A 57,892-nucleotide genomic window follows, 5' to 3' on the forward strand; every position below is an offset into this window, starting at 1 on the left:
TCGTGTTAGAGCCAGTAGCTAGATATAAATTTAGGCATTTACTTCCAGAATTTACATAGACTGTTGTAAGTATACCTAAACTCTTTCACCACAGCAGGGCCATTGTGGCTACTACATTATTACTGCTGCTAAATGGAAACCTGACACCAAGATAGTGAACCTTGAACTATAGAGTAGCAGAAGACAACACTGTCAACTAAGCACAATAAAGAGTCAGTTGGAGTAGAGCCCCACCATCATCCCATCCTATAGTCAAGACTACTAAAAAGACATAAGCTCTGGATGATCCACCACACAGTCTGCTCCAGCCCCAGTTTTCAGCCCTGGACTCCTGGACATTTAAGATTCAGCTTTATCTGGTTTGCATAGGCAGCAACCTGCCCAGTCAACCTTTCTGACCTGCTCCCTGTTCCCTCAATATCCCAACCCCTTTAAATTCTGCAATAAATATTAATCTTTCTATATAACTCTAGCTTCCTATCTGTTTGTGTTGTCAGCTAATCCTCTTAGCTATGGGTCATCGGATAGGAGAGTGGTTATTAAAATATGTAACCAATAAGCACTGCAAGGCAACCAAGTGTAGCACAATTGTAGAGCTCAGCATTTCAAAAAAAGGGGTAAATATAACCCCTGGAAGGTTCGTGGTATAAATGATCCTTATCATTTGTAATGATCATTGTTGTGTTTTTTCATTTAGGTGTAAGCCATGGATCAGAGACGGCAGTGATTTCTTTTAGTAGTTAGACATTTATTTAAAAATACCAAGGGCGTCCAATTTAAACCCACGGTGGTTCTACTGTTCTAGGATCCAAGTGTACAAGTTAGCAAAGTGGTAGAAGGCTTCCAGTTCTTAGGCACAACAGTCACGCTTCACTGGCCACAGACTTTCAGGACCTCTGTGCTGCCTGGAGGGGAAAAACGTTATTTTAATTCGAATTAACTTAAAAACAGAGTCCAAAGTTCTCTCTCCACCCTATCCACTTTTTTCAGCTCACCTGTCTAGCTGACTCCAGTAGAGATGCTGACTCAGCTTGGCCAATCTGTTGCACCATCCTGTAGAGAGCACCTTCTTTGTTTTGCAGCAGGGTAAAGGGGTGGTCGAATTCCTGGATGGTCCCACTCTCCAGAACCTTAAAAATAGACAAATGTCCTCTTCACCAATAACGGTAAACTTACAGTCCTTTAAAAGCTAGCATGTGAAAAATATATAAAGACTGACACGCTACACAGCAATAATAATGAACTCAAATTAGTTTGAAAATGGTGCTACATCTCAAAAACTACTTTGGAAAATATATCTATAAATTGGGACGATCCTGATTGTAATCTTTACCAATATCAGTTATTTCATGGGCCCAGAACTTTAAATCCATTCACTGTGACTGATTCGTCTGTTATCCAGACATGTAACAGTCCTCTGCAGTCCTTTTTTAAACTGACAACCTGCTAAGGATGAGCCAAACAGGAACCTGGCCAGTGCATGATCGCTTTCACGATCATTAGGCATGGGTACTGATTGACAAAATGCATTTCCCACCCCTATGAAAACTGATTAACACACTGTCAGACTGAAAATGGACAGCTAAAGTTAAAATTTAAAGATCCTCAAGGTGTTCCTGAGAGATAATATGATTATAAAACATGGTTGATTGAAATTAAATTAAACTGCACTGAGACAGAAGAGATGACTCACAAGTATGCGGTCACTGTCTATAATGGTGTTGAGGCGATGCGCGATAGTGATCACTGTGCATTCTTTGAACTTGTCTCGTATGGTTTTCTGGATCAGCTCGTCTGTCCTGTAATCACAGCAACAACCAAAACACAGTAGAAACATATGGGAGAGGTGTGCTGAGAAAACTAGTGGATGTGTAATGACATTTCTGTGTATGCTTTATATGTGCTGGCAATGTGTTTGGAGGACCTCGGGTCCACGTTAGCTGTGGCTTCATCGATGATGAGGATGCGGTTCTTCCTCAGGACTGCTCTGGCCAGGCACAGCAGCTGCCTCTGGCCCATGCTGAAGTTGGAGCCTGACTCAGCCAGGACAGTCTCCAGCTTCCCAGGCAGCTCCTCCACCACAGACTTCATCTGTACCTGCAGTGAACATGGAGAGGAGAAACCTGTAGCTGGTCTGTGGGCAGTAACGACAAATCTGGGTGTGCTAATTAAATACTAGCCTCTTCCAGAGCTTTCCACAGGTCTTCATCAGTGTGCTGGTTGAAAGGGTCCAAGTTCTTCCTCACACTGTCAGTAAAGAGAACTGGGTCCTGGGGAGCAGAGGGGAGAGAAGTCAGGGAGAAAAATCAGTAGACTCTGCTACGTCATTAATTCTATGTACCGGATATGGATTTGGAAACGACACGCAGTATCGTATGACTTTGAAAATCTGTGTTTTGAGTTTAATTTACTGAAAATAAATGATATAGCAGTTTCAATTAATAGAAGAATAACAGAAATGGATAGCATTATTGTAACAGTGAGATTGTAACTACGTATTTCTTCAGGCAGTTGAAGTGTCATCTGATGTTGTACCTGAGGAATGATGGACATCTTCTGGCGCAGGTCATGTAGGCCAATCTCAGAGGTCACAATACCGTCGATGTAGATCTTTCCCTGGGGCTCTGCCAGGCGAAACAGAGCCGAGACCAGAGAGCTTTTCCCCGCTCCTGTTCTACCCACAATACCAACCTGACCCACAGGACACAAAACATCAACAGCTGATCATCACTCAGACCCCAACCAGCTGTTCTCCACAAACCGATGTGTCACCTTCTCTTTGGGTTGAAACGTGGCGTTGATGTCTTTGAGGACCGGTGGTCCATCCTTGCTATAAAAGAAGTTCACTCGATCAAAGGTTATCATTCCTTGGCTCGGCCAATCAGGGGGAGGACGCTTCTGAGTTTCTAAGGGTGCTTCACTCTTTAGCTCAGTGTACTCCACCACCCTCTCCACTGATGTCATCTGAAAAAATCACGAGCTACCTTCAGCAGGTCATAACAGCATGTCATGTGAATATCTGATAACAGAAGAAAAAAGCCTTAAATTTAAATGTCACTCTGTTTTTACCATGTTCTCCACCTCGGCACTTTGTCTCACTGTCCACTGGAAGTTTCCCATCAGTGTCACAGCATAGGTAAGAACCAGGCCTACCTCTCCAGCCACCAGCCCTAATAAATTTAAGAAGGAAAAAAACAGACCACGTGAGTTTGTTCTTCTAAACCTATTTAACAAAGTGTTGAATTGGCCAGTGTGCTGCCAGTTTAGCTTTTGTAGCTTTAGCTTGGACTCTGGTATTGCAGTCAGTAACACATTGCCATCTTTACATAATTTTTAGTCAAATCGTTTTGTAACTGCAAAAGTACAAGATCATTGTGCAAAGAAAGTGACACTAGTAAGAGACATATATTCACTGAGATGGTTCTACCTTCATAATATTGGGAGTGATCCTGAATGTTACTTGAGCTTTATAGCAAGACGAGTAAAGAAAAACCCTTTTACCCAGTGGATCATTTTTCTCTGTTTTATTTAAACCACAAAAGAGAAACTAAAACTGCATGCAGATAACAGATCTCAAATTACATGCATCATTTGCAAGGTCTCCAATCATCAGGAGTCTAAGGAGCTTGGAAAGAAAAGCGTCTGGACTTCTTTAAATTTCCTTGAAGATGTTTCACCTCTCATCCAAGAAGCTTCTTCAGTTCTAAGAGTAATTGGTGGAGAGTCCCAGATTTTAAGCCCTATCTGAGTGTTCCCCCAAGAGGGACATGGACCCCCTATTGATCCTCTACCTAATCACACGAGCCAAGGTGTGAAAACAGGTGTGGGTCACAATCAACCAAGGTTTTGTGTGAACCCACTGTTAAGCCTAGCCCGACCCTAATCAGGAGCTTTAATTAACTAATTAATTAAAAAAAAAAAAAAAGCAAAGCCAGTAACGTAACACCGTAAATAAGACAGGACTGAGACCTTGGTAAAAATCATGCGATGCCACACAATTGCTCTGAATCAAGATAGGAACAGAATTAATCAGTATTTGAGATTATTGAAGGAGAGTTAAATGAATGGACTGTTGCAGATGATTTTTGCAGATGATGTGGTTCTGTTGGCTTCATCGGGTGGGGGCCTCCAGCTCGCACTGGAACGGTTCGCAGCCGAGTGTGAAGCAGTGGGAATGAGGATCAGCACCTCCAAATCTGAGGCCATGGTTCTCAGCCGGAAAAGGGTGGAGTGTCCACTCCGGGTCGGGGATGAGCTCCTGCCCCAAGTGGAGGAGTTCAAGTATCTCGGGGTCTTGTTCGCGAGTGATGGGAGAAGGGAGCCGGAGATCGACAGACGGATTGGGGCTGCAGCTGCAGTAATGCGGACGCTGCACCGGTCCGTCGTGGTGAAGAGGGAGCTGAGTGTAAAAGCGAAGCTCTCAATTTACCAGTCGATCTACGTCCCTACCCTCACCTATGGCCACGAGCTGTGGGTAGTGACCGAAAGAACGAGATCGCGGATACAAGCAGCAGAAATGAGCTTCCTCCGAAGGGTGGCTGGCCTCTCCCTCAGAGTAGAGCAGCTGCTGCTCCACATCGAAAGGAGCCAGCTGAGGTGGTTCGGGCATCTGACAAGGATGCCCCCTGGGCGCCTCCTGGGTGAGGTGTTCCAGGCATGTCCCACCGGGAGGAGGCCCCGGGGCAGACCCAGGACACGCTGGAGAGATTATATCTCTCGGCTGGCCTGGGAACGCCTTGGTATTCCCCCGGATAAGCTGGAGGAGGTGGCTGGGGAGAGGGAGGTCTGGGCCTCTTTGCTTAGGCTGCTGCCCCCGCGACCCGGCCCCGGACAAAGCGGATGAAGATGGATGGATGGATGGACGTTGTTAATTCTTTACCATCTCTGAGTAATATCAAGCCAAATGCTGTGAGGGTAATAAATATGGAGCAAATGCTGTCGAGGCGTAGTGCAAACCAGCGGGAGGTCATCAGGAACAAAAACCAGGCCTCTGAAACAAAAGAGCAGAAAAAAACCTGAGACTGAATTACTCAAATTTGAACTTGAGTCAACAATACTCCATCAGCATTTTACAGCTCAGGGGTACAAAACTGCAAAGGCAGACTTATTTTTTGTATCTGGATTACTACAGGGCAAGTAATAGACTTGGTTTGTCGTTCAATTTCTTATTTGTCTTCTTTTTGCTTCGTTAAGCAGATACATCATACATTGAAACCCTGACTGCAGTGGCCTGGGTTCAAGTCTTCACCATTTTGCTGCATGTCTTTCAAAAATGCACCATAGTAAAGTTGTCTCACAGAATTTTTGGACTTAACACTGAAAATTAATCAGTCACTTTACAAATTCCAGTCAGCCTGGAAAGTGTAAATGTTTATTCTCAAAGAGTAAACCTGAGTGAAGGTCCTGATGGGCATCAAAGTCTTTCTTTAACTTCTCTTCTGATCTGGAAGCTCTGATTGTAGAAAGACCATTAAGGGAAGAGGACAGGTGTGAGAGAACTGGACTCCGAGCTGTAGAAAGGGCAAAATGAAAAGACAAGAACTACTTTTGCTGGCCCTTTCAGATTATTTTTTCCCCCAAAACAAATTATATAAATAATAAATCAACATACTTGTTGACTCAAGGCGTTTGATATCACGTGAGGTACGAAGGTACAAGCTCCTCAAATACAGAAAGATTAACAGGAGAGGCACAACAGGGATGAGGATGAGAGGAATAACTGAGGCTGCCACCGCGATAACGCCAACATTCTGTAAAAATAACTTAAAAAAAACATCATATAATGAAAAATAATGAAAACACTGAAAGATCTTGTTAAGTCAAAATAAAGAAAACATGGACCAAGGTAATGAGTGCTACACCTTCTAATCATTTAAGTAATAGTGGCAACTGTCAGTTCATGAAATTTCTTCCCTCCTAGATATTCTACATTCAGCTTTAAGTGGAGCCATTTAGCAACCACAGCATGAAGTTGCAGAGTTACAGAGTGGGGTCACTCTGCTGAGGCACATAGCGCGTTTAAAAAACTACCAGTGCTCAAAAAGCATACAAAAACTCTATGCTGGAAGTCCCAAAAACGTGATTATGTTCATCTGGACGTAGTGTTTTCAGTGGGAGAAACCTCCGGCAGAACCAGGCTCAGGGAGGGGCGGGGCCATCTCCCGTGACCGGTTGGGGTGGGAGAAGGAAAACAGGATAAAAGACATGCTGTGGAAGAGAGCCAGAGATACCTCCCCAACCTTATAAACAGCACATTTGTACAATGACTGAAACCAGCCCAATGAATGAACAATGGGCTGTGGGGTCAGTTCCTTGATTGTTAATATGCAAATTGCCATGACCATTGATCAACAATTACTGATCAAAGCCCATTGATCAAGGGCATGGGTAAAATTCACAGAGAGTTGGGGTATGGCTGCAATCACAGCATTGTAAGTTGGTGAAAGATGTACCCTTAGGCCCCCTCCTCGATTCAGAGATGGTCTTTCCCTTTTCACGTAAATGGCCTCCTTGACTCCACGCTCAAACCAGCGTTCCTCCCTATCCAGGATGTGTAATCCTCATAAACTTGGGGAAACCTGCAGTCAGTCCAGACTGAAGAAGTCACTTAGATGAGTGATGAAACGTTTCTCCCACAAAATGCTATGTCAAGATGAACAGAATCAATTTTTTGGGATTTCCTTACATGGATGATTGAGCATGTATGCTTGAAGGTTCATAGCATGGGTTTCTGTGGACAAGCAGCTCCTGTAAATGTAACATGGTGTAGGTGGCACAGTATTTTTGTCTACATATGTATATAATTTATGGTAGTCTTTACTTGATAGAAGTCCACAAAGGTGATAGGTAGCACGGAGTCCATTTGGCTGACATCTTTGGAAAACCTGTTGAGTATTCTTCCTACAATGCAGACACAGTTTTAATTAACAGGACTATGTTGTTAAAGGGCAGAATGTCAACTTGAAAATATTCTGTGTTATAAGTGGATGTGAGGCCTGCAGTTCAGACTTTAGGAGTTTCTGGCTAATGTGTGTGATTGCTTATTGAAAATGGTTTAAAAATGAAATTAAAAATGAAATTAAACCAAATCTGTGAGCAGAATGTGAGAAAATAACAGCTTTAAAGTTATGTCCTAGATGTTTATGCAATCTATACAGAGATCTCAACTAAAGTAAGCAGGCTAACATGTTAATACCAGCCTTAAAAGCTTTCAGTGTCTCCGGTGTTATTGGATAGTTAGCAAGATTTAATTCTGCGGTTTGTCTTTTAAACATTGGGGATTGATACCTACGAATTTTCCAGTGAAACACTGCCCCAATTGGTGACAGTTTTGATTTATTTTTGAATTAGAGTTGTAGAGGCTAAGCCTACGCTTGAAGCCACTGAGGTGGTCGTTAACGGGGGTGACGCGATGTCACTGGTATGCATGAATTAAGTTCACAGTCCAATAAATCCAGCAGTATGTATCTTGTCCTTTTTGGTCTTTATTCTGTATCGCCTTAGCATAACAGCGCAACGATCACAAACTGTTTGCCTTCTCAATGACACACCTGACGCCGATTACGTGCGTCTACCTTAAATACCTTTACATTACATAATCAAAACAGAAAAAGGTGACCTCTAGTGACCACATAAGGTATTAACCCAAGAATGGCTCCTACACCCCGGCCCCTAATTGAAATGGCTATCAGACATGGCAATTCTAATCACAAAGAAAATAAGGAGCCACTAATACAGTCTACTTTAGACCTATACATTCACATAAATAAACATAAGTAACACACTTTTAGATTACAGTCTCATGTAACAAGCAAAGTTTAGTTACAGGTCTTTCCAGAATATTAGTCTTTGTTTTTAAACGTGCAGATCGCACAAGTCCTTTTTTGTCACGAATGGCTTCCAGAACTCTTCCAAGTGGCCAGGAACCACGCGGTGCAGAAGAATCCATTATAATGACTATATCTCCAGGTTTTAGATTCTTCTTCTTTTGGTTCCATTTTTGTCTCTCCTGTAACAAAGGCAGGTATTCGCGTATCCATCGTTTCCAAAAAAGATCTGAGATGTACTGAGCCTGTTTCCATCTTCTCTTCAGATACATATCCTGAGGGTCAAATAGTCCGGGTGGTAAAGATGGTTTTCCTTTCATCAGGAGGATGTGATTTGGTGTAAGTGGCTCTAGGTCTTTTGGATCATCAGAAAGCTTTGTGATGGGTCTGTCATTTAAAATTGCTTCAATTTCACATAGAACCGTATTTAATCCATCGTCGTCCAACTGTTGTTGCTGAAGAACGGATTTCAGAATTCTTCTGATCATACGAATTATCCGTTCCCAAGTTCCACCATGATGTGATGCTCCAGGCGGATTAAAACTCCTGGCTCCTACAAGAGTCTTACATTTTACACCTTTAAACAATGGACCATGGTTCAGGGGGTTGGGAAGCTCATCTTGTAACCGGAAGGTTGCCGGTTCGATCCGAAGCTCTGTTTGTCTTGGTCGTTGTGTCCTTGGGTAAGACACTTCACCTGGTGATGGCCAGAGGGGCTGATGGCGCGATATGGCAGCCTCGCTTCTGTCAGTCTGCCCCAGGGCAGCTGTGGCTACAACTGTAGCTTGCCTCCACCAGTGTGTGAATGTGAGAGTGAATGAATAGTAGAATTGTAAGCGCTCGGAGGCTCTAGAAAAGCGCTATATAAATGCAATCCATTATTAACAAACACTAGGCAGATAAATATGTGACTGTTTCCTCTTAAAAATAAAAATAAATCCTGTGTAGGCCTCACCTATGGGGTTGACATCAAAGAAGCTAACAGGAGTGTGGAGCACAGCACTAAACATGCTGTTGTGAAGAGTCTGAGCTGATCTCACCAGCCCATGAAATATCACCAAACTCCTGGCAAAACCAAAGACCACAGCTGCTGCTGTCAAACCTAAAAGTAAACACAGCAGGACTATATTAAAAAAATAGTTTGGTATTTGATTTACAGCAGGATATTCTACCAAGTAATATAACATAATGGACACTAAACACATGGTAGTCAACAATAGTATGTGAAGATTTCAGTAAGAACTACAGGACTGAAAGGCTTACCTGAATAAATGCTGAGGTAAAAAGAGAGATTAAACTCTTGGTATGAACTAGTAACATTCATTCCACTTTTAAGGCTAACAGCAGTGACTCTGCTGTTTGTGCCGTTTGTAAAATCATCTCTTGCCCTGTCAGGTGAGAAGACAATTAAACAAAGTGTGAAACATAAGAACATCACTTAAACAGTCTAATAAAATGTTCTGTAATTAAATGAATAGAAAAGTAAGCTACTGACAGAACTGGACTAAAGTCCTGATCTACCACTAATTTCTTTATACTTTGCTTGCAAAATGGGACACACGTGTAGTGAGTTATTGAAAACATACATAGAAATGCAGAACAGAAGGAAAAAATAGATTTATTATTTTTTTGCCTTCCCACTGTCCCCAAAGCGCTTGCTGTTTTATCAAATCTCTTTGAAGGGCCTTTACATTACAATATATCTAAAAACGTTTTAGCTCCTTAGAAGCAAATTATAAAGAAATGAGGTGTATCTCAAGACTTGCAGTGTTACACAGTACTAAAAGTGTGTTGAGTTCTCACCAGTATACCAACCACCAGTCCTGAAGGATATATGCCACCTATTGAAAAGAAACAAACAATAAAAAAAAAGGTTCAACTTGGTTTTGTTTCTTATGTTCACAATGAATAAAAACATTGCATTAAAAATCTCCATTCACTTGCTAATGGTACCATAAGAGGTCTGTGACTTACCTCAGCTAGAATACTGAGAAATACTATAACCATTAAAACCAGAAGGCTACAGCCTGCCGTGAAGTATGTAAAATAAATGTGACTGCTGACATTTCCTTCAGCTCGTGTCTCCTCTGCAATAGTTTGAATAGCTTCAACCTGCAAAACAAGAAATGATCCAGGCACATCTTTATACTTGAACATAGTTTTACTGTTTGTAATCTCAGAACAAAGCTGACACTTCATGATAGTGCATCTAAAATAATATTAGTGAGAAATATATATATCATGAAAACCTGACCTCAACTCAACAGAACACCTTTAGGATGAATTAGAGCAAGGACCGTGAGCTAGTCCTTCTTGTCTGACCTGATAAATGTGTTTCTGGATGAATGGTCAAATGAGCAAATACTTTTGACAGTATAGTTTTTTCTTATATATTTATTACATGTAACGTGAAATTTGACTGAAAGGAACCGTAGAGTAGGAAAAGGTGAGAATTCTTTCAAAGCTGTTGAAAGGATTGTCAAGAATAGCTGATTTAAGAAATTGGGAGACCTCACATGGAGCGGAAATGGACACATAAAGATGAGCTGAAAGCTGCCATCAAAGCAATCTTAGCTTCAGTAACAACTTTACAGTGCCTGCATGCTGATTACCTACACACCACATTACATGGATGCAGTAATTCAGTGTTAAGTGTATAAGTGCAGTGTATATGTACCATCCATTACCATATCATGTACCATGAATGAACACCACACAGCACCATATCAGCTCAATAAAGCACTTCACTCTCGGACTGCAGGCTTACTTGTTGTTGCTACAATATTTGGAAGGCAGAGCCTTCAGCTTTCAGGCCCCTCTCTGTACAGCCAGCTTCTAGTATGGATTCAGGAGACAGACACCATCACTACTTTTAAGATTAGACTTTTTATAAAGCATTAGTAAGAGCTGGATCAGGTGACCCTCAAGCCTCTTTTAGTTACACTGCAATAGGTCTAGGGTGCCATGATGCGCTAAGTGTTTCTTCTTCACTCATCTTTTTTTACTTTTTAAGAGGTTGAGGATTTGAGATAGTTGATTTGGGGTTAAATTTTCTGTGTTGTTTTAATTTTCATACATTTTCATGATTTTATTACTTCACCCCTTCACTTCACCCGTTGCCTACTGGTGGTGGTCAGAGGGCCCGGTGGCACCAGTGTCCGGCAGCCTCGCCTCTGTCAGTGCGCTCCATGGCAGCTGTGGCTACAATGTAGCTTGTCATCAGCAGTGTGTGAATCTGTGTATGAATGTGTGTGTGAATGGTGAATGACTGAATGTCGTGTAAAGCACTTTTTGGGTCCTTAGGGACTAAGTAAAGCACTATGCAAATACAGGCCATTTACCATTTATTAACACATTAACTAATTACTTAGAGCAGGGGTGCCCAATCCCAGTCCTCGAGAGCTACCGTCCTGTAGCTTTTAGATGCATCCTTGTTCAAATCAAATGAATCAAATGAATGGCTTGTTATCAGGCCTTTGCCAAACTTGATGGCATGCTGAAGAGGTAATCAAACCGTTTGATTCAGCTGTGTTGGAGTAGGGATGCATCTAAAAGCTGCAGGACAGTAACTCTCGAGGACTGGGATTTGGCACCCCTGACTTAGAGTAAGTGAACTTCTCCAATAGCTACCTGAAGTTAGCATATCTTTTCTAGCCAAATGGCTATCAGATAATATCTACAAATGTCACATATTAGAAGAAGTAATAAATGGACTTGTTTATATACCATGGTACCATATAGAAACTTTAAAGAAAAAGAGAAAGGACAATGCATGGGGGTCTATGAAAATTAATTACATTTTTAAAAAACTGAAGGTAAAACAACACTATTTTGTAAAAATAGCAATGTTCAATCTCTTTAGTAAATATACATACAGGAAGATGCTCAGTGTAGGTGCTTTCTGGTGGAAGGGGGCAGTTGAGGAAACAGTGTGAACTGTGAGAATCATTTGTCCACCGACTTTGTAAAGACAGTTTTTCTGGGTCAGCAAATGGAGACAATTGCTCCTGCTCCTCATCACGTCTCAGCAGGGACACCATATCGAGGTCAGAGGACTGCAGCTCACTGTAGCTTCCCTGGACCATGATTTGACCCTAAAGATGCAACAAAGGAAATCAGTTACTGGACATCTAGGCTGCTGTTCTTTTGGTATATGGATAGTCCAATGGGGGGAAAGGGGGTTGTTCACTGTTTGTAACCCCTGTAGGCTCTACCCTACAGGGGTACCCCAAGACAAACCTTTGCACTTAACCAAGTGAATCTGGAATCTGGGACTCTATAACCCCCTAAAACCCAGTGCATACAATCCTCATCTCCCTTTGAAACACGGGAACAGGTAGAAGTCAAAGGCGTCAAAGGCTTCAACGTAGGAAAGTGTTTACTGAAACTTCTCCAAACAAAGAAATCAAACTCATAAAACCCGAGAAGAATGAGTACTGAGGTCAATCTTAAGGGTGGGTCTGTATGGTCAATGAAACTTTGGAACTCCAAATGTGTGCTCCAAACACAAATACAAAACATCTTAACCACACGGAAAACCATTTTATAAATCTGTACATCCAAACCTAAATAAATGCTGCTTGTTTACGCACAACTTCAAGTTCAGAAATTTGATTATGTTCTTTCAAAAAATCTTCCTGTGCACACAAATATCTAAAAATACACATAACCCTTTGCCTCACTTACAAAACCTTAAGTGCACATGCACGAATCATTCATTACATACAGGTCACATCGCATGTCCACATAGGGTTTTGAGACCCAGGTAGTTTCACACAGATCCACAAATCTAAGCTGTGTTCAAGTCCCAGCAGAAAACTGGGACATCTGTGCTTCCACTGTCCACTGTTCCATTGCCAAGGTTTGTCTGACTTGATGTCAGCTGAGAGCAGAAATGTCCAGGATTAGCAATTAAGCTAACAATAATGTTGCTGTTTTCAGAGAATAGTAAGATTAACATCAAAGTTTTATTTCACATTAAATGGATTAGCATATACCCACTTCAGAGGATGGTCCACAGTCCTGTACAACCATGGTGTTGTGAGTGAAAATTAAAGTGATGTTATGTGTATGCACAGAAAGATTTTTGAAAGAGAAGATGATCAGATTTCTTAAATTGAACTTAAAAAGTTGTGCATAAGTGATCACAATGCATTTAGGTGTGGATGCACAGATTTGTAAAATACTTTTACCTGTGGTCAAAATGCTTCGTATTTGTTTCGATTTTAGAAATGGTTGAAATGTCACCATTTATACATATATACATATATAGGATTATGACTAACACTGACACAAGCGACAGCATTAATAAAACCACAGACAGATGAGTAGCAGTTATGTCCTTACAGTGTAAGACAGCTCTTCTGAGAAACCTTGGATCCTGACATTCGTGGTCCTATATACACATATCACCATCTAAACAACAGGTTCTCAACAAGTGCAAATACATCTAATGGACAAGAGCTCCCCAGTTTACAGCTAAACCAGCCCCAAACATTCTTTTAAAAAGCCAAAGCCCCAGCAGGCAACCCACAGGACCGATAATGTCCAGGTGCATGAAACCACTAAACTGTCATGATTCTGGGTCTTCTGGCCCAATGTTTTGAGTATGTTTATGTTTAAGTTTATTAGGTTCTCTAAGTTCAATTCTATTGTGCATAGGTTGCCGTTACAGTTCACTGTTTATTAGATTCCCCTTGCGTCTTCACCCCTGTTTTTAAGTCTCCCTCACCCCTCATGTGTTTCATATCTGCGTTTCTTATGTTGTCAAGCTTGTGTTGTCACGTCTGTGTCTCGTTATGTTTCCCATTTTATTTTGAAGAGGTCTGGTGTCCCATGTTCTTCGTGTTTAGTTTTGCTCTTCCCCTGTGACATGTTAATTTGTGTCAGCTGTGTCCCTATGTGTTTCCACTTCCCCTGATCACCTCCAGTGGGTGGTCGTCTGCTATGTTCATGTCATGTTTCCAGGTTTTTCTAGGAATCCATGCCAGGTCTAAATGTTCAAGGTTTGTGAGGTCATGTTTTAATCTTAGTTCACCCAGTTTAGGTTATTGTTTACTTTCGTCTTTGCCTTTTGTTTTGTACCATTTTGCCAGCCTTAATAAACAGCTCATTTTTGTTATGCTCAAGTTTTGTCTCTTTGCATGTCTGCACTTCCACGTCCTCACTCCTCACAGTCGGCTGTCCGTCGGCAGCCATACTGTGACATAAACAGCCCAGGTTCATTACTGAATGGGTGAGAACCTTTTTTGTGGTTTTAATGTCGCAGCTGATCAGGTTATTGTCACCATGTCAGGCCAAGTCTGACCGACTAGGCAGGATTCTGCTGTGGGAATGCTTTATTTATTGCAATGGCATGGTTAAGAAGCAGGAGGCAGGCTTCCTTCAAGCAATTTTCTTTTGCAGGAGTACAAACCTCCTTCAGGACCAGGATCTGGTCAACTTCCCTCAGATGTCGCAGCTGATGTGTGACCAGGATACGACACTTGTTCTTCAGCAAGCCACAGATACACCTGATCATAAGCACAGACAGGTGTACACATTTCATAAATAAGAAGTGGAACTTTTCTCCTTTTAAAAATCTCATATAGGTCCATACTGCACGACACAACGCAGCTGTGTAATGCGAGCTCAGTCCTCAAGATCCAGATTCATTGTTTGCGTTTGTTTAAAGTGATTACAATATTGGAACTATGACACATTTATAGCTGACTTGTGTAAAATTTGAGTAAGAGAACATTTAAAAGGTCAAACAGGATGTGTGGCAGAAAATATATTTCTACAGGGGGAAAAAAGCAAAAAGTCTGTGGCTGTGATAGAGCAGAAAAGGATCTGTGTGCATTACCTCAGCAGTATGTACTTAAAGAAATCTTTATGGCTTTTTCTCCTTATCTCTGTGTCAACTGAGAGGCTTTAAAAGGATTGGTAACAGTTAAATAATGCTTATTTGGAACTGCCAATCATGCAGTGCAACTAAAATAAAAATCATGGCTCGATGTGAGCATAATAATCCCACTTCTAAGTTTATCAGTGATAGTATTGTTAGGTCTTTACTTTACAGTATAAAGTGCCATGAAATGACCGGTGTTGAATTGAAAACTCAAATCTAACCTTACAATTAATAATTCCCTTCGTTTCTATAAAACAGAGATATGTAGCATGTAGAATATACTATACTTCATGTGTATGAATACATATGGGTATCTCTTTGGGACACAGATAATTGTGAACAGTCATTACTTGTCGAAAAGATGTTTTCCAACTTCTGCATCCACAGCACTTAAAGGGTCATCCAGGAGGTAGATGTCTGCATCCTCATACACAGCCCTGTAAAAAAAAAGGGCTTTGATTATGGCATGTGAAGTAGAACAACTATAGCAACAGTAGTGTGCATACCTGGAGGTTTAAAAAAATTGCCCGAACATATAGGTTATTGCTGCCTCTATTTTAGGCTGCCTAATAACTCAGAGAAGGAATTCAAATCTGTTGATGATTATACTAAAAATGGATTTCTCTCCTGTGCATAACAATGACATAACTGCTGTGACTGTTGTCGTACCTCGCCAGGTTTACACGAGCTTTCTGTCCACCACTGAGTGTGGCTCCTCTGTCTCCAATCAGTGTTAGGTCTCCATCTGGGAACATCTCCAGGTCCTGCACAAAATGTACGTGTAACAAAAATAAATGTGAATGCCAAAAATAGGGGAACATTTTAGTCATTTGATAAATATTGGCAGTTTGGTTTTGTTCTTCAGAATATTAGCAAAATAGGCTATCCTGTACTATAAGCACAGATAGAGATTCCAGGACAAGTATTAATGATCGAAACGCAGACTAGGCATTAAAAACATAAGAGGAAAGGAAAAACCTGAGAATAACTAACAAAGAAACTATGAATACAAAACATAAAATCAGAATGAAAACACAACCCAAGCAAACATAATATTCAACAGAAAATTACAACATAGGTTACAACAAGGTCATACAGAAAATATCAAACTGAAGACTGAGATTCCAAAGCTGAAAAACGCTGGGTACAAAACCCAGAATCATGACTAGAAGAAGCCTGAGTTGTGGACATGCATCTGCTTCTCTGTAAAGTCCGGGTCCATGAAATCCACAGTAGTAGTTCAGGCTTTAGAAGCTTTTCAGTCATAGTTTTTCAAGTAGTATTTCTACATTGTAATGAACACAATATTCCGTTTTGATAGAACACATTAGCTCACCTTCTTCAGAGCACAGGCTCTAAGGACCTGCTCATATTTCTTTGGGTTAAGTTCTCTCCCAAAAAGGATGTTGCTGCGAATGGTTCCAGGGAACACCCACGGTTGCTGGGATGCGTAGGTTAGCTGACCTTTGACCTTCAGTGTGCCTGTATCACGAGGAAGCTCTCCCAGGATTGCACTTAGCAGGGATGACTGAGGAAAACATGGATGTCATGCATGTAAGCTGGGTAAATTGCATTTTTTTTTTTTTTTTGTCAGTGACAAATACTGCAATGGTTTAGCACTTTGTTTCCAAGTTGCTATGGTGCAATGGCCCAGACAAATTCTGGACCTCAACACAACTCAAACACCTTGGCAGAACCATAAAAGAGCTGTGTATAAACATATGCCTCTAAACCTGAATAAACTGAATAATGACTGATAAAGTCATACAGATCAGATTTAGCTGATCTTTAGCTACTTTTGCTAAATGTGAATGTACAAGGTACTGAATCATGGGCCACATATTTCATAGGACTCTATGCAGTAACAGAAAAAAACAAAACAGAAAAAAAAGGAAAAAACCTCCACTCTTTTACAAATGAAATCAAGCACACTGTTAAAAGAAAGAATTAAAGGATGTTTTTTAAATAAAGTCGAGTCAGTTAAACTTTTTTTTTTCGTGTCCCGTTTGGATCTTTAGCCATCAGAATTGTTGTTTTAAGGCCAAGAAAGATGCCAAGCGGATTTATTTTACCAAGTGGATCATCATGGCCTTGCCATATTGGTCCATTTGATTGACCTTTATTATAAATATGAATTTATTTTATTTTCGGTTGCTATAAACGGGACAGACATGACTGGGGGATAGGACAGGGAGAAAGAATGAAAGAAAGAGAGGGAGAGAAAGAAAACCAAAGGGGAGAAGAGACGGTGAGAAAGGGGGGAAGAAAGAAAGAAAAACAAACAAAACACCTGGATCACCTGTATGAAGAAAAAAAAAAACAGAAGAGAAAGCAAACAAAAAAAGTGCAACATAATAAAAACAGCACCATCACAATAAACTAGCTAGCTGTAGATAACAGTAGATACTAAATATTAAATGATATTGTGCAGCACGCACGACAGACAGCACACAATGTGCTTTGAGGCAGCAGCCAAGAAAGGTGTAGTCCGTGTCTGTGAATACCCGTGTGTACACCTGTGTGCATACCTGTGTGGATCAGCATGCTTGTATTCCAAAGGTTTCTCCATGTAACGATCTGCTAGGGAGTGTGGGGAGCCATAGCCCCGTCCACCAGGGTATGAAGCAGGTATGGAGGAGATCCAGGCCCCAGATATCCAGAGGCCCCAGAGTACAAGGACCCGAGGAGAACCACCAAAAGGGGGGGAACCGTGCCACCCTCCTGGGAAGAGCTGAGTAGAGCCCCAAACGAGAGGTCATCCAGCAGCTACGGAGCAGAGGCCAGAGGGGGTTGCAGTGGCATGCCCGCGGGCTCTGCCGGCAGCCAGCTGTGCCAGAGAGGACCGAGCTTCAGGCCCAGAGGCCTGAGGGCATCCCACCCCCCGGAAGGGGCCCAGCCGGGCCACAGGCGCCAGGTCCCACCAATCGGCCACCAGGAGTGAGCCGGTACATACATGAGTGCCCAGCCCCAGACGACAAGGACCACCAACACACCAAGGTCTGAGGGCATCAGCCACCGGCAGGGAGTGTGGTGAGGGGAGATAGGCCTCCGTACTTTAGAGGGCCTGAGATCTACCCAGAGAGGTTGAGTCTAAGACCCAACCTGACATATAGACACAGACGAACAGGCGCACGCGGACACAAACGTGCATTCCCACCCCATATGCACAACCAAATACTCGGCACTTACCTAACGTGCAGACAGACACAAATAGACACTACACAGACAGTCGCACTCCCCAAACATACTCCATATCCCAGGTCCAGGTACCCCCGCCCTCAGAGGGGCAAGCCGCACCTAGACCCAAGAGATGTAACCCTTCTCTCTGGGGTGGAGGCAAGCGGACCACCTCCTTATCTGCAGTAGCAGGGAGGCCCCGCATCCCAGACCCAAGTCTGACGGCCAGCACCTCCTCCCAGCCCCCCAGCCCCCCAGCCCTGACGGCCAACAGAACCGGGGTGAGTGAAGACCTCAAACCTCCCTACGCCCGCTCATATGTAGTGTTGCTGTGTGCTGTTCTAAAGTGCATTTAAAACTCAGGAGAGCATGGTACTAGCTTCCTCTCAGAGAGCAGCACGGCTCCTCCCGAAAACCCTTAGTGTCTAAATACATTTAAAATTGAGGGTAGGGCATCAGCGCCCGAGGTGGGTTGGAATACACCAACCATCCTCTGGATGCTGTAAAACGTGCCCACCCCCAAGGCCCTATATGTATGTGTTATGTGAGAGTGTGAGTAATGTGGATGTCTAGGTTGCAGAATAAAATTGAGGCACAGGCGGCCAGAAGGGGACAGAGAGGGAGTGCCTCCCCTGCACCCTGGTGACATACCTGCACCCCAAGCCCTGCGTGTGTGGGTGGGTGTGGTAGAGCGGGAATAGGGAGGCAGCTGAGGATGGGGAGGGAAGAAAGGGAGGGGCAAGTGGCCCCTCCCTGGGGCCAGCTCCCCCGCTGACCCCAGTAGGCACCCCCACACTCTGGAACCCACCAGGGCAAGGGGGCCCAGGCCCATCCGGACCGGGGCCCGCAGCAGCAGCACCGCCCAGCCCCACAGAGTCTGGGGCAGCCCTCCTGACTCCACCCCAGAGAAAACTGCACCCACCCCATCATCCAATCATCTCCCAAACTACACAAGACAATAGATACCCAGGTTGAGTTCATTCTCCACCTCTCCTAAAGCCCCCAAGGCCCGGCCAGCACCCCAGACCGGGGAGCGGAGCACCCCCAGACCCCCAAGCCTCCACGCCCGTCCCGGACCCTCCCAGGGGCAGCCAGGCTACCAGGCCAGTAACCAACGTCCGCCAGCACAGACCCTCTCCCATCTCCGCTGTACGCAGCCACAAGGAAAACACCATCCAAGAGCCCCAGAGCTCCTAACCAGGTCATGGTCACATCCCCCAGGTTAGGCCCTCCAGGGAAACATCCCTAGGGACTCCCCAGACACCCTAAGGCCGTCCCTACCCCCATATCAATAGCGAAGGCAGGACCAAACCATGACCCCCCACCCCCACTAGGTGATGAAGCCGATCAAAGGAGCCCAAAGGGATTGATCAAACGTGATGGCAGAGGTTGTATCAAGACTAATGTGATCTATTAGATGGTTTTTATATTGGTTAGAATTAAGATTATTTTTATTTTTCCAGTTAATGAGGACCATTTTCTTGGCAATGCATAGGGCCGTAAAAACAACGTGGGCTGTGTTTATTTCTGCAGTGACCTCATCCAAGTTGCCCAGCAAGCATATTAAAGGGGAGGCTGGAATGTTACATTTCAGACACTTTGATAAGTCTACACATATCTCACGCCAAAATTTCTGAACTGGTGGACAGAACCAAAGAGCGTGGATGTAATTGTCCGTTGTATTTGCTGTGCAGTGTGAGCAGTTGTTGGAAGGCGTATAGCCCATCTTGAACATCCTATGACCAGTATAGTGCACTCTGTGTAATATTTTGTATTGTATTAATTGCAAACTGGGATTTCTGATCCATTGAAAGGTTTTTAAGGATATCTGAGACCAAAGGTTTGGGTCTAAGTTGATTGATAAATCTGGTTCCCATTTTGCAGTAGGAAGGGATATTGATTCATCTATTTTAGAAAGTGTTCTGTATATTTTAGACAATGATTTGGGGGGTTTTAGACTAAAAAATTGTACCACAGTTGGTGGTGTTTGTAATTCAGCTTCACTGGGATTAAATTTCTTTTTTACTATGGATTTAATTTGTTGATATTCCAAAATTCGTTTCTTGTTGATCCCATATTGTGTAACTAGTCTGTCAACTAGTCAGTTAAACTTTTGGGATATTGATGTGATCAGTCAAATAGCAGAGGGGGTTGTTAGTCGATACCTGGACCCTACAGAGATTGCACAGGTAGTCCATCTCCCACATGGTAAAACGGTAAATGAAATTCCAGGAGACAAGAAAATGTTCTAGGAGACCTGGACAAGGCTGTTGAAGGCCCTTAACCCATCATCAGGACTGGGATCTGCTCCGTTTTACAAAAGGAAACTGGATGATCACTGCCAAAACCCTATAAAAATGACAATAATGGCGCCAGAGAGCCCAGTGCCCTCTGGTAAGCCCTGTGCTCACCACCCAGCACCATGGAACCCAACTAACCTTTGCCATAGAATACCAGAATTGGTAGGTCCTCCACTTGCGCCCTGTGCTTTTCAAAGATGAAAGCAAGCTTAACCCATGCACATGTGACAGAACTGAAAGGGTCTGGAGAAGTCGTGGAAAAACGTATGTTGTGTAACATCATTCAGCATGACTGGGTTGGTGGTGAGTCACTGGCATATTGATAGAGGGATGCACAAACCTCTACAGGCTAGGCAACGGCACCCTGACTTTCAATAGATATTGTAATAAAGTCCTTGAACTTTATCAGACCATATGCTTGTGGGTCCTGGATTCTTCCTGGTGCACAGCAATGTCCAACCTCATGTGGTGAGAGTATGCAGGCAGTTCTTGAAGGATGAAGGAACTAATACCACTGACTGGCCCCCACACTCACCTGACCTAAATCAATAGAACACCTGTGGGACATTATGTTTCAGTTCATCCAATGTTGCCAGGTTGCACCACCTAACATATTACTCAGTGCACATCAGTAATGATGATTTTTTTCCCCATTGAGATCTGATATGTTATTAAAGTGGTTATTTTTTGAGCAGCGTATAAGAATCCGGTAATAAACCGTTAGGTTAAAGACTCCTATAATCTTAGGGTGGATGCTAAAATAGATTACACAAGTTTACTGACCTTTCCGGCCCCCACTGGTCCGATTACAGTCAGAAGTTGATGTGACTTTGCTGTGATGGAAACATTCTGAAGAGATGGTGCATCCAAACTCTAAACAAAGACAAAAATGGCAGTAAGTACTACATCAAACTATAAAGTTTGCAGGAACAGTCATTGTTCTACAACAATATGTTACACCGCTACGAAATATATTACACTATTTACCTTATCCCAGTAGCAGGTCAGTTTCTCGATCTCAATAGAGTTTCCCCCCTTTTCCGCCAAAGGCAACATAATGTTTTTTCTCTCAATCTCTTCCAGTAGGAGAAAATTCTGGGAAAATGATAAACATGGTTTTACACCAGCTTTGGAAATTGTTTGACTATCTTGGACATGACTACTGGATTGCCAACTTTTCCTACAGTTTATGACAGAAATTAATTACCTTAATCCTGCGAATGCTCACTACAGTCTCTGACAACTTCTCAATGGCCAGAGGAAAGAACAGGGTCAGGGTGACCTTAATTGTACCATACAGGGACATGGTGACAAACACCTGGCTGGCAGTCATGGTGTTCCCCAAAAGAGTGTAGACCGTGAAGGTAACAAAGATTATGAGCTTGCTGCTGGCAAAGAAGGAAGCCATGTTGAGTCCTCGTAGGTAGGAGCTCTTTAATATCCGACTGATTTCTTTCCTACAAACATAAGAGAACATATGTAGATGGATTACATAGTTGAAGCAAAGTTTTAAGTTTAAATTTGGCAGGATGTTGAGCAACATCGGTTTCACTTTGATATGTCTATGACAGTAATTATATATTTAATTTTTAAGTTATGAAGGAAAAAGGAAAGAAAAGTCAGAGTGTAGCTTTTTGTGAATTCCCATGTTCTCCCTGTGCCTGCATAAGTTCTGTCTAAGTACTCTTGGTTATCCAATACAGCAGGATCCAAACCTCCCACTGAGTTTAGGGATCACTCTTGATATGAGTTTCAGCAGGAGGACAACAGTACCAATTAAGAACACCCCAGAAAAAAAAGTAGTAATATAAACTTTTTCACAAATTGAAGAAAAGACAAGCAAACATAAAATGTAAACATGTTGCAAAAGGAGGATTTATGTAAGAGTTGTAGCATTTGCACCTATGTGAAAAACGTGGAAATCCTAAGTGATTTTCAGAAAAGTTAACCTCTGACCTTGGGGTTAAGGTCAGCGGGATTTGAACTTATCTGAGATTTCTAGTAGGTGCATCATTGGTCTGAATTTGAAAATCCTATGTCGCCTCATTCTGGAGTTCATTCACAAACTTGGTATTGTCGTCCTCCCTGTGTTTTGACGACAATACCCCGTGAGCCTGTCAGAGCTGAGGGCTAAATCAGTTGATGATGGAGAGGGGTACCAAAAAAGGATAATATATGCAGTAGTATTCTGCTGGTTCAGAAAATGATTCGTGTCAAAACATTACCAGTTTGTCTGTGATTCTCATCCTTACTTTCTAACTTCAGTCACCAGGGCTGAGAACCATTTCTCCCAGACATACATCTTGATTATCCTTATGCCAGACACCACTTCATTCATGATACGGATTCTGCTGTCAGTAAGGACTGCTGTTTTGCTCCTGCCAAAAAACAACAACAAAAAACTCCACAACATGTCATTGAGGCCGCTAGTTTTCCTAATGATACATTATAAATAACATATTAGTGCATGAGAAAATAGACACAGTCATTGAACATTGTTAAACAGGCCCTGTCATGGTCCTGGGTTTGGACTCGGGTTTCAGAGTTTGGAACTTGTTTTAAAATGTTTTTAGATTCATAGGGAACATTTAGTTCTTAGTTCGAATCTTTTTAGTTCAAGTTTCTATTTCTGTTGGTTGGGTTGTTCTTCATCGTTTGATTTTCTTTGATTCATTCTTGTTGGCTCTTGTTCCCTTATTTCCTCTCCTTGTTTTTAGTTTGTCATATTGAGTGTTTCGGTTATTCATTCCCTGTTTTATTTTGGTTGTCATTTGTTTCTTGGGTCTTGTATTTAGTTTTACTTTCTTTTGTAATCATCTGATTAGTTTCAGCTGTGTCTTGTTTCCCTGGTGTTTCCTGTCTGATTTCTACATTAGCTCCGGTCTTGCAAAATATTTGCATGGCTTCAGTATCAGCTTTAACATTCCCTAGTTATCTAGGTGGACATAAAATACACTAAAGTTAAAAATGGGAGTCCTACAGAGGAGTTTATGTGTGGGTTTGTATGCATCAAATGTGTCTAATGCCAAAGCAACAAGGTTTAGGATTTCTATGACTGCAGTAAAATTCCCTCCATCCATCACTTACTCATCTGACCCAAAGAAAAAAATTAACATAGGACAATCCTTAAGGCTACGATGAAGGTCATTACTGATACAGACTGATTATACAGAACCTTAAACACACTTCGATCAGGTAATAGAGCTCATACTCTTTAGAGAGATCATATAAATCTACATTCTTCATGAAATGCAACAACTCAAAAAAAAGTAGTTTTTGTCACAGTGGTGTGATGATCAGCTGTGCACTTAGCATGCTGAGGTTAAAAACTCAAAATGGATACAGCACAAAAGGCTAAAAGCCAAAAAAAAAAAAAAAAAAAGTTACACAGAGAGTATTTTGGGAAATTTGTTGAGAGTTGAGATGTCAGTGGAGGACTTTTTTTGACTGTGCCAATCTTTCTATAATTGAAACCGAGTTGGGAAGAACTCTGCAGAAGTTCGGTAAAATAATGTGCCCACAGTAAGAAAACAAGAGAAACAGAAGGTTTTCTGTGTATTAACAAACACTTCCTGCTTTATAATTACAGGAGAGTCTGGGCAATGAGCTACCAGAACATTTTGTGTAATTTCAAACATTTCTTACAATTGAATTTGTGCGAACATGTCTTTCATTTACTACAGCAACATTTCTTTAGAAAAGAAAAATCACAGCGCCACTCGTCCAGCCTGCTTAAGATCAAAGTAAGTTGTATGTGGCCCTCAAGGTAAAATGAGTTTGACCTCCTTGGTTTACGAAGTACCAGAGGAGGGCAGCAATGCACCTTTGTGTCTAAAATCCAAGAAGAAGTCTGGCAGTCTGCCTGTTTAACCACCTTTGTATGTCTCAGTTCGGGTTTTGGAATTTCCTGGATTAGTCTTTTTTGTGTGTGGATATTTTGGAGCTTGTGAACATCGGGCTTCTACTTTAATAAAAAGGTGTGTTTTACATTTGCCCAATTTGCCTATGAGTCCTGCAGTCGGGTCTTGTTTCTTGCTGGACGTTGAGAGGTCTATAGATTGAAAGATCCATGTACTTCTCCAGTTATCCTTTACCTGAAGATGCCGAAGAGTTTTCCAAACCAGGTCTGTATCGGCATCATAACTGCAATTGTTGCCACACCTGCCAGGCACGAGGGGCCGATCTCATACCAAAGGAAAACGATGATCACCATTGCTTGCAGAGGTCCCGCCCACAAGTAGTGCAGTCTGAGTGTAATCTGTAGAGGTCATTATAAATGACATTTTGAAAAGTGTGTGACATTTGGAAGTGGCGGTCACAACTTGGATAAAACTGTCAGTCACCATAAGGAGCCTGTAATGTAAGCAAACATAGATGCCCAAGATTTGGAGAAATGTGCTAATGGTCAACAAATTTTAGGAATACTCAATAAAGTGTTGGGTAACTACATGCCGATAGAACAGCTTTAAGATGCTTGTGATTCTCGTGTGACTGCAATCACCCTCACATGTTAATCAGTCGTGTCAGGCTTTAAGCTATCCCAAAAATGATTCCTTTGTGGCATTAATAAAATAGCCGCAGAGACTTGCTTTTAATGCCTGACTGCAGTTAACCAGGGTGGATGAGCATGTTTCATTTGTGGAAGTACAGATGTTTTATTCAGATGCCTGCCTAATATTTTTGAAAACAACTTCCTGTGAATTAGACAAAAGTAAACTTAATTGTCCTACCCATACAAAAATTGCCTATATACATCCTTATGACATAGCTAGCTATCAGTTGAAGGTTTGCTCTCAGTCAATCTCATTGATTAGAAGTTATTGTGAGGTCTTGTATTAGCTCAAAATCAGTCATCTTGTGATGCCACCGTCTGAACAGGGACTCGCCAGACCTTATGCTCTATAGATGGTGTGCTGTAATCCTGGAAGTGGACAGAAATGTTTCGTCATACAATAAATGTGATCTCTCTGGACAACTTTGTGTATTGTGTACACATTGTGTATATTGTGTATCTGGAATGAATTTTAGGTCTCTACGTCCATCCCATGGGGAATGGGAGCAGTAACAAAGGTGTTGCGTTTATATTTTTGTTGAGTGTATAACATCAAGCAGAGGGTCAAGAGTTCAGATTTTTCATCTTTATCATTCTCCTGTGGCAAGTTAGTGTAGTAACTTTTAAATAATATCTAAAAAAAACCCTGTATTTACCACAAATACCCATCTACTCAAATACCTAATGAAAAAAGGTTTCAAAGGGTACATCCAGGTTAACCCTCTGTCCTTCTGTTGTCTCGGTTACAATTCTCCAAATGTAGTTTCGAGTTGGTTCTTGACCCTTACAAATTTAGGTCATCTGTTGCCTTACCTCATCAAAATGATTAACATCATTTGAAAGTAGGTTCACTATTTGACCGGTGGTTGTTCGTCCGATGGATTCAGTGCTGAGACCAAGAGCCTGATGAGAACATTTTTACTTAACAGCTTGAAAAATTTACAAAATTATTCTGAGAGTTGTGAGCTCAAAAATTTGCATCTCTTGTGCAAATTTTCTGAATCTTCACTGACCTTCCTGTAGATCATGTGACACATAGCCACTCTAATCCTCATGCCTGTTCTTTGGACATGATAGTAGTAGAGATGTTGGAGGATAGTCAGTCCAAACGTGGAGATGGACATCGCAGCAGCGTAAACATACGCCATGCAAAGACTCCTCTGATCATCTGGGTGATAATTCTCAAAGAAAAGGATTATTTTTCCCAGAAGAAGTGGCTGGATCACTTTGATTGCCTCCTTTACGACAAAGACAATAAATACATAATGGAATATGCAAACAAGCTTCACTCTATCCATTACTAGTACTGGATGTGGTAAATTGGTTCAAATATCTGCTAGTAATACAATAATACAGTAAAACTACAGTATTCCTTTTTATTTGAGCTCATCTGAAATAATATGGCCAGAAAACCGCACAAAATCTCAAATACGACCTGTGCATGAATGATTGTTTTAACACTGGTGCCAATTGTAAATATTCACAACATACCAGAAAAAATTCAAATAGGCCGGCTAATGCATAGGACTTTCCATAGCACTTTATAAGAACCCTGGAGAGCTGCGGCTTCCATAGTTCCTTTGAAGCCTTTTTTACTTCCTCGTTCCAACATCTGCAAATCAAATGAATTTATTAGTTGAGCCCAGGATTTATAAACACATTTCCAACAGAGGTGCTTTACTATTTTATGAAAATTATTTGCATTGAAATTTGATGGCAGCAACATATCTCACAAAGTTGGGACAGGGCAAGAGAAGGCTGCAAAGGTAAGTGGCACTAAAAAGAAACAACTGGAGGACTTTGAGGCTAATTAGGTTAATTAGCAGCAGGTCAGTAACACAATTATCAGACCCTCGAAAGCACTTGATATTACAAGCAGTGGCAGGTTGACAGAATGGCAATCCACACTATAAAAAAATAAAACATTAACTTGAAACAAACAGACATGTTTCTTAACCAGCACCACTTCTGGTTTTGTCACATTAGCCTTTTGCTGAAGTACCTCTGCAGCTCCTCTCCCAGGGTTTCAGACCGATCCTCCGGAAGGACACTGTACATGTCACCTTTCTCGAGCCTGTGTTTTTGGCCAAGCTGTAACAGGGGGTTTAACCAACTGAAACAGAAAAAAACAAACCATTTCCATCTGGCAGAGAAAAATACAAATCACTGTGGTTTAGAAAAGACATATCTAAGCTGACTGTGAATGTCTGAACTATTTGTGCTTAATGAGTTATTTGGAGAAACAGTGTTTCTAGTGATGGACTTGGAGGATCTCTTAAAGCTAATGCTGTTCACACATCAAATATCGGCCACAGTCCCGGAAGAACATTTAAAATTACAATGTAAATTCACAGGTATCCAGCTTCTTGAATTAACAAGCAAGTGATGATGATCAGTGTATGAATAACTAATAAGCACAGGAAAGCAACTGGTGCTGAAAGAAAAAGACAGCTCTTTGAGGCTGGCTGTGGGAATGAATCAATCTGCATACGCTGACTTCACACTGCAGTCCAGAGAAACGAATGACTACACCCACTTCTATATAGTCTATATATAAACCTTTAAAAAAGCAGTGTGTACGACTTAGGGCAGCTAGTGGTGAAGTTGCAGATAGCAAACAGCTGCTCTGGCCTCGCCTTCATCTTCCGAGCAAATAGGAATACTTGCTGTGACTGCTAAACATGTTAAATGTCGTCTGTGAAACGAGAGAGGGCCCTGGTTTGTTTCTCTGTAAAGCCTTACAGAGTTCACTGAAGTCACTTAGTGAGCTCATTGCAATAGTCTCATCAGTTTTCTCCAATAAAAAGAAACGGCTGATTAAACTAGATGTGCAATAAAGAACGTGTTTTAACTTCTATTTGCATGAAAGCTTTTCAAAGATACTTGAGAGCCTCAGACTTTGTGAGAGCATCAGTTTGCACGTTGGGACTGGGCCAAGACGTACACTGTAAAAAAAAAAATCTGTCAAATTTACGGTAAAATACCGGCAGCTGTGGTTGCCAGGAATATACCGTGTAAAAAATGTGGAATCTGTAAAAGACAATACGGTATACTGGTTTTGTAACCCTAATTTTTAAGGTAGACAACGTATTATTTTACCAAAATCATGATAGGAAAAACCAAATATATTTGTCAATTATACAGCAATTTAATGTAAAAAATGCAACTTTCCATAGCTTTTTACGGATATTTGCAGTAAAAAAAAAGTAATAATATAATAATATTTACAGTAATTTGTTGTTAATTTAACAGTAATAGGATAGACCCTATTATTGTAAATAACTGTAAAAATAACAGAAATATGTTAAACCTTATTAAAACCTTTGACAGTAAAAAACACAGTGAAATTGTATAACAAATTACAGCATTTTATTTTGACCAGATACATTTTACGGTAAATTCCTGGCAACCACAGCTGCCGGTATTTTACCGCTAAAAATACAGTACAATATGAGGAACATAAATGGTTTACCGTACATTTTACATTTGCAACCGCTAAATATAGAAAAATCTAAAGATGCTCATATACAACCAAGGTAGAGAATATTACTGATAAACAATGAGAAAATTTGACATACCATTTGAAAACAGACTAAACATATTATTTTCTCTATTCCTACAAAACAGCATAGATCTTGAGAATACAGCATGTGTCCATATATATGGCTGGTAATCCATGGAGGAATGAATAAACATGAAACAAAATATTACCTGCCCCTGACCTATCAACAGTAATGAGTCACTGGGTCCTGCCTTGGTGAAGGAAAGGACTCGGTGGAGTTTCTAATGCGCATGGTGTTGAAGATACAAGCTCTGCAGGAGTACTTCAATGTCCATCAGGAGTTCACTTTGGACTGGCAGGATCCCCTCTGCAGCAAAAAAAATGGACAAAGTTTGATCAGTGCTTGAGCAAAATGCACAGAAATGAACAAAACGTGCTGCCAAAACCAGATCTAATGATAAATGATTTCTTAAGTGTAAAATATACAGTTCTTAAAGGATAGCTATTGTCAAAATGCAACCTGGGCTGTTTTTTTCAGTTTTTTTTTTTTTTACTGTAAACGAGACAAACATATATCTAAAAGCATAATTACGACAAACAAGCCGTTTTTGAGATTGACCGTGATTTTGTTTTGTGGTCAATAGCCAGTGAATGGGAATACTAGGGGGCCGGGGCATAAATTTGAGCACATCAAAATCGATACAGTAAAAAAAACAAAAAAAAAAAAAAACAGCCCAGGTTGCGTTTTGGCAATAGTTATACTTTAAATCTACTTATGTAAAAGTTATACATAGACAACGCAGCCCTAATCACAATCATAATTTGTTGGAAAACGTATTTAAGTTTCGTATTGATTTATCATAGAACTTGAAGTTAATGGCTGAATGCATGGTGATGAGACCTATCATTCAATCTACATTTATAGCGTATGAAACTGCTCACCTGGACATGAACCTGAGCTCGGCTGATTAAGATTAGTGTCTCCTGTCCATCTTTCTTTAGCAAAACTTGAATAATACCACTGCTTACCTCTTATTGAATCTTTGGGTGCAGACTTAATTGAAGAGCCTCGTATAAACAGGCAGGGTGTGATGTTTAGGGAAACCAAAGAATACAGCCGCCATCATTTCTGCCAGAAGACTCATTGGGTGCAACGAAGCTTTCATTGTGGACTGGCTAGATACCTTCTGCATTCAGAAGGAAAACAAGAAGGGCATACACCATAAACAATAATAACTGACAAAAATAATGAGACAAGAAATTAAAGTAACAAAATAAGTGCAAATCAAGTTTCCCTGTGTTACAGTGTAGCTGAATGTTTTTCAACAATTTGATTTACGGTAAAACACATACCAAATATTTCCAGCCAAGGTTTGTTTCAATCTTCAGCATTTTTTTTCCTGCCATTGTCTTGAAACTGTTTCATCTGTCTCTCTCATTTGATGCTGTTTACAAAAACAAAACAGCAATATTGTAAAGGGAAAAAGGAAAATTAATTTAATGGAAAAAAAAAAGATTATGACCTGAAATCTCACCATTTCCTGAGAGTCACAGGTCCTTTGAGTATCCTTATGGTTTCTGCTCAAATTCAGTGTCTGAAAAGGGCAGGAACAAAACAAACCTTTTTAATCATAATAAAGACAAAATAAGATTTAGAGACAGACGACAAAGAAATGTGTAAAATATCTTCTTGAATCTGTTTACTTTACTAACCTTGAAAGAGACTCTTGGGTCTTAGCTGTGCCACCACCCTTAAACCTTAAAACAGATGGAGACGATATGCTGGCCTGGCTTGAAATTTCCATATTTGGTGCTGTAAAACAATATCACAAACAATAGATTAATTGTACTTTTTGGACCTTGGCCAAAGCATAATAGAAAAAACAGAAAGTCCTTCATGGCTATTGTGCAATGAAATCATAATACTTACTGGTTTGTTTCTCAGATGTCTCCACTCCTAATGATTGTAGTGCCTCCAGTACAATTTCAAGGATTGAGGCAGACAGGTCCGGCAGCACCTTAGTAATGGAACTCCTTATGCTGCCCCCCATTTCCAAGATGTCTGATAAAAGAATGTGAATAAAGGTCAATTTACACCAAGTGGTACCTTTGGTCTTAAAATATGAAGCTGATCTTGCTTGATACTACACTTTTATACAGTGTTTCGTAAGTACCAAACTAACAGCACCATTATTGTGACAGCACACTGTGTTTCAGTGGAACCATTTGGTACCCATACTTCATGTAAGATGTTAATGGATAGAAATCAATTAAGTCAATGGGTTTTGACCAAAAAAATCATTTTATTTAAAACAGCTTACTATCACTTATGTCACACAGAACATCAGCAGGAGGCTCAGTAGAGGGCTCTTCTGATTTCTGCCACAGATCAGACTCTAGCAGACATCTCAAAGTCTCTCTTAAAGGCACATAATAGGCAAACCTATCTTTTCTGTTTTCATCTCTCCCTAAAAATATTTTCTTTGGTTCCGCATAGTTGAAGGCTTTTTTAAAGATCTGAGCTCTGGAGTGCACTGTCCTCAATGGCCCGGTATGACATGCAGAAAAAAGATCATAGCTTTTGACAGACTCACAGACTTTGTTGATGTCCTCCTCTGATAATGATGTGTCATCTTTTAACAGTGATGCAAGTTTACCCAAACTGTATGTCTGTCCCAACTCATGCATGTTCTGCATTTCCTCTACAATGTTCTGTATGGTTGAAGCAGGCAGTAGAAACTGACCCTGCAATTTTAAGTAGAATAGTGAAACGTTTCTCAGAAAAAGATCACAGAATTCAGGGGGCATTTCCATGTTATCTTCATGTGTAATAGACTGTGCAGCAGGCTCGGAAATCAAGGGTACAAAGTCATCTGATGTGGTTGGAACAGATGATGATTGACATGCAGACTCTCTATATAAATCACCAATGCTGCTGTCTGAAAACTCTGTGTTTACGTGACATGTGAGCAGTAAAAGATGATTTAACTCTAAAGGTATTTGTGCATCCTCTTACTGGACAAGTGACCACGTGTCCTTCCACAATATGGCTCTTCAGATGAGCTATTAACTCTTTAGAGTTCTGACACTGACGTTCACACATCGCCATTGCACATGTAAACGAAGAAACCACCACCACACCAGTGACATGGGTGGGGGCAGTGTCTTCGGTAAAAATGAGCCTTAAACGCGCCATACCTGGTGTATGTCTGCTTGCAGCCTGCTTCAATACACCGAAAGAAACAACGTGGCTCATTCCGATGCAGTTTACAATGAAGCACGTAGCCCCTTGATGACTGAACTACCTTACCACAGAAATTACACGTTAACATAACTCCATGTACTTTGGTAATTCCTCCCTAGCGAATTAAGCACGCCATATACAGAAACTAATCCAGAGCAATGCTTCCCTCGCAACAGTAATGCTAACTCAACTCACAAATGCTAACTAAATTCACAACCTCACTCATAAAAAACGAACTGCTAAAATTATCTATAAACGCTGGGCTGGTGGATTTTTATAACAGAGATAACTTGAAGTTGCATGTACTCACCTCACCTCGAACTAATTGTAAGCTGCCAGGATGTCTACAAATTCCGAAGATGCTGTGGTCCAAGCAGCAATAAATGGCGCTAAATTGCGAGTTCAAAACTGTGTCCGTTAGCGAAGCCAACTTGAGTCTCCTGCATGAAAAAAAGAGCGGTTGGCACACAGCTCAGCAGCGCGCCGCGCTATTGGTCATTTTCAGGTGACGTCATCCCGCAATGTAACGTCGCTCTTTGTTTCTTTAGGAGGTTCGAATTTGATCAGAAGTCACGTCTGCAGACCGCTGCAGCCACATCTTACCTTGCTTCCCCTTTTTTTGGTGAAATGGTTCGCTCATACTGCACAATGTTGCTACCAGATTTTTTTTCTCTGCAATTCGAACGTAAAACGTCTGTACACAGTTTACCAGCAGTTTAGCTACCAATCAACAGCGATCACACAAATTCAAAATTTAAGGCCGACCCACTTAAGGTGGTCTGATAATATGGCGTGAAACACAACAACATAAAGTTGTTTTAAAATAATAATTAAAAAAGATTATTGAAATCAATTTTATTCACAACCATAAACTTTATTTTTAACATCTTCTTTTGCTGTTGATTTTTTTATCAGAAGGTTAACAATGATATACTGCAGGCCTAACTTTTAATCTGTATATCAGTATCTGAATTTTAAAATAAAAAAATACTATCAGTTTTATTGTCTTTCACTGCTGATATTTGCTTTTTTTTTAATGGTATGTACTGGTTGTATTATTACGGTGGACCCTATTTTTTAACATCTTGTTTCTGTAAAAATGAATGTTTTTGTTTGCTTAAAAATCTACAGCTTTATACTGTGAATTCCAATGTGCACAACCCCAAAAGATGTAGTTTTACTCAAATAATACCGTAAAATCTAAGTTTTTCAGACATTTTCAACATTACAATATGTAATTGTAAAATGTATGCATATTTATTTGTTTTCACAGAAAATATTTATAATCTCAACATTTTATTACAGTAAAAAACAAAGTTTTATCCAGTCTCACAATTAACGGTTATTCAATCTATTTAATACAGTAAAAGGAAGTTTTTGATTTTACGCTCCATTACCGTTGGAATTTGACGGTGTTTTGCTGTATATTTTACTGACTTTTTTTACAGTGTACATCGGAATGCCCGTAGGGGATATATCACGTGATGTTCTTTAAGTAACTGACACATATTTGTTATGTACAATATGTACAAGCCCCTATGCGAAGGGGAAGCCTATATTCAGTCACCTATGGAATATGGACAGTTTACATTTGACATTTATAGAACGATTGACTTACACTCTCCCTGTAGATATAACGGGGCTTTTTTTAAAAGCCCACTTTAAAAAGATCAAAAGATCCGCAAGCCCTTTAAGTTCTAACCTATTTGATTTCTCAGTTACTTGTTACCCGAGTCTTCTAGTCGTTACTGAGTACACAAAAATAAAAATAAAAATTCCCTCTTCGCTCCTAGATTCCGATTCATCTCTATGATATACTTTATTCCCATTTCAGACGGAACGCTTTAAGTGCTGTCACTCAGTGCGGAATAATTTGCAGAAACTTTCTTCTTTCTTTTGACTGATATACTAACAACATGCTGAGGAATCCAATATCTTCATTAATGCACTTACCACAAAAAGACCCTTGAAAAAAAGCTGGCAGTGGCCAAAGGATTGCGCCTGCTGTCTGCCTTTGTAGTCTCCATATTAGATGGGTGCTCTGAGGCTGCTGTCTGTACCCATCTGTACACCGTGTTCACTCAGGGACGACTTCAATCACTAAATGTATAGTTGGCTTGCATCATGTAAAGCCAAGACTGCTGAAGCTGTTCTGTGTTTCACTAAACTGTCTCCACCTGTTCCCAGGTGTAAATGCACAACAAGAAGCGGAGTGTTTAACTATAAAGTAGAAATGAGCCTAGTGAGCTTTCTGAACCTCCAATGGAAAAAAAAAAAAATCTATGGAAATAACCGCGTACATGTTTGAAATAAAATAACTGTCATTTAATGTCACGGACAAGTGTTTAAGTCGGTATTTTCAGTGACAATTTCACGTTACAAAACAAATCTGAACGAGTTGCACTTTAACGCACCATTTAAGCAACGCCTATAGTCAGATACAGTTATGAAAGTGCAATATCGAGGGCCCCGGTTTTCACGTGTGTTTCCTGATCCCCACGTGCAGTAGCTGGTGTGTGAGGACAGCGCGAGCACCTGGAGTCTGGGCCGTCTTCAAAGTTCAAAAGACAACTTCGTCCAAATGACATCAAACTTCACTGTTTTCACTCCATCTGTCCATTTTATGCCAAAATGTCCATGCAAATAGTGCAGAGAGTCTCACCGGGATGCATAGTGGCATTATACAATAGGACGTCACATCAGGGCTGCTGAGTTTAGCAGACTACAGAGATTCTGTCCCTATACCAAAGCACTATGTTACTTAAGTTTTGCATCTTGATGAGACACCAGCAATGCACAGAGACAGCTGCTCTAACCAAGTAAAGACCCATCTCTCACTTAGACAGCTAAACTGAAGCCATAACCTCTGTTGTGATGACACAGCACTGTCAGATCTCATTTAGTAAAAATGAGAGTCAGGATTTAGTTTCTCTTTAAATCAGAGCCAAGAATTAAATACCTTATAACAATATCCAATTTTAGCTCAAAGACACGGAGACAACTTTGCCAAAAGTGTTACAAATGTATGTGATATGATCCACAAACCTGAACTAAGTGTACACCGTGATTTGTGTGTAACTTTTGAGGGTTAACAAATGAGCGCTCCAGTCCACACACAGACATGCACCTGAACACATTGCGATCATTTGCGCACAACTTTTTAAGTTCATCATTTTCTCTTTGACAAAGGTTCCTGTGAGCGCACGTAACGTCCCTGCTGGTCGCTTACAAAACCTTAAACGTATGCACAAGAATCGTTGATACCTACAGATTGCGTCACATGCCCGGGAGAGGTTCTGAGACGGCTGCTTCTCACAAATCCAAAAATCTAAGCTACGTTCAAGGCCCAGTGGAAAACGGAGACATCTGGATTTCTATTGTATTTTTTTCTAATAAACAGATGGGTTCATCTCTCCACTAGAAAACACAGATATTATTTTATTCTTTAAATAAGCTGCCGCTACATGCTGGATGTTCATCTGCTGGGAAAAGTCAGTCAATGCTCAGTTCGTTTCTGCTCTGCCCGGTTAGATAAACCCTGGAGACGAAACAGCGGAAGCCAGATGTTCCTTTTTTTACTGTGACTTGAATGAAGCTTAGTTTTGTGGTTTTGTGTGAGGCTGGCTGGGTCAAAGTTGTGCCAAAACCCCACGTCGGCATGCGACGTGATTTGTGCGTGCCAGGCCATTCGTGCGCATTTATGGTTTGTAAGAGAGCGAGGGGGCGGTTACACGTCGGTTTATTCATGCGTGTGCACAGGAAGCTTCTTCACAGAGAAAATGATCCGATTTGTGAAGCCGAACTTAAGGCGTTGTGCAGAAACGAGCAGTATTTCTTCAGGTTTGGATGCACAGATTTGATAAATGGTTCTACGTGTGGTCAAGATACATGCAACTGTGAGCCCTCAAAGGTTACACACAAATCACTGTGCACATTTAAAAAGCTTGTTTTGGGCTTGTAGGCATTCAAAACACTTTCTCTCTATGCAAAGATCATCAGGTTTACACTGCAGTGTCAGATAATGTTCTTTAAACTGATTCATATCATATCTAACAGCTGCAGAGGTACAGAAGACGAAATATACATTTGTATTTTTTAAAAGCTTCCTTTGTCTGCTGTTGTTTTTAATGGCCTGGTCCTTCTTGGTTTCCAAAGGGATGCTTTGCCTTCTTTACTTTTGTCTCTAAAAGATGCCCCAAAGGTGTTTCACTTGTTTCAAGTCAGGCAACACACCTCTCCAGGTGATAGTTTTTCTTTTGCCTGTATTAGAAACACTCGTGAGTTTTGCCAACATGTTTTGCTTTGTCATCATCTCTTTTCTGGAGGATTCTGGCGACTCGGTCATCTCGTTAGCTTCTGGTATACGTTGAGGCATTCATGGTGCCACCTACCAAAGACACCTCCTTCACGCAGCCTCATAAGATAAACTCCTACCCCCACATCTAATATTCTCCAAATATTCATCAAGTGTCTTTTCATGTTTTATTTATTTTGTTTTTTGGATTCCCATCGCACACAACATGAGTGATCGTGTCACCAACTCTCACAGAAATTTGCAAATCCACTTTTGGCCCTTGTGCTAACTAAGAAACAGTCTTTAGTGTCATTCCTGCACATCTTAGATAGTTCAGCTCAGTTCTTTTCCATGTGGACACACGGTGGACACAACCCATTAACAAATACTGACAACGCTTTGGTGTCCGAGCATTTCACAGGCCAGAAGAAAGTCCCCTGCGTTGCAGTATGCATGCGTTTGTTGCATTGTTTCAGCTGTGGAGCAGTTTTTTAACTTTGAAATACCGCAGTTACTGAAGACACATCTCTGTTGTATTCTGTACTCACTCATGCAAAGCCATCAGCAGAGGGCGCTCAGAGCCCATTTATGAAACATACTTCACTTGCTGTCATTCTATCAACAAATTACTCAGCAATCATTCATATTTTCATTTTCAGAAGTCATGTTACTCTCTCAGAAGAATTAAGAAGCTGATGGGAGGATCCATGGGAGGAAGTGGGTGAATACAGCATGTATTCACTTGTCGATCCATCCCTCAGATGCAGTATAAACGTATAAATGTAAAGGAGCTGCAGCTTCATTGTGGTTATTTGGGATAATTTTATATTTGAATCCAATAAGGTTTTTAATTTGAACAAATATGATGCTAACACTTTCATTCCAGCAGTAAATTAAGTCTGGAAAAGTCAGACTTGCATTGTTACTCCAACCTAAATGGTTAAAAAAAAAAGAAGAGAAATCTATTAACTAGTTTCTCGTTTGAAGCGTTTACCTGAAGCTCTCTGAGCTCTCCACATCACAGACTGCTTCTATTGGCTGTCCATGTGCACGTCAGCAGTCACTGCTGCATCCTGAGCCCCAGCTGTTGCTGTGTCACATCTTTTTTACACCAGGGGCCGAGGCTTTGGTTGACCTAGTTGCTGAAAAGCCCATAAGGCATGGTCAAAAGCAAACTACAGATTACACACAGAGAGAATGAAGTGTTTTGTAGCATGAATTGATATTTATTGGTTTGGAGAGGAGTCTGTTTCTTTCTTTCTTTCATGTGGTTTTAATAAGTTGTACGACCAACAATGCTGACTTTGTGATTTCAACCACGGGACATACTGTGTCAGTCAACTTCAGTATTAAAAGTACACAGAAGCATCACATCAAGTCCACCTTAACCTTTACAACACCAATGTGGACTAAGTGGCACAAATCAGATACTGAATATTTGAAAGTCTTAAAATCCTTTTCCTGTATCCCATGTCACATTTAGGTGAGCTCTTCGTTGGACCTACTTTTCTTGTACAACAGCATCATGAATTCATCTGAATCGGTTTCCATTCAGTAAGAGAACGTTTGTATTTTCCAGATTCCAACAGATAGCAGACAGTGAAGGCAGCCATGCTCACTGTCCACTTGAGTCTTTGACTACATCCTCATTCTGTGGTAGACTGAGCAGTTCCTGGATCCTCTGCATGTCCTTATTGGTTTCCTCCACCTGAGAGCTCACATTCAAGTTGGAAATCAGCTCATCCGTCAACTGCAAACGGGCTGTCCTTTTATTGAAAACACCAGCTCTGATTAACCAAGAAGCATCAGGATAAAATGACACTTTGTATTTATTTGTGATAGATCTTACCATTCTGCAAGCTTGTGCTCATACAGTTCCCTGCGCTCTCTCCTGCGCCTCTCTCGGATCGTCTCTCCAGTCAGGGACTGCAAGGCAATGACCAGAGCACCAACCGGAATCCTGTGTAGAAGTCAGTGTGTATAACTAACTGTGATGCACACCTTTACACTTTTACACAGATCAGTTCATCAGATAGTCTATGTTGTATAACATAAAACATATCAGATGCCAGTTCAATGGAAGCATCGACCCTGTAATAACTTCCTTAAACAGTTTCTACAGCTGCTGCGGCCCAGCTTCTCCAAACCCTCCGCACTTTCCACTCACACCTCTACGACATGAATAAGGAAACCATAATGGTTAAAGATCTGGAGCGTGATGTGCTTTGCAATTAGCTGCCTGCTTTCATGCCGCCCCTTCTGCCCCAGCTACACCTGGCGTAGCCGTGGCTGGAGCCATTTGCCCACATCAAATGCTCCAGGTGGCTGGCCACTGAAGCAGACAGTGAGAGGAAGAGGAGGAGGGAGCAGTGCTAGTGGAGGGCCAACTGGAAGTATGGCTAAGCCATTATGGAGTTGACCACAGGGATGATCCAAACTAGACCCTCCTCTGTTACACCATCAAAGGCAACACACTCAATTTGCAGTTATACAATCTGCATTTAGCTGTGTGCGCTCAGCTGAAAGGACGAGCGAGGCTAAAGTGGGCCAGGCTGTGAAGATGAGACAGAGGATGAAGCACCTCCAAGTCTACATCAGACCACGGTAGAAGGACACAAGAGGCTGGAATAACACCGATGGTATAAAAGGAGAAGGGCAGCTGCTGCCTTGGCCCGTCTCCTTGGTTCAGTACCCAAAACACTGTCCTCTGTGGTACACGAGTCCCTCTGGCACCACGAGCAGATTTGGAAGGGAGTGGGGAGGAGGAGGGGGGAGGTTCAGCTGGGTGACAGAGGGTTGCTGGGAGGGGCGCAGCTGGCTGCCAGAGTGCTCACTGACTTCGAGCACACAGGCATGAATGTAAATACACACACACATACACGAGAAGGCATGCATGCATGTCAAAAAGTAAATACACAGCATCTGATAATAGAAGTCAGCTCAGTACTGAGGACTGAGCATGTTCTATTACATCAGATGGAAAAAAAGTTTAACATGCACTGTTGGGACTGGAAGTCAAAGAATTCTTGTAGAAGCAGAAGCCAGCCTTACCCCAGCACTGCTCCGATCACCGAGCCCGCTACCAGCCCTCTCAGGCCCAGGTTCAGTCTGAAAAGGCCTACAGTCACAGCTGCTCACATACAGAGTTTCATCATTTCAATGTGCAGGAATTTGTACTGGACATGTTGAAAGAACACTTTTATTGTCAAGCAATAATTAAACATAGATTCTGGGTGTAACTGAACAGACGTGTCACATTTTCATATCATCACATACGGTCCTATTTTAGTGGGCATTTATTATAGAAATAACTGAAAACAATCACAGTTGGAACTACAACCTGCAGGCGCCCTGATCAGATCACGTGACTCACCTCCAGCTGCAACATACTGGCTGACTGCGTCTTTGTCTTGGTACACGGAGAGTCCCGTGCTCACAGAACTACACAGGGAGAGGAAACACACACGATGTTGAGTCAGTGAGGCCAAAACAAACTGACCGAGGTATGCTAGCAATGTTAAAGCACTCGCATCCAATAAACATCTGCACATTGTTTATGTGACATTCAGCATTCTGTGCATTCTCCTGTTATTAATACTCCAGATCCACAAGCTGATTTGACCCCTTGTAAAAGTAACACTACACATTTTCCTCACATGCTCCACCTGTTTTTTGTTTTTGTTTACCTGAACAAGGTAACTATCACAGCCACTCTCCAGCTCCATCTCCATCCATATCTTATAAACCCCCGGATAGCTGCATTGTGTGCTGAGCGCTGACAGACAGAACAGGCACAGACAGACTTTTACTTTTATTTGCAGCATTATTCTCAATGCTCCACTTCAGACCCCATAAATAATAATTCAATTAAATAAGAAACTATGACATCACAATATTAAAGCTGAACACAGACATCATTCATGGAACATTTGCACCCAAAACCACAGCAGATATGGTTTTAAAGGCACAGATTTCACTTACCACTGCGTCCACACGATTAGTGTATAATTCTGCCTGGCTGACTTGGATATATCTCTCCCTGGCGTGGCGAGCTGCTGGCAAGCCCCCATAGACAAAGCCTGCAAGTGCACCGAGAGCACTGCTGTTTACAACATTGGTGATCTCCTCTGGGTATTTCTGAGTCACACTAAACAGGGACGAGAATTTTCCTTGTAAGTTTAAAGCCAGTAATGAGTGAACTTGTTACATTAGAAGCCATTAGAGCAAAAAGCCATTGAAAACTAAAGGATGCTGCAAGTTTAGTTAAATAATCTTAACTCATCAACTACATGATTCACGATGAATTCGACACCACAGTGTCTACATATACACAAAGACCTTTTCAAAAACACCAAGACACAAACAAGTGAAACAATGTAACAATAAAACTAACTCTCTGTCAAAGAGATCTTTGATGCGCTCCCATCCCGTGCTCGGGAATTCTGGCTTCCCGATGTTTTTCGGGAGGCTGCTGGACGAAGGGATAGCTACAGGAGCAGTACTGGTGAAGGAAGAGGATGATGAGGAGGAGGAAGAGGGCATCTGTGCAGGCTGGGCAGCAGCCACATCAGCTGCGTGAACCCTGGGGAGCAGAAAGCAGAAGAAAGGAGGCCTGGCACGCTGGATGAAGCCCTGCAGTTGGCCGGTGCTCAGCGTGCCCTGAGGGGCTGAATCTGCCAGTCGTCTCTGCAGGGCAACGCTTGTCCTGCGTGGCTCTGGATGCATCACGCTTCAGCTGCTGATGTGCTGCAACAGGGAGAAACACATGGTCACGGGCTGAGACGCCACACTCGCCGCCTCAGCTCAAGCTCCATCCTCAAAACCAAGAGCCTCGAGGCGAATGAAGGCCTGGCAGTGCTGCACAGGCTGTTTTACTAAGCAGCTGTTGAATTCTACAGTCCTATCAACAGAAACTGGGAAAATAGGACTTTTTTCCTCCCCCAACTGTAAAATACACTATTGATCTCTCAGAGCACAAAACCTCAGATCTGCTAATCAGGATGTGTCAACTGCTCCGGGGTCAAAGGTAAAAATAAAAGGTCACAGTGACCTTATTCTGCCTGAGATTTTTTTAACCAGAGCACAAACAGTAAATATATAAGGAAATATTCACATTTATTGAACCATCCACAGTAGAAGAAATAAGATTATGAGTCTGAGTCTGTTTGCACCAAGGCGTGAAACAATCAAGCTGTATTTGAGAGGAAACAATACTATTTTACAATTTTGTTTATCTAAACAATTTGAATGAACCTAACCCTGTATTTTCACTCCTGCTGTAAGACTATGGAGTGGCCACTCAATGACACAAACTCTGATGGCAGCAACTAAGTGCATTCAGGCATGTGGATCCTGACCTGCTGAAGTTCGAACTCAGCATCATAATGGGGAGGAAAGGGTGGTGTGAGTGTTTTAGAAACTGCTGATCTACTGGGATTAGAAAGGTAGATTCCTCTGTTGTGTCAATATGGACCAAAGTTGTTTCCAGCACCTTTGTGAGTCAATGTCACAAAGAATTGAGGTAGTTTTAAAGGCAAAGTGGGTCCAACACAGTTCTAGCTGTTGTATCCCCTCAGTAGGGAGAAAAATGGCTTTGGTGATTGATTTGATTGTGTTGTTTTAACCCAACAAGGCAGAATATTTTTAATAGCATTTAGGCTGTGTTCATCTGAAATGGGTGTTTGTTTATGCAGAACCTTATACTGAGGACTATTTGGATTATTTCTGGCGAGATTTTATTAATAACAATTAATATATTTTTTTTAAAGCCAGTGTGCTGGTGGATAAGTGATGCCACATAACGCTGTCTCTTCATACAGTGCTCCTGTCAGGTCAAACTGTGCATGTGCTGTTGCTCAAGCTAACACAGCAGCAGCACGTTATTTATGACAAACAGCACAGTTTTACGTAACAGCTCCCAAAACGCGACACCGGTTTTCATTGCGGTCGGTTTTATGCTCCTCGTTTGTTCAAACACTGGTGTGCAACAACCCCTCGTATGGTTAGCATGCTGTTAGCCTCTGACACATCACAGCAGGTGCAAAACAACTTACTTGAATCCCTCTGAAATGAACCGCTTGTTTTTACAAAGACGTGCCGTTCCGATTAATGTACGAAAATACAGATATTTGTTTTTCATAATGCCCTTCAGAAGAGCGCTTTACTATAGTTCCCACATAGTCCACCGGCGTCCAAACCTTTCACCCCGGCCAAGACTTACAGCTGAAAGACTTGAAAATAGCGCCGCCTATCGCTGGAGGACTAACACAGTTGCTGTTACCGTTGCTGACACAACCGGGTGGTTTAAGTTTATGATGGGTTATTATTATATAGTTATTTAGTTAAGGGGTAAAACCTTAACTAAATACAGCGGGCACACGTGAATATTATATATACATACATACATGTACAGCAAGAGACAAAAACAAAGACAAAAGCGTGACAAAGACAGTGTTAAAAAGTTTTAACCAGTTTATTGAGATAAAAACAAACACTATGACCAGACACATCATCTCAGCTTCTTTTTTTCCTCAAATAACCGAATACTACAACATATTCAACATGATCATGTATCAGTTACATCATCTATAATGTCTTGATTTCAAGGCAGCTTTATCAGAAATGGTAAACAAAGTGGTTACTCTGAATATTATTGCTCACTGCTGGCACTTTGTGTAAAAGAAAGTGTCCTTCTATCTATGTTCTAAAATCGATGGCGGTGAAATGTAGACTGATATAGCTAATGATTTGCATTATCATGAAACTTAGTAAAAGTCTAGAGTTTTTCCAGTTGCCCAGTAGAGGGCAGTGTAACAAAACTTATCTTTAGCAAAGCTTTGCAATCAACTTCACTGGTGGTAAAGAAGAAACTCTACTACCACATGATCCTCAGACGTTCATCTTACCAGTTTTAGCCACTACTTTAATGTCTGGTAGGTGGACTACACATTATTTTCTGTACTAAACTGTACTAAACATAGATTCATTTAATATCAAACTATTTGTTGTTCATTAAATTGTTCCAACATGGTAAACCTGGTATCCTTAACTACCACTTGATAATTACACATCTTTTGTAAATATCTGAACACCTGTCGTCCATTTCCATTACAGCTTTCAATGACTTAAAGACAGGAATGCATTATATTTCCATTATGATCCTTTCCTGGAGAATTAAAGTTTTAGTTTCAATAAAAACAACTGTCAGACCAATCTAGGAGCCCATCAGTAGGAGTAATTGCTCTTTTGCTCTCTACATGGACAAGTTACCTGCATGCAACCAAAGTTTGCTCAAAACCCAGATCTACAACTGGACAACAAAACACAAACCAGAAAGCTTCTAGTACCAAAATTCTTGCCTCTCGCCTACAGAGTCTAAATATTCACATGTAATCTAGTTATAAAAGTTACTCCCAAACTGATATCCACCAACAATCCCTTGGATTTTCCTTTACATATACCCTTTACATTATGATTTCCACTAACCTTGATAATGTCACTATAATATAATCAAAATAACAATCACAGCTATAACTTTTTGACAAATAAAAATAAACTGATGTATAAAATAATGGATTGCCTCTTTAGTGGCTTAAAACATGCGTTATAGTTACGCACTTGTGCTGGTTAGATGGATAACAGGCGCAAAAACAGTCGTCACATCTGGAAGTACTGAACTCATCAAACCAGAGTGATCAGTAAGGACTTTGGCACATAAGCCCCCTAGTGGCACCTGAAGATTCTTGCATTGCATTCTTGTGAAAGATTCTTTCACAAGAATGCATTGATTGAGGGATCCTTAGTGTACTCTTGCAAATGCTGGCTCTTTTAGAGAGACGTGTCAGTCACGTGATCTGATGGAAGAATGTACACCACAGAGAAACAGTGTGCACACTTTCCCCCTCTTTCAAAAGATACTGATAGAATCTTGTGGGCACAGATTAATTACTGGCAGCATCTACAGTCAGCTGCTTGTACAGCTGTGTAATCTAAGCCCACTAACTGGTGGACATGTGGGTCATTGTGTGGTCCACACTGGTCTCAAACACTGTAATAAACACAAATATATGAAGACAGCGTTAAAGCGTCAGACTTCAGATCAGTAAATAAAACCAGAATACTAACAACATGACACAGTGCTGCTTGAAAAGAAACCGTACACCCTGGTTCAGTTACAGTCAGAATCTTCACAGTCTGGTCCCACACAGTCTGTCTTACAGCTCTGTTTTGCTGGCTCGGTGGACTATCTGGTTGTAGCTGTTCTTTCTTTGGGGTTTGTAGGTGAGAAGCTGGCTGAACATGGTCAGAAGTCTTTCCCAGTAGCAGGAAACATCTTCCATTTGCAGGTGGTTGAGGATGAATTCCTTCCCCCTGTAGAGAGGTTGGGAAGCAGAAAAGTCACGTGATGCTGGGAGAAGGTTATCGCAGCTACTCCTGCTCAATCATGAAGTTCTGATCTCTCACCTTGTAGCCATTTCCTGCGCGATGGCATCGTTCTCTTTAACAAACTGGAGCAGCTCCCTGAGGACACAGAGTGCAGACACATTTATATTTGCAAATTCTTCCTTACTTGGCAAATAGTACTCCTGGGCGTGCATAGAATAGAGATATTTCAAAATAAAACATGAAATAAAATAACAAATAGAGTTTGAGAGCTCACTTTAAAATCCCCATCCAGCCTTCTTGTCAAGCTCTCTGGTTTGCTACAAGCTATTAGTTGTTTCACCAGCTTGTTGGCATTTATCCAAACGCTTTGGCTTGAAATATACAGTCAGCGTATCGCTATATGTTCACGGATGCAATTAAAATGTGTAAATTTGCACATTTACCTATATAACAAATTATTATTGTGTGTCATCAGGTTTAAATTGTCAAAGCTGGTTGTAAATACGTTCCTTTGTTCTATAAAAGGAATATAAAAGGCCTCACATTTTTAAATTGGACAACAGACAGAAGGCTACACACACACTGTATAAAGACTCTTTTTTTCCTCCATCCACGAACACAAGCTGCCATCTTCTTTTCTAAACCAAAGGGACGTCTTAACAAATACATTTAAACAACAAAACTAACGATGCACACACAGACTTCATCCACACGTCTGAGGACTAGAGATGTCACGATACCACTTTTTTATGTCCGATACCGATATCATAAATTTGGATATCTGCCGATATGAATCCGATATAGTGTATTTTTAATCAATAAAACTGTTTTTTTAATATCTTACTGCATTTTGTATAAGTTCATACTGAAGTTTAAAAAAAAACAAAAAAACACACAGCCGCTCTATCACGTGACGCATACTGCTCGACGTGCTAAGGTTATGAGCTGAGTTACGCCGTGTTGCAAGTTTTGTGAGGTGCTTTCGTGATATTTAATGGATCGGATTACATTTTTTTATTTCTCTCCGATATCCGATCCAGTAATTTAGGTCAGTATCAGACCGATACCGATAGTAATATCGGATCAGTCCATCTCTACTGAGGACACAAGCTGACCTACCTGAGATCCGACAGATCCTGCCTGACTGGGATGTAGTGGACCCAGGGCTTGAGCTGAGGGTAAAAGAATTCCTGCCATTCGTCTCCCACGTGAAACACCAAGGAGCCGCACAGGAAGAGATGTTTGAAGCGAAAACTTGCTGCTACACCACGGAAGTTGAACAAATACCTGCAGGAGATTGGAAAGAAGTCATCCGTTAGACTGCATGGCACAACAAAGCTGCTGTACACTCAGCTATAAGACACGTCTTTATAAATGCTACTTTTGGCTGTTCTCATGCCACGAGGGTGTCGCCACAGCACCTGCAGCTCAATCCTTCTGTTTGCAATAAGCAGCCAATCAGAAGGAAGGTGGTTTAAAGAATTGGAGCTAAAAAGCCTTGTTTCAGACAGGTCTGCCTTTCATTTTATCCTCTAAGGCCCAGGATTTCAGGAGGATCATTCTGATTTGTAGATCACACAGAGCTGGGAAAGAGTATAATGGTTCCTCTTTAAATATGAATGAAATACAGGCAAAGTCAAGAGAATGAGCTCACTTGTATTTGCAGTGATCTACCAGGGGAATTTCCTTGGCAGGGGGTCTCCCAAGAGTATCCTAAAACGCAGCAAATACAAAAAAAGTCATTTAAAGTCAGTCTGATGGATTCCACTGTAAAAGTGACTAATATGTCCTATAACAATGAAATGATCGTATATAAGCAGGATCAATTTAAAAAGAATCTTACTGATTTCAGATTATTGCAAAAGTCTGTGAGCTCAGTGTGGTGTGGTGTCAGTGTGATTGACCTTCTCAGACTTCCAGGCTTGGTTCTTTGTATATTCTGCATCTACCAGCTCTGGAGCTTCTCTGGACAGAAGGATGAGAGGGTCGCGCTCAGGGCTGGTTCTACCAAAGAAAGAGCACAGTCCAGAAGACATGATTTAGGGTCCTACAGCTAGCTACACATATGATGTAAATGTATATGAAAAGAAAAAGAATAAAAAGAATTTCCATAGAGAGTTACACAAAGTGAACATCTTCACAACACTGACCTGGAACCTCTGAAAAATCCTTTAGACTCTTTCTTCTTCCATGGCCACTGTGCTGCAGAGCTAAAACACAACACATTATTAGCAGTAGTACTATTAGAAATGTTGTACGTTAAAATCAACATTTTTTATTTAATATAGAAAAGAGTGAAGATATTCTTTTAATAAGGATATGAAAAGGGACCACCTAAATGAATTCAAAGTATGGAGAACAACAGGAACAGCTCATGATCCGAGCCATACCACATCATTGTCAAACACGGTGGGAACATTGTGATGTCATCAGTATGGCTACCAGTGGAACACCAGTGTTCATTGATGGGACTGCTGACAGAAGCAGCAGGATTCCTCCAAATGCTGGAATATTATTATATTTAAGATTATGGTAGTTTGTCCAATTCACTTTGAGCTTCAAAAAATGCAGGACTGTGTATAAAAGTGACCGCAATTTCTAAATTACATTTCTAATTTCTTCAGTGCACATAATTGGACAATGGTCCAAACTGTATGTTCACTAGTCAGCTCCTCCCCTCACTAAAGTGCAAACCTTACTTTTTAAGGTCATCCCTCATCAGATCCCATCTTCCCAGTCCGGTGGGGTAAATGGGCCACACAGCAGGTCCGCCTTCCCAAAATGTCCATGCTGGGTACATGATGTCGTTGTAGTCTGAGGTCTACTTAAAAAACAAACATCCACATTTCAAGAACACTTACTGCACTTAATAATAGTAATAACACATCCATGTGTACCTCAAAAACACTGCCCACATTCTGACCTTACTGAAAGAGAAGACTGGCAGGGTTGGCTGCACCCAGTGGGGGACTTGAGGGTAGTCTCTCACATTTACAACCATCTCTAAGTCAGGCAGCTTGTCAATCACCTCCAGTATGAAGTGCTCCACCCCACTGCACCTGAAAACAGGGAAGTGGCCCACATCATGTCATCGATACAACTACCTGATGTTCAGACAAGTAACAATGACTTGTATCTGATCAGTTTCTAAAAATCACACCAGGTCCTGCTTTACCTAGCAGGGAACATGCAGTTTTGCTCCCTGTACAGCTTGTGTCCAATGATCTGGTAGTGGGTTCCCACTCCTCTCTGAACCGTAGCAGCCATGACATCCTGTGAAATCCCCCCTTTAAAGGTCTGCAAGTCATGCTGTAGGACACTGAGACAGACGGCAAAGTTCATATTATGCTTTAACTTACACAATGGGAATGAAGCAGTAAACATGCATGTGATCAGTATGTCAGATACTATACGTAGATCTGACACTTATTTCATAATAAAGAGGTTTCTAACAGAATGATCTTTTGCCTGGATTCAGTTCATATGCAAGAAAGATAAAGTGCACCAACCTTAGGTGGCAGCTACAGTTGACAGGTTCACATGGAGTGTACCCTTTAACAGTATCCGATATCCTTTCTTTAACTTTCTTCCACTGGTTGCCTGAAACATCACATATAAATGGAGATTTTGCTATTTTGTATCACATTTAATAGAGTCAAAATCATTCAGTAGGTCACAAAAGAGCCCAGCATCTAAAAAGAACTGCAGGCCTCACTTGACTCAGTTAAAGTCAGTGTTCTTGATTCAACGGGAAGAAAGCGAGTGGGCAGAAATGGCTCATTGCTGTAATTGATGGAACCATAAATTCTGCTCTCTACCAAAAGATCCTGAGTGACAATGTCTGGCTGAAGCACACCTATGCAGCAGGACAATGATCCAGTACACACCAGGAAGCAGGAAGTGTTGTTTGCCAGTCTGCCAACAAAGGAAATATTTAGGGAAGAACAGACGTGTTATTTTTAATGTATTGTATCTAACCAGATTCGCAGCTGCCTGTATGCCCTTTTTGTTTTCAGTCCCTTTTACTAATAACAGTTCAGATGTTCATTATTAATTTTAAAAAAATCTACAACACAGATGTGTGTGATATTAAATTTGAAGAAACTTTGAAATATGAGTGGACACCTCGATTGTGCTGTTAAAGTTTGTAGCATATTACAATCTTAGGCTTTATAAGGGCTTTACAAGGGCTTTATAAGGGGCTGAGAGCTTACTTTTGAGCTTCCCTTTGCTTAAGCCAGAGCATTTGCGCAATCCGTTAAGAGTCAACACACGTCGATGGAGTCTAAAGAACAAGGGAAAACCTACACGCGCGGCTGTTTCGCAGTTTGCAAGTCTCTAATTTACATAGAATCAATGTATTTGTGTAGGTTAGGTTTTTTAGAGCAAGCAGACCATACAGGTTAACAGCACTTCAAGTAACTCCTGCACGAAAACACTCTGTCATGTAATGGCTCGACTATAAATTATCGTACTGAATGTGAGTGTGAGAGAAAGAGCAAACTCTTACCCATCATTCATACCAACCTAAAAGTTAGCTGCTGGGCTAGTTAGCTAACACCGGTGAATTGATGGTTGCCTATAGCACCAGAAGTCATCTTAAAGAGCGACGGACAAATAAAAGCTCACTAGTTCTTTTTTTTATAACAAATTCAAAAGGCGTAGGTGTTTAAAAATAGATTACCTGAAGCACCGGCCAAACACGCGTGAAAAACTTGCACTACTATTAAAATCCTCCACAACCAAAACCACTCCATTTCCCCTCTATCCTCCAGCTTTGTCTGACGAGGAGAATCTGCGCCGTTGTTATCTGCGGTCCGCTACTTCTGGCTGGGTTACAGTCATTACGGTAATGCTCGCAGTGAAATTCATTTGTTCGTTACCGTAAAGCTTAAAACACTGAGGGATTGTTGGTCTCAAATCTTCAGTTTAATAGATAGATAGATAGATAGATAGATAGATAGATAGATAGATAGATAGATAGATAGATAGATAGATAGATAGATAGATAGATAGATAGATATTAGAAAGTTATTTACAACATAAGGCATGATTTTCAAACGTACAAACACTGCCACATAGGTAATGACGTTACTGATTTAGTGGTTGATAAAATCACGAGTTTATTTCAAGGGCATGAACAGCATCCTCATGAATTACTATCCGTCAAATGTGCTCAATATAATGAGTTTCTCCATCACAGAGAGAAAAGGAGGAGGAAAGAGACCCTCCTGAGATTTGGGCAGTAAGTGACAGAGAGAGGAAGAGACAGAAGACAGGTGGAGAGGGAGAGCTATCAAAAGAGGGCAATAAAAAGAAGCAGGGGGTCCAGTGAAATATTAGACAGAGTATTTCAGATTTGCTGGAGATATAATAGAGATCAAATCTGTGGATGAATTGCAGATCTCATTCATAGCCAATTTCTTCAAGTTTGGTCTTGAGAGGATCTTGGATTTTTATTTTTTATTTTTTTGCAAACACATCCACACCTGAACAAAAATGCAACACATGTGGCTCTCTCTTCTAACTGGCCTCTGCCTTAACCTGGTTTTCCTTTGCAGTGCCGAGGAAGGTCTAGAGTTCCCCAATTTTGACGGGAAAGACAGGGTGATGGACATCAATGAGCGCAACTACAAAAAGGCTCTGAAGAGATATGACCTGCTGTGCCTGTTCTACCACGAACCTCTGCCGGCCAACAAGGGTCTTCAGAAGAGGTTCCAGATGACAGAGCTGGTGCTGGAGGTGAGAAACTGGTTGAGGTTGGGTATGTGTCACAGACTGCAGGGCAAGTGGCTCGGTGATGATATTCATTGTGTGTTATAAAATGGAGTTAACTGTGAAAGGAAAGTGAGAAATGTGGAAGTATAATGATGTAATCTACTTTTTTATAGAGTTTTTTTTTCACATTTTGATAAGCATTAAACAGAAAGGCTAACTCATGTGGTTCAGGCGTTAATGCTCCATAAAGAATTCTTTCTGATGATGAATTATAACATAAAGTGCCTTCTCTGCTTGAAAAATTAGATTTGGGAGAAGCAGTTATTAGGATTGCTGATTCGTTTTGTGTTTATTGACCAGTTGATCAACAGTTGCTTTGTGGTAAAAAATCACATTTCCAGAAGCCTTAGCAGTACTTAGCATTCTAACATACTAAACATATTGCCTATGAGGATGATGGTATTCGTATTTAGGCCAAAGACCAATATAGAGCCTCACACATTAGCTCTGTAGCTTTAGACCACATTGGATAGGCAAAAAAATATATCCCAAGGTGAATGTTAATCCCTGTTAACCCTATTCCTGACTCTAAGGGGGTCACTAGCGATCTGCTGGATGTTACTATCATGAAGCTTCATAAACAATGAACTGGTTTTGAAAACTCTTTGCAAAATTCATTGCTCCTGAGTTTTTCAGGTTTGCAAATACCTGGAAGCTATGGGAAATGTATCACCACTGATCAAAGAAGACATGAGGAAATGAGAGATGGATCTGTTGTGGCATACCGGATGCTGAGCTATAGCTCAAATCCCTGCAGATTACATTCTGCCATGCAAAGTAATCACTGATACTTTCCGTTCTAGGAGAAATCAGACAGCGACTGCCCCATGTTTCCTCTGTCTTCTTGAAGTATAGACTCTCTCCTTAGACTGGATCTATGTTTTACCTGTGCACACTCTTAACTGGCAAGCAGTCCTTTTAATCCCATTTTGTGCTCTCCGCTGTGGTTTACATATATCCAGGGATTGTTTCTAGGTCATTTTGTTAATTATAGCTTGTTCCCAATTCTCTTTACTACCTTCCTTTGAACTAGAAATCAGAAGATTTGCTCTCACACTCCTTTCCTTCTCATCTTGGAGGCATTTTTTATTTGTTAGTATTCACCTTTGGCAACATTTTCAGTTTCACATTTCTGTCATGTTTCGTGCACTCTTGGAAAGCAGAAATACACAAAGTAAACCCCCTCCTCAGTGGTTTTCTAAATCTGTTATCCTTCCTCAACAACTGCAAGCTGAAAGGCAAGCAGTCCTGACTCACAGCTTCCTCCTAACAAGAAAACTCCACAGGGGGCTCTCAGTACACAGACATCTTGGTAATGAAAAGATGTATTGACGAAGACGGCTGCAGCTGTGGATGTCGGCTCAAGTACACAGCATAGAAGTCAGAGCTAAATCAAAGCAATGAGGGTGTTCACACCAGTGTTTCTTATCTCAAGGTTTACTTACCAGGTGGTTTTAGTCCACACATGTCCACACTGTACAGTTTTATTTAAAAGTCAAATAAAAAGTCACCAACTATTATTTAATTTACCAGCTATGCTCTTGCGTCTTGCTCCCAGTTGCCAACACTGGTGTTTTACTGCACCTATTTCAGTGTCGAAGCCCCTAAACTGACCAAAAGCCTCCCACCAAGAGGAAGTACTTTCTGGCTACTTGGACAACAATATCCTGAAGGTCACTATGAAACTTGACCCAGATTTGTACTTAATATTGACCTAAACCATAATCTTTTCCTAACCTAAATAACAAGGTTTAAATCTCAATCTGCTGCTGTTAGTATGGCTGAGGGTGTCACATGTGTTTGTTTGTATATGCATAACTCCTTACCAATCACGATGGTGACCTCTGTGATTTTAGAAAAGAGACAACATTTAGAACACGATGAAGAGATTTCAGAACATGAGGTATTTTGCCATTACTGGATAGGACAGTGCAGAAAGTAGACAGGAAGCTGGAGAGAAAGTGAGGGGGATGACATACAGGAAACCGTCTGGGACAGACGCGTAGGCCGGGGTTTGACGAGCTGCTCAACCAGGTGAGCTATAACAGCACTCTCAAGTCAGAATGTGGCAGGTGAGTTTGAAGATGAGGATGAGACAATCAGCTTCAAAACAATGGTCCATCCTGTATGACTGCCAACTTGTTGCAACAAGGCCCGACACAAAGAGTGAACATTAAATCTCATTTTTAACGTTTCATCCTAGATGCCATTCAGAAAATCATCCTGATTAGGTGATGTTCCTGATCTAGGTTTTTTTTTAAGTGTGTTTTATAGAGTATTTTAATAGAGTCACAATACTGAATGAGTTGTTGTTCTTGAACACAGCTTACAGCTCAAGTCCTGGAGAACAAAGACATCGGTTTTGGAATGGTGGACTCCCAGAAGGATGTCAAAGTGGCCAAGAAACTGGGTATGTACTGCATCTGTGTTGCTCTTGGCTTATCCACTCCTATGGGTTTCTTATACCATTTTACTAGTAATGTATTGTTTTGAAAGTGTTGGATCTGTTGTCTAAATAGGACTGGAGGAGGTGGGCAGCTTGTACGTGTTCAAGGACGACCGTGTGATTGAGTTTGACGGGGAGCTCTCAGCAGACACTCTGGTGGAGTTCCTGTTGGATGTGAGTAGTAAAATCTGATGCTTTTCAGACGGCAGTTACATTACCCACAAAAACAATCAGTCTTAGCCTCGTTAATTAGTTGAATCCCTAACATATCACAACTGCAACATCAATAAGCTCTTCAACAACACACACATTTTAGTAACCGTCATCTGTACCTCATATAAAAAAATGCACTGTAAACTAAGTTATCAGAAAAGTTAAGGCAGCGACACAACTGCTACAGGTCCCTTTTGATTAGAGTTAAATCTCATATACTTTTGATGATCTAACTGATTTTTCATTCACATTTCCCACAGGCTAAGATAAATTACCATAATATTAAAAGTAATGAGTTAATATAAAACTCCCTTTTACTCAATATTGTTGGAGTTCTTTTTGTAAACATAAGAAGGTTCTGCCTTACTTTTGTTGTGCAAAAGTTTAGTGGAGACAGATTAAAGTTTGCAGAACTCACTAAGAAGCCTGTGCCATCTACTCAGGCTAAGCAATAGCTTAACAAGCCCCTTCACTCATGGCATCACAGCTTCTATCTATCTAATATGGATCAAATATCTATTACGCACAATTAGGTCGACGCACTAATAATTTTGCCAAATAATAGCATCTTAGTCAAATCTATAAGCTCTGGAATCCTAGAGCTTTTTCTTCTAATATCATAGCATCCACTCAGTAAGCTGTATTATTAAAAGACAAGTGCGAGCTAGAGCTGACTAATAGATTTCCTTTGGTTTTTGCTTTTACTGCTCTTCCTGCAGGTTTTTTTTTTACTCTCTTTATTACTGCATGTGCAATATTCTCTACATTAATTCAGTCCTATTGACTATCAGCACATGCACACATTCACATTTAAACAATGCAACTGACGACAGAGAAATGTTACCTTTAAGAGGTGATTACTACCTCAAAATAGTGCAATTTGTTAAAAAACAAGAACTCCAATTTAAAAATATGAAAACTATTTTTAATTAATTTGAGCATTTCGGTTTACACGGCATATTGCACAAGATATGTATTTTAAAAGAACAGTGAATAGGGCCTTAATTGGGCCCCTGCTTCCTGATACATTTACTTCATTTTTATCTAAACTACACACTTTAAAGTTTTTAGGACTGCATCATGCACAAGTTCAGCATTATTGCTTTGCATTGATTATTGACTGACATGTATATACCTTCCAAGGTAGGTTTAGCGCAACAGTTACTTTTAGGTAACAGTACCCTGTATTTCAACTCTGTTAGGTGGATTATATTACCATGGCATGAGCCAAGCTAGCTGTTTGCTATCTTCAGTGCTAATGCTAAGCTAATCAAAGCGGCATGTAATTATGAGTCCACATTAAACAAAAGTGCATGAGACTGGAACTGATCCAACTATACCAAACTGATTAAGTTACCTAAGTAATGACTAACATGTTTTCCTTCTGTGTTATACTGCTCCTTAGGTGTTGGAGGACCCAGTAGAGATGATCAATAATGCCATGGAGGTGCGAGCCTTTGAGAGGATGGAGGAAGACATCCGCCTCATTGGTTATTTCAAAGGAGAAGATTCATGTTAGTTTAGCATCAAACTTATATGTCAATATAATAATAACAACAATAATAATAATGGATTGTATTTATATAGCACTTTTCGAGACCCTGGAAGCGCTTTACAATTCTACTATTCATTCACTCTCTCTTTCAGTGTACCATAAAGTTGTTTTATTGTGCTTCAGACATGTTAATGGACTATAGAGGTTGATGGAGATATATTTCGTATAGCCTTACTGGCTGCTAAATGAAAACCTGATTCTAGACTTTGCTAGTCTCACTCAGTCTCATGACAGCCTTTAAATAGCTTCTGGCTCCTCGTCTAATAGGTCAAACTGCAATTATAGTTCTTCTCACAAAAAAAGGAGAAAAAGTGAGGCAGGGAAGATACTATCTGGCCAATACGACGCTGGCACAAATTTTCATTATGAAGCCTATTTCTGTCCAGATATAGGTCGGTCCCTGGCGGTGACCTTGTTGGGAAGAGAACTAGGATCGTGTTACAAGTTTATAAAACTGTATTAAGGGAAAGTTGGTTACTGGGATGAAGATACCAGAATCTGATGAGAAATTGAATGAAGAAGCCTTTCACTTCTTGCCTTTCTCATCACACCATCACTATAGAATGTCACTGCTGAACTTCAGCTTTTGTTCTTGTCAATCTCTCTCAAATTTATTTCCAGCTCTCATTTTTGTTTTTGTTTTTTAGATTTCAAGGCTTTCCAGGAAGCCTCAGAGCGGTTTCAGCCTTACATCAAGTTTTTTGCTACATTTGATAAATCTGTAAGTCTTAACAGAAAATATACTACACTGTACTTTGTTTTACAGTAACATGCACCATAATTACTTAAAACACACTAACCATAATAAATTAGAATATTGACTTAATTAAATGCAACTTAATTTCGGTGTGTAAATAACAAGTAGCTTGTTAGCTTACTTTTGCAAAAAGCTAGCATGGCTATATTCAAATGCATCAAAGTCTAGCTGCTAGCAGCTCTGAAATTCACTATTTAGCGCGCTACATAGCATGTCACCTGTTGTTTAAAGTATGTAAATTAATGTTAGTGTTTGTTTTTTGTTAAATCTGATCTCTTAGGCTAGCTGTTTCCAATCTTTATCTTCACATCGCTCCTCAAATATACGTTTCCGAAAAAGACTGGAGATAGCTAATTTAGTTGAAACTCTTGATTAATGAGCTTCACTTCAAACATTAAAAAAAAAACATGAAAACCACCCCTAAAACATTGAAGTGACATCTTGGCATTTAACTTTTTTTTTAAGGTAGCCAAACATCTTTCCCTAAAGATGAATGAAGTTAATTTCTATGAGCCATTCATGGAGGAGCCGGCCATCGTGCCTGGAAGACCTCTATCCGAGATAGACATTGTTGAATATGTAACCCAGCACAGAAGGTTAATGTTATTTTTTTTTTCAAGTTTTATTAAAAAAACTTAAAATTTCAAGCATTTCTTTGTGTGAGATTTAATACAAATGTGCTTCTTACAGAGCTACTTTGAGGAAGCTCCGGGCTGAGAATATGTTTGAGACATGGGTGATTGTTTGGTCTTATTAGAGCAGATGAAAGCAGAAATTACATAGTATACAAGCACTTTCTTTAAATGTATTGAAGCCAACGTTGAATTCAAGCTACTAATTACTCTAAATCTTTAAATTCTTCCCATCTGTAGGAAGATGATATGGATGGAATACATATTGTTGCCTTTGCTGAGGAAGAAGATCCAGGTGTGCAGCTGTAATTCAGAGCTTTTTATTGTTTAACATTACACTTATTTTTCTTGATTAGAAACTGGAGTTGAGTTCAGATAACTTTGTTGTCTCTTCCTTAGATGGCTATGAGTTCCTAGAAATCCTGAAAGATGTGGCCAGAGACAATACCAACAACCCAGAGCTGAGTATTGTCTGGATCGACCCTGATGACTTCCCTCTGGTTCAGTCTTCCTGTTTAACCAAATAGTTTTTAAAATGATCCCTTATAAACAATTTCTACACAGGAAAATTCTACCATTGTTTAAATGCAGAAAATGTCTGAAGTTAGCTTGGTTTATCTTGTCCTGACAGTTGACCACTTATTGGGAAAAAACCTTTAAGTTGGACCTGTTTAGACCTCAGATTGGTGTGGTCAATGTGACAGATGTAAGTAAAATATCAAACTCTAAGAAAACACCAAAATAAAGACTTTAAAGACATTAAATGTTGTGGTTCTCTGTTTTCCAGGCAGATAGTGTCTGGCTGGACATGTCCAATGATGAGGACCTGCCCACTGCAGAGGAGCTGGAGGACTGGATAGAGGATGTCCTGTCAGGGAGGGTGAACACGGAGGACGACGATGAGTCCGCTGATGAGCCCGAAAACCCTGACAGCTACATCACGGAAGACAGCGATGAAATTCATGACCTTGATGAAGGAGATAATGACGATAACTACAACTGACCCTCAAAGCTTTATATCCGTGCAGATCAGACCTGAACTAGCTTGGAACATCAGAATATGAGATTGTAGACGAATTCAGATGTCTCTCTTTTTTCCTAATGACTTTAAAAATGCTAAATTAAACAAATTCTAAAACATAGATGGTGTAGATGTTAGATGTTTTTGACTATGGTTGTAAAACCAAAGTAACAAATTAAGAGATGCTAAGACATCCCATGAAGCTGACAGGAATTATTCAGTACATTTTTGTGTGTTTCTGACTCATGACACGTAGTGATTTGACCCGCATTTTTAAAATACAACAACAACAAAAAATTATTTTTAGCAACTTTAAGGTTTACGTGACCAAGATAGCAATGGCAACTTCTGAGTGTATGCATGTCTGTGAAAATAAATGTCAACCATTAAAGCTCAAACTGTTTCTTGTGACTCAATGTGTTAATATTATTTTATAAATATAAGATTTGCCTCAAACATGCAAACACATGCATATCCTTCAAAGTTGTGTCCTCTACCAGAGGCCTGGGAGCTTGAGGGTCCTGGTTTGGTCCAGCTGGTTAGCCATCATTAGTTTGTCTGTATCTGGAAGTCTCACAGGACGCAGTCATTCTTAACCACCCTAGGGGGCGTCTCCCATTTTTACAGATGTTTCTGTATACTATGCTAACCACTTGGTTGCCTGTTAGCATCTTCCACCCTTCTGTATCCTGTCTGAACTGGATCTTCACACAATGTGCACCTGGGTCTTGGTGTAGTAAACCCCAGCCTCTATCAATCTTGTGCTTAGAACTTGTTCCTGTGCTGACATGATTATTGCCTCTGTGCTGTTTTTCAGTCCCACTTTGTCCAGACATTGGTACACTTTTTGATATCAGCCATTTCTTCTCTCTGCTGGTGGTTTATGTCCTGCAAGGGCCCATCCTTCCATGACGCTTCTTCTCCTTGCTTCTCTTCTTTTTTGGCTTTCTGTTGCCTGATGTATTCACTAAGCCCATGACCAGCTGTGACCATCTTCCTGATGTACTCATGGATCTTTGTGTGGTTCTGACACTTCTTCCTTCTGCTTAGCCTACAGTCTTAGAATGTTGGACTTGGGATGAAACCCTTCATGCGTGTCCTGTCCTGATGTCAGTGGCTTCTATTTCCTCCTTTGGGCTAGTTATTATCCCAGCAGGGCATAAGTGTTAATTGCCTGGATCTTGTTCTTCCCATTCAGCTGACTTCACTTACTCTCTGAAGGCATATGCATATATATATATATATATATATATATATATATATATATATATATATATATATATATACACACATACATACATACATACATACATACATACAT

General features: G+C 40.8%; 4 protein-coding genes and 1 long non-coding RNA gene across 8 annotated transcripts; 1 reads left to right on the top strand and 4 right to left on the bottom strand.

Annotated features, from left to right (window-relative positions):
* Window positions 1-727: 727 nt before the first annotated feature.
* LOC146547660 (ATP-binding cassette sub-family C member 4-like) lies at window positions 728-33,738 on the bottom strand. Of its 2 annotated transcripts, none has more exons than XM_085266340.1 (31): window positions 33,444-33,738; window positions 26,747-26,857; window positions 26,236-26,356; window positions 25,758-25,925; window positions 25,558-25,647; window positions 24,287-24,450; window positions 22,445-22,570; window positions 21,400-21,649; window positions 21,180-21,287; window positions 20,976-21,065; window positions 16,052-16,243; window positions 15,385-15,479; window positions 15,066-15,152; window positions 14,242-14,338; window positions 11,702-11,920; window positions 9,801-9,938; window positions 9,630-9,667; window positions 9,090-9,214; window positions 8,782-8,928; window positions 6,821-6,900; window positions 5,612-5,762; window positions 5,391-5,510; window positions 4,880-4,990; window positions 3,070-3,170; window positions 2,773-2,964; window positions 2,536-2,691; window positions 2,181-2,270; window positions 1,925-2,097; window positions 1,694-1,799; window positions 996-1,130; window positions 728-905 (listed from the first exon to the last, which is right to left on the bottom strand). In XM_085266340.1, the coding sequence occupies exons 1-31, from the start codon at window positions 33,515-33,517 to the stop codon at window positions 888-890; spliced, it is 3,873 nt and encodes a 1,290-aa protein (XP_085122466.1). In that variant the 5' UTR covers window positions 33,518-33,738; the 3' UTR covers window positions 728-887. The 2 variants fall into 2 exon arrangements, with proteins under 2 accessions (XP_085122466.1, XP_085122465.1); XM_085266339.1 differs by having other exon boundaries at window positions 25,758-25,982; window positions 33,444-33,737.
* LOC146547661 (uncharacterized) lies at window positions 28,092-31,973 on the bottom strand. 2 transcript variants are annotated; one of them, XR_014890840.1, is made up of 7 exons: window positions 31,806-31,973; window positions 30,177-30,308; window positions 29,960-30,059; window positions 29,782-29,841; window positions 29,600-29,691; window positions 29,276-29,433; window positions 28,092-28,613 (listed from the first exon to the last, which is right to left on the bottom strand). It is a non-coding gene; the product is annotated as an uncharacterized LOC146547661 (long non-coding RNA). The 2 variants fall into 2 exon arrangements; XR_014890839.1 differs by having other exon boundaries at window positions 31,801-31,972.
* A 3,256-nt stretch (window positions 33,739-36,994) lies between the features above and the next one.
* On the bottom strand, window positions 36,995-42,010 carry timmdc1 (translocase of inner mitochondrial membrane domain containing 1). 2 transcript variants are annotated; one of them, XM_085265777.1, is made up of 8 exons: window positions 41,838-42,010; window positions 40,178-40,530; window positions 39,766-39,931; window positions 39,471-39,559; window positions 39,158-39,225; window positions 38,836-38,914; window positions 37,634-37,744; window positions 36,995-37,545 (listed from the first exon to the last, which is right to left on the bottom strand). In XM_085265777.1, exons 2-8 carry the CDS (start codon window positions 40,507-40,509, stop codon window positions 37,524-37,526), a joined length of 867 nt encoding a protein of 288 aa, XP_085121903.1. In that variant the 5' UTR covers window positions 40,510-40,530; window positions 41,838-42,010; the 3' UTR covers window positions 36,995-37,523. The 2 variants fall into 2 exon arrangements, with proteins under 2 accessions (XP_085121903.1, XP_085121902.1); XM_085265776.1 differs by having other exon boundaries at window positions 36,995-37,550.
* A 245-nt stretch (window positions 42,011-42,255) lies between these two features.
* On the bottom strand, window positions 42,256-48,987 carry poglut1 (protein O-glucosyltransferase 1). The gene is made up of 11 exons (XM_085264812.1): window positions 48,854-48,987; window positions 47,679-47,769; window positions 47,345-47,488; window positions 47,093-47,228; window positions 46,869-46,990; window positions 46,320-46,379; window positions 46,074-46,173; window positions 45,824-45,882; window positions 45,289-45,456; window positions 44,248-44,304; window positions 42,256-44,154 (listed from the first exon to the last, which is right to left on the bottom strand). Exons 1-11 carry the CDS (start codon window positions 48,924-48,926, stop codon window positions 43,998-44,000), a joined length of 1,167 nt encoding a protein of 388 aa, XP_085120938.1. The 5' UTR covers window positions 48,927-48,987; the 3' UTR covers window positions 42,256-43,997.
* A 404-nt stretch (window positions 48,988-49,391) lies between these two features.
* LOC146547664 (calsequestrin-2-like) lies at window positions 49,392-56,969 on the top strand. Its single transcript, XM_085264811.1, has 11 exons — window positions 49,392-49,911; window positions 52,273-52,357; window positions 52,467-52,567; window positions 54,012-54,120; window positions 54,809-54,882; window positions 55,384-55,514; window positions 55,609-55,654; window positions 55,791-55,845; window positions 55,950-56,050; window positions 56,182-56,256; window positions 56,338-56,969. The coding sequence occupies exons 1-11, from the start codon at window positions 49,669-49,671 to the stop codon at window positions 56,551-56,553; spliced, it is 1,236 nt and encodes a 411-aa protein (XP_085120937.1). The 5' UTR covers window positions 49,392-49,668; the 3' UTR covers window positions 56,554-56,969.
* Window positions 56,970-57,892: the final 923 nt, after the last annotated feature.

Source organism: Mchenga conophoros, linkage group LG23 (genome assembly GCF_057382185.1).
Source record: "Mchenga conophoros isolate Kocher_MC1m ecotype Shallow Benthic linkage group LG23, M_conophoros_male_GT1.1, whole genome shotgun sequence".
NCBI classification, from domain to species: Eukaryota; Metazoa; Chordata; class Actinopteri; order Cichliformes; family Cichlidae; genus Mchenga; species Mchenga conophoros.

Bases quoted from the DNA above. Each gene is read 5' to 3' on its own strand.
- LOC146547660 (XM_085266339.1), bottom strand. From the start codon at position 33,517: ATGGAGACTACAAAGGCAGACAGCAGGCGCAATCCTTTGGCCACTGCC. The intron at 11,921-14,241 runs GTTTGTACTCCT...TTGCATCTTTAG, and splicing joins AGATCCTGGTCCTGAAGGAG to GGTCAAATCATGGTCCAGGG. The intron at 1,131-1,693 runs GTGAGTCATCTC...TCTATTTTTAAG, and splicing joins TAGACAGTGACCGCATACTT to GTTCTGGAGAGTGGGACCAT.
- timmdc1 (XM_085265776.1), bottom strand. From the start codon at position 40,509: ATGCATCCAGAGCCACGCAGGACAAGCGTTGCCCTGCAGAGACGACTG. The intron at 39,560-39,765 runs GTAAGTGAAATC...TCTGTCTGTCAG, and splicing joins CTAATCGTGTGGACGCAGTG to CGCTCAGCACACAATGCAGC. The intron at 37,551-37,633 runs GTAAGATCTATC...TTTCAATAAAAG, and splicing joins GAGCACAAGCTTGCAGAATG to GACAGCCCGTTTGCAGTTGA.
- poglut1 (XM_085264812.1), bottom strand. From the start codon at position 48,926: ATGGAGTGGTTTTGGTTGTGGAGGATTTTAATAGTAGTGCAAGTTTTT. The intron at 47,229-47,344 runs GTAAAGCAGGAC...CCCTGTTTTCAG, and splicing joins AACTGCATGTTCCCTGCTAG to GTGCAGTGGGGTGGAGCACT. The intron at 46,991-47,092 runs GTCAGAATGTGG...TTTTTTAAGTAG, and splicing joins CAGTCTTCTCTTTCAGTAAG to ACCTCAGACTACAACGACAT.
- LOC146547664 (XM_085264811.1), top strand. From the start codon at position 49,669: ATGCAACACATGTGGCTCTCTCTTCTAACTGGCCTCTGCCTTAACCTG. The intron at 52,568-54,011 runs GTGAGTAGTAAA...ACTGCTCCTTAG, and splicing joins TGGTGGAGTTCCTGTTGGAT to GTGTTGGAGGACCCAGTAGA. The intron at 55,515-55,608 runs GTTAATGTTATT...TGCTTCTTACAG, and splicing joins TATGTAACCCAGCACAGAAG to AGCTACTTTGAGGAAGCTCC.